The sequence below is a fragment of the Ammospiza nelsoni genome, chromosome 2 (genome assembly GCF_027579445.1).
Source record: "Ammospiza nelsoni isolate bAmmNel1 chromosome 2, bAmmNel1.pri, whole genome shotgun sequence".
Taxonomy (NCBI): Eukaryota; Metazoa; Chordata; class Aves; order Passeriformes; family Passerellidae; genus Ammospiza; species Ammospiza nelsoni.
In genome coordinates this window covers 102,392,546-102,464,634 of record NC_080634.1, presented here as the reverse complement: position 1 = coordinate 102,464,634, position 72,089 = coordinate 102,392,546, and the positions used below count along the sequence as shown (strand labels likewise).

The following is a 72,089-nucleotide window of genomic DNA, read 5'->3' as shown; positions in this document are numbered from 1 at the left end:
CAGATTACAGTTCATAATGAAAAGCATTGCTTTAACTGGGAGATGATTCACACAGAATTTTTTTTTGTGTTGAAACACTGCTTTTTGGTCTTACTACATAATCCAAGTTAAAGTATTGGTGTGTACTGAAAACAGCAGAAGGATTAGATAGAAATTACCAAGTTCTATGTAAAATAATATGTATCCTGAAAAAAATTGCATTCCACTTGATGAATTTTGTAGTGCAAACACTATAAACCACTAAATTCTAACTTCAGAGAGCTAAAAATGTTAGCACCACTGCAATTGAGTTATACTTTAAAGTAACTTTTTATACGTCCAGGATAAATGTTAGAAGTAATTCAAGTTGAAGCTCTTTGATAAAAAAGAAAGAGGGTTTTACTATAACCTTATAAATGAGTTGAGTAAGAATATTGATGTATATATATTTCTGGAGATGGATTAACTGTCCTTAAAAGTTGACTTTCAGCAACCTTTCTATGCAAATGCTGAAATGAAGTCATAGCTGTACAAAATACTGCTGCATTGTAGCACATAAACAAATGCATGTCTGTAAAAGAATACAGATGTTTTAGTTGAGGTTGTGATCATTTTGCAGACATCTTACAGAAACTGCTTTTAATATTTTGAAATAACTTTTCTTCATAAATTAAAAGAAAAATTATTCTGGACCAAATTCACTCATGCCATAAGTGAGGAGTGAGCATTTAATTTTTCTTGTCTGTGACTTGTATCTGAATTTAGTCCAGTGATACTGAGACTTTTCCCTAATTTACATGTAATTTCCTTACTCCTGACCTCCATCTCAGTTCTTATTTCTTCATTCAAAATAACTGCATATTTCCATCCATTTCAGTGATGTCAGAATGGAGGCAGAAGGCAGGATGGCTGTTATTTATTTTACTCACTTAAAGTCACTTACAACTTATTTTCAAAAAAATGAAACAAAACAACCAAACAAAGAAAACAAAAAGGAAAAACTCATTCTGGAGATGTGATAAGTGGGATGTAGTGTGAGAGGGATGGTGTAATACAAGTGTGTGGACAGACTGAGGAGATGGAGGAGGGGACGTGTGAAGGTGCATGAAATAGAACAGATGAGATTAGAGAAGACAGGAGCGGGTACCTAAAATACCCAGCTGCCTGGTGTGGGGATTTTAGGTGTGATAGCTGGAGCTTTCCTCAAATGGAGAGTAGGGACTGTTGTTTGCTGCTTCCCTTTTGTACTGACAATGAAACTGTTCCCTTACCCACTGAAGCTAGGAACGTCCTGCAAAAATAATCAGACACAGTATGCAATGTCTAAAAATGCACAAATATTTATTGGAGCAGCATGATTTCTGAGGGCCTGAGTTGTGGTTTATAAGTGTTTTGGATGGGCTGTTCTGAGGCTTTCACTTGGAGTGGACAGGGTGGACAGAGGCTTTTTGATAACCATTGTGTCAGTTTCTGCATGGGAGATTATATTTGGATTAACTGGCTCTTCATTCTGGGTGCTTCTAGGTGCCCATATGTGCTCCTTTATATTTGACTTCTGACCTCCTCTTCCATTTAATTATACTCAGGGACTTTCTCAGATCTTGGCTTTACTGTCCCAGATCTGTAACTTATTTGACCTAAGTTTTGCTCAAACTACAACTTCTTTTTTTTTTTTTTGAAGCTGAGCCAGAGAGAAGATAGCACAGCACCAGTTTTTAGCTTTGGATATTGAGGCTGATCTGAGGTGAGCAAAAGCAGGCGGACAGATGTGTGAGCCCATCCCCAGCTGGCAGCTGAAACCCACTGGGGCCCAGAGGTGCTGGGCCAGTGGAAGGTATTTCTTGCCTCAGCAGTTACAATCCAGCTAACCAGCGAGTTCAGCAGCTGGTTCACTCAGATTTAATTTGCAGTTCTTTGAAAACCTCAAAATGAGTATTATGTGCTCGTAGGAACAGCCAGATCTGCACACTCCTCTGCAGATGTCTTGGCAGTGCTCAGTTCAATATGCTGCTGCAGGAAAAATTGACCATGGCTTGTGCTGTGGTTCTTCTCCTTCTGCTTTCCTCATTGAGGACAGTCTTAGGAAAATTTGCAGGTTTTGCATGAACATTTTAACAAAAGCTGTAAAACTGTGGTTTTTAAGGTCCTTACTAATTTCTTCTCTTTCTCCTGTCCTAGAAACAAAACGAAAACAGAACAAAAAGAGGAAAGTGTAAAGATGTAAGAATAAGAAAGCAGAAAAGGTAGGAATGCTTAATAAAAAGAAAAGAAATGAAGAAATGAGAAGAATAAAGAAAGCAAATCCCAAAAGTATAGCTCTTCACGCTACATGTAGAAAACCATACAACTTGATTTCAGCTGCTTGCTGCAAAGGACTAGACTATTTCTTTTATACCCTGCCTTTTCTATTAGAATATCTATTTTTATTCTTAGTATTGAGTATTTGAGTTTGTGATAATTCTGAATGTATGTAGCATTCATTGAGTTAATCTGTATCCCTTGTTCTTCAAGATTACTTAACCATTAGACAGTTTATGGTTTATGAAAATTTTGGTGGACATGTAACTAAACTGAAGCTATGCTTTTTGCAGGCAGGGGAATCTTGACAGAAAGGAGCACTTGATATTTAAGAGGATCCATCTGCCTCTTGTGAATTGATGAAGAAATTGCAGCCCAAAAATATTGCATATCTTTGTTACCATAGCTCCCTGGTGTGTTGCAACCAGCTGTTGAAGCCAGCCAAAGTATTGTATAGTATTGTATTCTGCCCTCACAAATGCAGCACCCTCACATTCCAGATGAATCCTCAACATGCCTTGCTTTACTGAAAATCTTTATATTTGAACTGCTAAAATGTCCACCAGCAGTGCATTGTCATGATTTCTTGATCTGTTAAACCTCACTTACATTTAAGGGGTATTTTTCCAGGCCCCATTCCAACACAGAAAAATCAACAGATAATAGATATGAAGTGATTGCATACCTGATTTACCTTGAAATCAGGTGAAAGCCTCAAATCAAGTGCAATTCTGGTATTTAATTTTCTTCACCTGCTTCCTTTAACATGCTCTTTACAGTTGAAGGAGAACAGAATGTTTATGATGCCTTTAACACTGTGAGTTTTCTACCTGTGTCACCACACCATACTTTGTCTTTTAGTGTTTTCTTGTGAATCTCTCTTACACTGCAAAATGTTTTATGGCATTTCTCCACTTCTGTCTTCTAAAATTCAGTGATGATGACTCCAGAGGTGGATGCAGTGCTCCAGGTGAGCTCTCACAAGAGTGGTGTAGAGGGGGAGAGCCCCTCTCTGGAGCTGCTGGCCATTCTGCCTTTGCTGCAGCCCAGGATGTGTTTGGCTGTCCAGGCTGCAAGCACCCATTGCTGTGTCATGTCCACACATTTTTGCCTTGGGTTTGATCCTTTCTGAGTGCAGGATTTGCATTTTCCCTGTTGAACTTCATGAAGTTCCTGTTGGCCCTTTTTTGCCACCTGTCAAAGCGCCCCTGGAAGGTGACACAACCACCTGGTGTCAAACAGTTCATGTTTCTTTACTTGTTTTTCTTGCCTTAAGAAGTATAAAGGCTGTTTACAGACACTGTAAAGACTTGTATTAGCACCCAGATTAGAATATCTTCAGTGTATTTAAGATGTATACAATAAATATATTTTAGAAGTATAAATTCCCTTCCACTGAGCCATAGGAAAAGTTTTCTTTCCTAATATATACTTGTAACTCATTGTAAGAAAAGTTATGGGTATCAGAAAGACAGCAACCTTATATGCTTCTTGTTAGAAGTAAAAAAAAAAAAAAACCCACATACTTTTTTCCAAATGTCTGGTCAAATAGGAACTTGTCTTGGAAAAATTTTAGTGGTGTACGAGGGTTGTATGAAATGGAAAAATTTAAATAATAGCGAAGAGAAAAAGCCTTTTAAGTTAACCTGCTTATGTAATTTCCTCTCCTGGTAGCTTTCTTGCAGCAAAGTGCCTTTTGTCAAAAGAAAGGAAGCACGATAAAAAATGCTTTTTTTCATGTTTGACTTGCTGTTTCTGAGCAATTAAAACAAAGAACTCAATCTCTCCCATCTTTTTGGTAAGAGGTTTTGAATGTGAATGAGTCAAGATGCTTGTTTTCACTCCTAAGTTTGGGATTAGAACTCAATGTGTTATGAGGGATTGATTGCACAGATCAAGACAGAAAAGTCCCTTTCTTTACTACAAGGTTTATGTGTGAAAGAATGCTTTTGTGATCTACAGAAACTTATCTTGCCAAAGCAAAATGAGTTTTTGTCTTTGCTGTGAACCAGAAGGATATTTTTATCAGAAAATGTTGGGAAAGAAAAACAAATACTCCAGGATACCTCGCCAGTGCCCATGCTCCTGCTCCACCCTCCTCCTCCTCCTCCCATCTGCAGCCCTGACCTTGGCTCTGCCTCCATCCCCTCCTGCCACCCCAGGAGCTCTGCAGGGCTCATGACTCTGTCTGACGGACACAGTGTCTGTCTGTCTGTCTGTCTGTCTGTCTGTGTCTGCAGTGCCAGCCCAGGAATGGCTTTAGAGGAGACAGCCTGCAGAATCAGAAAGGGGATCTGTGCAAAATAAACAACATGTGCAAGGAAAGGTGCTTATCACATTATACCTTCTCATAAATCCCTTTGCTTTCCTCCTTCCCACTGCATGAAGGTGAAGCTGGCTGTGACAACCTTGAGTGCTCTAAATAATTGCCTGTGTCTTACTGCTCTGCCTCTGCTTCAGTGAGGATGGATAAGAGGTATTCTTCAAAAAAATGGGACCTCCAGGCTGTAATTTTGTCCAGTCAGAAAGCTTGTTGGTTCTGCGTGTTTCCTGAAAAGCTGGTGGAGTTGTACAGAAATTAGCTGAGCATCTGGAGATCACTGAGTAATTGATAGAAAAAGAAAATTCTCTCTCTATTTTACATGTTCTTCAAATCAGATAAACTGGCCAGTTTCTTCTCTTTCTTCACTATCCTTAGAGAAAATAAGGCAGCAAAAACTTCTGTGTAAAACCCACAGGCCTGGTGTAGCTTTTCTGGAGGCTAACATTGGGCTGGGGGTAAATAATGCAGTGTTGAAAGAAAATAATGTATAGGAAGAAATAAACTATATACATGAAGTAACTGGGCACCATATCAAGTCTCTGCTCACAAAAAAAGTGATATAAAGCAGCACATCTGCCCAGTGTTTTCAGACTGATGTGGGATTCCCTATCCACAGGATGCATGAGCTGGCCCAGGTGTAGAGCAGGGGAGCTGTGCTGTGCAGTGGTCAGGCTTAGGCATTTTTCATTAGGGTATCCTTGGCTTTATCCATAAGACATCTGCTCCATATCTGGCTTACATTTGATTTACTTGCAGCAGGGACAGAATCCACTGATAACTCTCTGGATAAATGCACCCAGGCGATCTGAGGAGCAGTACAGAGTGTACAGAGGGACCATTTCCTGACTGAGGAACTGGGTGGTAAGGCATTCCATCTGTAATTGCAGGCAGATAAATGAAGGGCAGAAAAAGCATCAATCATTTCAGGAATGTTTAGCTTTTTTTGGCTGTTCTAATTTGTTTCTGATAGGCTGATATGAACAAGTTACTGTAGACTGTGGATCAAAAGGAATCAATTCTTTTTGCTGCACACTGTAGTTTGGACAGGATATTCCTTCCTCTTCAGGACAGATAATAAGAGTGTATACAGAGAAAAAAGGCACAAGGTTTTTCTCACTTGACATCAAGAGCATTAGCGATGATATATTAGAGTTAATGAAAATAGACCTATCTCTGCTGCAAATCTGATGCTACAACAAATATGAATTTGCAGTAAGGTTATGCCACAAAACCAGCAGAAACCTGAACTGCTTTTGAGAGATGCAATATGGTAGGAGATGCTAGATTACTTCTTAGAGCCTGAGAGGTTTTCTGAACATGTAGTAAAATAAAGGATGAGCCTGCTCTCATTCTGATTTTAGCTCCTTACCACCTCTATTTAGCAGTGTCTGTGGTCATTATAGCCTTTCTCAATTAAGACAGAAAGGCACCTCCCAACTGCTGTGCAGCCTTGATAACACCAAGAAGTACCTCATTCTTTATTGTCTGGGTAGGGTGGCTGGAGTTGCAAGGCTCAGCTGGTTATATAATGAGTGTCAGGCTTGCAGATATGCAGCTCGTATGAAATGCTGTGATTTAATTTCTTGCATTCATGGTGCCTTTAGAAATAAGCAAGCTGTTTAGGAAATTATTTTATTTTATCTGTGTTAGTGATAGATGAATAGGGAGGACTCCTTTAACCACAGAAGAGAGAAATTCAGAAAGGACTAGGATTTCAGGAATAGACTGAATGTCCCTCAAGAAGTACTTCCAATCCATGTCTGTTCTTCTGCAAAAACAAACAAACAAACATAAAGTTTTTGCTATCACTGGCTTCAGTCTTAAAAAATAATTTTTTCATGACTTCTCTCTTTTAAGGAGAAAAAACAACTAACCAGACTCGAAATTGTAGACAACTGAATGTGTTCTGGTAAAGATGTAGTGAGGGTATAATGATTGTCTCATTGTGGGAATAGACAAATGGCAGCTAAAAGGACAAATTGCAGGATCAGAGTCTATTGCCACATCCAGAACGTTGGACAGATGAGTGCTTGCTTGCCAAAACCTCTTCTGAGAGAAAAGAAGAGAAATTCCAGCTGAATTCAAGCTGCTGGTCATGTCCCTGAATGGTCTGTGTTTAGGGCAGTAGCTTGGGACACAAAACCCCTTTGTGTTTAAAATGGAAATTAATTGATGATGGTTTTTATCTATATGGTTACATAATTTTTGTAAAGGGAATTTGCAAGTAGAATATTGTTTTAGTTTTTAGTACCACAGGTAAGTTCCACATGTCATGCTGAATGTGCCACTCCACTTGAACAGAACGGAGTTAGAGAAAAATGAAAAGTAATCAAGGATTTTTTATGCATAGAAGATTAAAAAATTATATACAGAGGTACTAGAGGGAAGCAAATGGTGGGAACTAATTTGTTTTTTAAATAGAGTATGGCACTTCACTAGATCCAGGAGGACTTGGTTTGCTGATCTTAAGAGACAAGAAGGGGCCATTCAGTGCACATCTGAAGTTTGCAGATTGAAGACAGATATAAGCTAATGGGCTTTTTTTGGACCAAAAATTAATTTAGGCTTTGGAACTCAGACTGTAGGAGGTTGTCAATGTTGAGAATTTAACAAGATTCATAAACCATTTGACAGCATTACAGGGTTAATAAATTTTCAGGATTGTGATGATTATTTATTTAAAAAAAAAGTCAGAATGCTATTAAACCACATCCTTCAGAGATTTAGACACTCTCTGATAGAAAACAGAAACACACTTAATCTGTCTGATGTGAGGTTTATTATGTTTCCTCTGGAGTGCCTAATGATTGTTGCTACTTGAAAAAATGATTCTGAGCAATTGGATAGATGCTGGACTGATTGATTTAATAATTCCCTTTCCTAATGCTCTACACATACATTTATTTAAAAAGATCCCTGAAAGAGTTCAAGGCAGGAGATTTGAGTCTTTTTTCTTCTCTGGGCATTTACATATGAGCATGTAATGCTCCTGTGATGTTCCTGTTAGCATCCTGTTCTTTGCCAGGCCACTGGCACAGTAAGTCAAAAAGCAGAGCTCATCTTGTATGCAAAGATTAGAGCAGTGCAAAATCCAGATGTCTGTCTGATTTCAGGCTCTCATTTCTTTTGTCTCCACTTCCAACAAATTCCTGAGAAATTATTGATTGTATGCATCCAGCTATTTCATAGATCCCCAACTGCTATGAGAAGCAGTTTCTCACTAATGAAAATAGTGATGAGAACAATTTAATGAGGAGTAAAAGGCTTTAATGATTGATTTTATCTCTAACACTGACAATTTCTAACAGAAGCCTCAGATGCAGGCTTACTCCTCAGATGGTTCTGTGCATTTTTATGGCTTTGAAAATCCTGTGAATTACAGTCCCAAAATCCATGAAGCTGAAAGAGGCTCTGCTTCTGTGGGCTCTCACAGCCTGTCTCTGCTTTGCTTCAGCTGTGTCCATGGAGTAGTTAATGCAGCATACACAGATAATTTTCCAGAGGAAGCTGAAGAAACCATAATTTCCTTGTCTTGCCTCCTTCTCCCAGCCCCTTGGTGCCCAGCAAGCAGTGAGCACACTGGGGAGGGGTGTGGAGACCTCTCTGCACATGGAACTCCAAACTGCATCTTGTGTCATTCTGGGTACCACAATGTGATAGGAAGGGCTCTCTACTCTGCCATTCCTATTACCCATTTGTGCCATTCAGCACCACTGTCACTGTGGCTCCCTCTTCTTGTTTGGACTCCTTCCTTTCCCCAAGATTTACATTTCTCCCAGACATGGTTTCACAAACCTTCCACCCTCTGCTTTTGAGGAAAGACTCTTTGCAGGACTTCTCCCTTCTTACTGGTAGTTGACATTTCTCCTGGTTTAATTACATCAAAAAATGACATTTATGTGGTATCCCCTTGGTTTTACTGATTGTAAATGCATACTTTAAATAAAACCAGATTTACATTGATGCCTAAATCTTCCATTAGCTGTCTCCCCTGACCTATGTGCTTTGATATTTATCATTACCCTCTGCTTACGTGCATGGAAGTTTTCAGTCCATGTGACTGTTTCATGCTATCTGGCTCACATTAATTTTGCAAGTGAGGTTTTTTGTAAGGCAGATTGGTGTAATGTTGGTATTTGCTGCATTTTTTCCCTCCACTGATCTTGTATTTCTGGCTGAAAGCCGTCATAAAGAGACAGTAAAAGCAGTGCTGAAAGACAGAAGGTGCAGCTGAGTTCAAGATGTGCAGCATCATGAATTTACAGACTAATACAGAAGAAATACTGCTTGTAGATGAGACTTCCACTTATATGTGTGCAGAAATGTGTTCCTTCTGCCATTTGTGTAGATACACTCCATCTGTGTGGACTACTGCAAAGATGCCAGAATAGCCAGCAGGGTTATTATTATGGGAGATTTGTGGTTCTCCTTGCCAGATGGAGCAAGCACATGTTTACAGAAAGGGGAAGAAAAGGGTGTAACTGAGGTTTCAAAGACCACAGATGGATGTTGAATAGGAGGACTCTGGCCTTGATGCTGTATGACTTTTTTTGAAACATGGGAAGTGGAATTATTTCACTTGATTTTGAAGGTCTCAGCTATCACTGGAGAAGATAAGGATTTTCTTTTAAATTTAGATTTCCATTTTAATTCAATCTGAATCAGGCCTGTTGACCTCAGGAAGCAGTTTAGATGCAAATGTCTGCATTTTATATGACTGCTTTTGATCAAAAGAAACTGTTTCCTGATGTTACTTGGGAGGGGGAGCTGTGTTATCCTGTGCTATACCAAGACAGAGAGGAAAGGCAGGCTCTCATTTTATACATACCATTCTACAGGTCACTTTCCACATTAAGAACAGCTGTTGGCAGTATTACAGATGTCACTTCAAAGTGCTCCCCAAATGCTTCTTCCTGTGCTAGGGAATGGTTCATGGCCTGGCTGTCACCTCCTCCTTCACATGAAAGTGTGAGACAGGGCTGGAAACCTGTTTCCCTATACTTTCACAGGTCCTGGAAACAGAACTGGAGATGCAGTTGCCACCAGTACAAACATATATTAAAATATTTCTCATGACAGTGGATAAATCAAGAGGTGAAGCTTGGGAATTCACATTCTTCATGGATTTGTTGGACAGCACTAATAATTATTTAAAATAACTCTGCCTTCTCTAGCTCCTTCCCTTCTGCAGACAGTATTGCCAGGTTGGGTAGCCTTACCATGAGAGTGTAGTCAGCTTGACTTTTCATTTAATGCCAAAATTCTGGTGCTGTTTTGTCCATCCAAAACAAAATCTTAACTGCTTTCTGGCTGTTCTGCCAATATTTTGGAGGCCACAGAGACTGAAGCTTATAAAGAATTCAGCAAATCAAGAAAAGAGTCAACTATGTTACCAACAGGATGAAGCCAGATTTTCAGCACGAGTGCCATGGGAGACTTTCATTGCCAGAAGATAATTGTTGCTTTGACTCAAGGGCTCATGGCATTTTGCATTTTTCATAGTTGAAAAGCCCACTGCAATTTAGGCTGTTGTCTCAGTCAAAGGACTGAATTAATGCTCATTAACCAGTCCCAGTTAATAACTCCCTAAAACTGAACATCCCATTGCCTCTGGGGTAAGCACACTTCAGGCACTCTTGCTGCATAATGTAAGGCTGTCTTATGTAGCTCCTCCATTATTGTTTGTTTTGCAGAGATAAATGGCTCTGTGATTCTACTATCTTTATTAAGATTAACCTTTATGGGGGAAAGAGAAGCTGAAGGCATATTGCAGTAACACTTCTATATGTACTATTAACACTGTAATCAGATCCCTTTTATTTTGTCATTGGTTCTCTCAGGTATGATGATTAAGCACACACTTCTCATTGTTCTGCAGTTTGTCCTTATCTATGGGAAAGGAACTATGGGAAGGGTTGGATGTGGAAACAGCTCGGTCCTCTGGATCTCTGTGATCAAGCTGGCAGCACATTTCCAGTTGACAGTGGTTGGAGGATGTTGGTTTCTTTCCTGCTTTTATTTACTCAACCCCCCAAAAACCCACAAAAAGCCAGAATTGTTGATAGAGCCAGTGAAAATCTAAACCTCTAAATACTAGAGAAAGAACAAGTTCTGTGATAGGGATCCTCTGGGGTAAAACTAGTGAAGAAATACCAGTGGGCAAGGCTGCAAAGATAACATTAACTTGGCTGCATTACATTCACCTTGTATCTTTTCTTTTATAGTCCTTTTTTTTCCCAGGGTAGTGATAAGGTGCATTACTCCTCAGTCTTTCATCAGGGGACAGTGTCTGTGAGCAGTTACAGTGTGTTCAACATTTAGGGGCTGCCTCCTGTACAGTCTGCCAGTAATTTGTTTTGACTTGGAGGAAAACCACTTTGGCTGCCTACCTCTCAGATGGTCATGGTCCATACAACTTCATTTACTGCACTCTATTATAAAATAGAGAATAAGGCTATGATGTTTCACCATGACCCTTCCCTGTCTTGCTCTGCAGTCCCCTTGCTGCTAATGAATGGGGTACAGATAAGGGCAGGAGTCTGCACAATCAGACTTCTCCTTTAATTGGTGTTAAACAAAACCTGTCATGGTAGGCAGTTCTGGTTGCATTCATAGCTTCACTCCCAGTAAGAATTATATTATATATACCGGGGCAGAGCACAGCAGAATTTGTAGATACATTTTTAAAAAACCTCAGACTTTTGTCTGCTTGTACTGTTGAGATTTCTTGTCCTGCTCCCTTTCCAAGGCCAGATGCTTGTTCTCAAAGGGTGTCTTTGAACCAGGACAAGAAAAACAGCAGCCGCCCAGGCTACAATTAGAGCATGAACTGTGGGATGGCCTGGCCACCTCTGACACATGGCCACTGGAGGGTGGGTGTTTATACCCAGATCAGCAGTTTGTTTGTTCAGCAATCTCACTGGTAGTATTAGGAAAGGAATAAATGAGAGCAAACAAACATTTGGGCAGGATATGCATTTTTATGAGGTTAACTCATCCTTGGGGAAAGAGGGAAGGCTCTGATCAAAGCGCAGCCTTATTGCAGAAATCTGACTGCAGGGGCAGTTTCGTTTGCTCAGTCTTTAGCAGGCAGCAGCCTTGAATGATTTAAGAGATCTGCCCAACGGAAAGACAACAGACAGGAAGGGGTTACTAGTGCTGGGACATTTAATAGTTCTGAAGTAAACTGGTTCATTTTCAAAACAGGAAATATACTACAGTGTTGACATTTACTGCCCTCTGGCAAAAACGTAGTAGGTCCATGTGGCAGGGTTGGGATGTTTTTCCTGGGTTTTCTTTCCTCCCTAGCAAAAAAGGGAGGAAACATTCTGCTTTTTATTTACCATTTGTTTGTTTTTCTCAAATCTTCAGCCAGTAATGGGAAAAAATTATTGGAAAAATCACAAAAAAGGAAGTAAATGAGGGAAACTACAGCAATTATTAGGACTGTTAATGGATAAGGCTGTGTCTACCCAACCAGATAGTTAGCAGAGAAGCTGGATATGGAAACTGATATCCTGACTTTCCTGTCCACAGTTTTGTCTTCAGAACAGCCCTCTTACTGCACTATCAGTGCATCTTGCCATTTTGTGAAATATCCTCACCTAGGCTTTCTAAAAGGGATACTCAGTTACAACAACATACCCACAAATCAATGTTTTACATCATTATCAACAAAATCAATTGAGGAGATATTTTTGTTAGGTTTTTTGTTTGTATTATGATTTCTAATGACACAAATTATCAGAAAAAATTTTGGGGTGAAGTTCTCTCCCTTCTGACTTCAGTAGATATCTTGCCATCAACAGCTGGAGAGAATGTTCTGTGTGTCCTGCCTCCCTCAGGCAGGTGACATTCACATACAACATGACTGTATTGTGTCTAACTTGCTAAAAATTGGAAGATAAGTCATAATTCCTCATTATAAAAATTAAATTTCTGGCATTGCTGTTGCCTGTGCATGCAGGAGCACTTTTTAATTCTTTGCAGTGAACTCTGTAAGGCATCTGTAGCCTGAAGCTGGCAGGCACCACTGTTTGCTAAAAATGGGGAGAGGTAATCAAGTAATGGGAAAACCATTTGATTGCTCACCAGAACAGGCCTGGCAGGGCACAAACAGAAGAAAAGTGTACAAATCACTAGATAAAGGAGCTAAATCAAAGCTTGTCTTGTACATCTGGGCATGATAAGTCATTGCTATATAGGACATTCAGGAGCCTGTTCTGAGCCTGTTAGAAATTATTTTGGTATTAGCACACCAATGGAGAGTGCCTGGAATAAAAGAAAGCCTTTCCTCTCCAACTGACTTATTTTGCTCCCAGAACAATATCCCTGACTTTCTCTCTTGTGCTGAGGGGCAGCTCCCTATGAAAGAGGAACCTGGATTCCCCTGCTCACCCTGGACTGGTGAGCTCAGCCAAGTGCTGTGTTAGTGCACCACTGGGCTACAAGGGTGCCCTGTGGCCACACTGCTTTTCCAGAGAGGCACCTTGACAGAAGTTAAATTAAAGTGCTAGGATTCCATTTAGTGACTACCCAGCCTGCTTGCCAGCCCCAGTTGTTGGTGCACGCTTTCAATTCTTCTTAAATTGATGGATTACTTTAAGACCTTACAATAGGTGCATCCAGAACTATTAATTTACACATGCTTGCATTACTTTTTCATAAACCATCTGTATTCAGGCACTTTTAGAATGACTCCTGTATGAACATAGATGTTCATACATTTGTTCACATACATATAAAAACTCACAAAAAGTATTTTCTATTTAATCTAGCTTTAACTTTGGAGATTTTATCGTAAAGAAGGCTTTAGTTATTTGTGAGTTCATCAATTTAACTTACTACACAGCTCTGCAAATAGCCAGAGTAGTTATAGGTATATACAGCACAGGATTCTCTGAACTATGGTTCTATAGGAAACTGAACATAGTATAAATCATAGTAAATTACATATAACATAGTACATATAAACTATAGTATAGTATAGTCTGTATAGTAAACTATATATGAACTACAGCAAACTGCAGTGTTTGGAGATTACTTGGAAGAAACAGACCTGTGTGTCTACACCATAAAATGAAACAGTTGTACTTTCTACACTTGGAATTTTTCTCTTACTCCTCTTATTACTGGTAAAGTAACCTAATCTCAACAGTCACATACTTTTTGGACATCTTAGCAGGGAAACCATTTGTTGATTTGACATGGAGACTAACCTTTCACCCCTTGGGGTGGTCCCTTCAGGACATAAGAGAAGGCACATAAGTGGATTAGTGTGTGGAGCATACGCTGATGACAGTGATTTCTACAAGAACCACATTCTCACAGTTCCAGCAGCAATGCAGCCCTGCCTAAGTGAAACTGTCCATCTATTTCAGTCCTGTTTTTGTTCTGTTGTCTATTAAAATTAAGAGTTTCTGCTGAATTCATATCCGTAGTGGATAGGAACATCTCACAAATATAACTAATGAAGAGTAGTGCCCTAATGGTGCTTGAAGCACTAATGGCCAACAAGGTGACTATTTCCTGGCAGTTAATGGCCATCTGGAGGAGATCTTGGTCTGTCTGGTCATTAACTGCCAGGAAATTATTGACTTGGAGGTTCCTATTGCTCTTAAAAATGAAATAATTTTTTTCCTTCTCACTCTCCCTACCATCCTGCTTGCAGTTCTTAATTACTGTCTTCACTGGCAGTTCTTTTCTTGATTGCAGATGTTCTTAAGCTGTCCAAAGTGTTTTCTGTGCTTCATAGGATCTCACAAATGTGTTCCCTGCCTGAAACAGTCTCTAATGTGGGGCTACTATTTTGCATTTGTATCTACATAGGAAGAATCTTGAACTGGTGTGAAGTCATGTTTAGCTGAAGGGAGTTTTGTGTGCAAAAAGTGGTTTTGATCTTTCAGATGAAGCTGATATATACCAAGATAGATTTGGGCAGAAAGGATATCTATTGCAAGAACAGAAACCAGAAAGCAACAGGAGAATGATAGCAACAAAATGGTTACAAAGACCTGTCTTAGGAAAAGTAAAAATTAACATGGCTATAAATAAGAATTGCCTTGTCCATCTTTGCCTTGACTTCACAATACTTTTTATATTTGCTATATATTGAGATTCAACCTCTTGTACCATTTAAAAATTTATGTTTGTTAAGTACAGTAGTCATTTAGTGAATTGTCCATTTCTGAATCTCTCCATAAGACCTGGCTTGGCCATGCTGTCTGTAGCGAACTTGATAATAACTTGAGTTTTTGCTGTGCCCACTCCCTATCATCACCAGGTTGCCTTACTGGTTCTCTCTCCCTCCCATTTTTTCTGTGATGATTTCTGTTGTAAAGATCATCCTTAAGTTCTCTAGGTCTTGAGAAGTCTTTTGGTTTGTGTTTGTACAGGTCAGAGAGGCATGTGGGGTGCCTGAGGGACATGGAGGGTAAAACTGCTGCAAAGCTGCCAGAGTAAAGCTGGGCCCAAGACTTAAAGGATTTAGGGAGAGAGAAGAGAGGAATTAAAAAGAGAGGATGGTTGTGGAATGGCACCTTTGGCTCATGATTCATTGATGCTGAAGGAAGGAGAAGAGGAGAAAGGGCTGAATGGATGAGATGTACAAGAGAAAAACAAAGGTAGGTGAAGCAAGGTGTCAGGTAAAAAGAAGTTAATTCTGCAATATATGAATAAAAACAAAACACATATTGTTATCAACATATAGTTAACTAACAAGCAGAAATTATTCTAGAAGGTGCAGTGATCTGAGTAAGCCCCACAGAACAGCTGTTCATAGAGTGTGTATGACCAATATAAAGCATTTTAAGAAGCAAAAAGGGGACAAAATCTTGGCTGGTTCCCATGCAAAGCACAGCTTATAGTGTTCTTGGAATTATGAATAACTGATTTTTCCAAACCAAACCATTATAGGAATCTATGGTTGTAATACAGGTTCTGTATGCAAACTATTTGGTTTCTTTGTTCTGTTAGGAAAGTATTACTAGAATAAAAGGAAAAATCCAGAGAGGAAGACTAATTCATTCTTTATAGTGTCTTAAGATGTGGTGTTTCATACCTCTGTTGCAAATTATACTTGGGGCAGGAAATTAAATAAAATACTCTGTAGAAATCTAAAAAATTGATCAAGCTTGAAGAAAACATTAAATAAAAATACCTTTAAAATATAACTGTAAAATAGTTATGGATACATTTGAAGCCACATGTTGAAAAATTTATGACTGCTCTGGTATGCAGACCCCACTCCTTTTCAGCCTCTGATTGATTACATGTTTTATATTTTGGTTCACTTTGGCAATAAAATGGACATATTAAAAAAGGTTCATAAATCATTTCTAATTTGCAGGAGGGGAATTTGGTGTGGACACACATACTCCTGCCTCTTATACTTGTGCTAGAAGCTCCAGTGCCTTCCTGTTGGAGCAGCTGTGATTTCAGTAGGCTGCACAGCTTATGTGTGGCAATGTTTTTTTCTTATAATTAAGAACACATTTACGAATAAAACTCAGGAAAGTAAGGAAAGAATGTTAGGGGTGATAAAATTAAAGACTTTTGCCTGGAAACTCTTTGAAGGGCACGCAATATAGGGAATTCTTCATTTCAGAAAGGGTATTTATAAATTCATTTTAGTCCTGATTTGCATCTTTTCTGCACCAAGACAGTGCATTTGGTTACAACGTGAGACTACTTGCTAAAGGCCAATTCCTCAACTGGTTCAGTCCTTAATTAGGGAATTGTGCAGTGGTGGTGACAGAGATTGTATGGGCAAAATTGCAGGAAGGAAAAGAACATCAAAGAGCTTCAATTTTTACATCATTTAACACTTTATTAGGAGGTAGGGAGCTCACCATCTGCCTGGACCCAGGGTATTCTGTGGCCTTTTCTGATCTTAGCAGACTCTGCAGTTTTGAATGGTGACCCAAGACCAAGACAGTCTGGGGAACTGGTCAGCAATGGAAAGTCCATCTATCATCCTCATCCCCAAAATAAATGTTCAGGAAGTCTATGAATCCCAGGAGAAGGAACAAACCTCTTTGCTTGAAAGGAGATCTGTAAGACTACAGCCTAGTCTTCTGGTGTTTTCACTCTTAAAAAATGTAGGTCTGTCTTTCCTTGGTCTGCACATATAATTAAGTCTTAGGGTGTGTAATAAAATGTGGGACATACAGGCAGGTCAATTTTGCCTTGGAGCCTGGCAGGATCATAAAGCAGATTCTCCTGAAGCAGTGCTGATACACGTGGGGAATGAGGTGACTGGTGACAGCCAGCATGACTTCACCAACAGCAAATTGTGACTGACAGATTTGGTGGCCTTGTCTGATGAGGTGGTTAGAGGGAAGAATGAATGGCATGATCTACCTGGAGTATTTGGGACTCCCTTGCGTGATATCTTTGTCTCAAAACTAGAGGGAGACATGGATTGGATAGGTGGACAACTCAGTGGAGAAGGAATCTGCTGGATGGTCACATCCAGTGAGAGTTGTGGTCAATGTCTTGATATCAAAGTGGAAAGCAGTGATGCTTTGTGTTCCTCAGGGGTCAGTACTGGGACTGGCACTCTTCAGCCTCTTTGCTGGAGACATGGACAGTGGGATTGACCGTTGTATGAACCGTACAGGCTACCTGGAGATGTGCTGGAATCTGCAGCCTTGGAGATACTCAAAATCGGATTGGATGTGGTTTGAGTGCTGCTGTAGCTGCCCCCACTTGGGCAGTCTTCAAAGGTGCCTTCCAACCTCAAAGACTCTGTGATCTATCCTGTGCTGTAAAGCAGATGCTCAATCTCATTTCTCTTCAGTTTTTTTCCTGTTTTCTTTGATGATTTCCATTGACAAACTTCTATTTTAACACATGTAGACTATGCTCAAATGCAACATATCCAGTAAAACTAGGATGGTATTTATCTTCCCAAATTTAAGAAGTCTGTAGCAGAGCATGTACTGCAGAGTTGGTTGCCATACATGCTCCTTAAAATATGTGAGAGATTTTTTGGATTATGTTCACAGGAGATTTTTGTTGTTTAAGAGAAGATGAATAACCCTTTGAAATCTCTGTTCCTCTTCATCAGCCAGAAAGGCAGCCAAAGGTGACTATTTCAGACAATTCAAGCTATTGGAACATTTTGCATTGATTCATTGAGGTTTTTCTTCCCTTTGTCTTTTTCAAAAGTTTCAGCTATGATTTCTCCTTGCCATTAGGACCCAGACTTCATGTGCTGAATGAGCCAGGTGGGTGTAATATACCATTTTGTTATTTCAATGATGTACAAGCACTGTGTTATTTTTAGTAATGACTCATCTTCTGAGTTATTACTTCTGAGGTTTGACACCCAGAATCTTTCTGAAGATTTGGTTTTGTGGGCACCTTTTTTTTTAATGGAAAAAGTAAACAGACATTAAGTATTTGTTTACGTATTTTGAAATATAACAAACTTCAAAATGTGAAATTTTTACCTGAAAAAACCCTACCTGAGAGCACTGGAATGCATTGCATACATTTATTAAATGGTTGCAGGTCTAGATTAAGTCTAAGTTTCACAGAGCATTGCCACTGTGAATTCTGAACTCAATTTACTTCATTTTTATCCAATATCTATAAATAAAGAATGCTGCAGGCCAGGTCTACAAGAAACTATCTACAGTAAGCATTATGTTATTTTGGTTTTGTGATTTCACTGAAATGATCAACTCAGTGTTTTGATGAAATAGTAGATGAAAAGGCAATCCAAAGCAACTGTGATATGACCATAAGCATATAACTCAGGAATTTGCCACTGTCTGGTTAGACTGTCCAACCTGTCTTGTCTGGGCAGAACACAGATGCTGAAAGATGATTTCTTGCACGTTTTCTGTAACTGCTGTGCAGTCTGGCCCCCACACAGGTCCAGTTTGTTTGTTTGCTTGTTGGCAGCTGACTTTCCTGTCAAACAGACATATCAGCAGCTGAGATCAGTCATCAGAGACCAGGAAAGGTCATGTCTGTGACCATGCAGTATGTATTTGAATAATCTCTGTGAGCACAGAGGAAGTCTGTGCCCCTACTTTGCTGTTGTCCAGGCAATTCTGGTTCAGTTTTTCATTGTGGCTGTGGATGGACAGAACACTCTCACGTGAAGCCTTCTGCAATTCATGAGGAGTTATGAGGAAAACTTAGGGTGGGATAGCATGGGGATGAAACAATGCCTAGGGGGCTCCCTGAAAAGCTTCTTGAGCTTTGAGTAGCTTTCAGCTTTTCTCTAGAAATCTTCAGAAGAAATTCAATTCTCCATGAAGATACTTCGGCGTTTCTCAGGGATTTGCTCTTGGTTTTCTTTGCACGTTATATTCAATAGGCTTTCAGCAAAGGACATGATCTCAGCAGCATTTCCAGGAACAACCCCTAAATTGTTAACTTTGAAAAGAAGAAGGCTCTGCAAGAATTAGAAGGTGATCAAATGCAGCAGCATTCCACTGAGGAAAGGGTGACAGAGAAATGTCTGTCAGCATTTACACCTAGGCAGGCTTCTGCTGACCTCCCAACCCTGTTCATCACAGCTGAGAGGACCAGCACTGCCTCTGTCCCTCCCAACAATTACCTGGGCTCCTTCATTCAGCTGAGAGGAGAGGGCAGCAGAGCCTTGGGGCTGTTATACAACACTGCAGCAAGTTCCAAAGAATTCTCACTGCTTTCCTTTTGGGGAGGGCTGATGTCTATTTTGGAAAACATCAATGTCTAACTGCAATGTGCTTACGCTATCTTTTTATTTGGCGGAGGGAGGGAAATAGAAGGCTTTTTTTAATGTGCATCTGGATTTGCCTCTTAACTAGAAATATTTCCATTTGGAAATATTGGTAAGCCAATTACACATGCCCTGGAAAAAAAATTACTTAATTGCTTTTCCTAATGGATATTTTAATTGATTTATGTATTCAAGTTCTACTCATATCACTTGCATGGATGAGATTTCACAATGGTTATTGATTTCTATAAAGATTTTTTTTTTGTTATAAAACTGTGTGATGAAACACTTAGAATATTTTTGCCAGTAAATATCAGTCCAAGGGTGGTGATTCCTCTAGTTTGCCAGTAATCCACAAAGACAAGCATAACATTTTCAGTGAAGTATAATATTGGTTCCCTTAATTTGCTTCACTGTCTTATTAGTGATAGCAACAAGTCATTTATTCATACATTTATTCATTAATTTCACTTTTGTTTCGAATTCCCTGTTTTCTCCTGAAGAGTTCATAGTTATATAAATACTTCCAGAATACAGAGAAAAATTATGTAGTGCAGGAACTGTCAGGTTGAAAAAAGATAAAACTACTGTGTATGACCTCATTCCTTCATAATGGACATTATATACTTCAGTTTGGTGTATCTGAGGAAGTGTATTGAATATTAGTCTAAGCCAGATTTCCCCTTTTTTTCCCCTGTTTGCTACTTTGGCTTTTCCTTTTACAATTCTCTGTTTCCACATTTTGTTTATACAGCTGCCATTACAGCTTCTATTAGTGCAGCCCTAGTGCTAAAAATGTAGAAATTTTCCTCAATTCCTACTCCATTTATCTAGGATATTACAGCTGATTTCCAAAGAACAAAGGAAACTGATTTTGAATAGTGGCCCTAGACATCTTACAAGTTACAAACTAGCTTTTAAATATATAAACAACATTTTTCTTCCCTGTTTGCTTTATCCTAAGCCATGCAAGTACCTGGGCTTCAAGCTGGACAAAGAAATCAAGCACACACAACTTTCTTACAGGTATGAACCTTATTGGTTTTGTGGGAGGAGGAAAGTGGGAGAAGAAGAAGAATATAATGAACTGGGTGTGATTCATAATGAGATAAAATATTTCACTTTTATAGGGTGAAAAGCATGTTAATTTTGCAGTGATCTGCATTCTGAGTGTTTGGTAACATATTGGAAAAGGCAGTTACCTGTTCCCAAATTCTGCTCTCAGGATGGAGAAGCACAGGGTGTGATGGGGGCTGGGCTCCTCTGTGTGGGGGTAGAATGTCTCTATTGATCTAAAACTGCACTCCAGAGCAGCTCAAATTCCACTGACAGAAAATCAACAGGAATTGAAAGATGTAAGCCTTGCCTACTAAGCATGACTTTGAGGTGTTGGACTGGAGCATGGAACACACTTTTTATAATCCAGAGATGGCTTGTTTGAAAAGAGCTTGTTTCCTTGGATGGGTAATTATGGAATTAATGCCAGAGCTGATTTTGTCAGGTCTTCATTGCTTTCTGGATAACAAAAGGTCAAAGCTCACCAGCAAGACTGAATTTCTTTGTCTCAGCTGATGATGGACTAGATGAGAGAAGAAACTTTGTCTTCTGCATAGAAAAGCCTGCACTTGATGGTTCAAAACACCCTCAAGTGAGAGTCTGGGCTTGTGATGCCTTTAGTGAATGAAAACTGCTTGATTCATGCTGATTAATCAGTTTAATAGTTTCACTTGGTGTAAATTAAAAAAAAAAAAAAAAGGAAAAAAAAAAGAAGAAGCAAGGTGAGGAGGCATTCCAAATGCCTTCATACATACCAGCTGTATTCATGTGAGAACAGATGAAGAGTAGGCATTTGGGGGAAAGATTTAAACACAGACAGCTCAACCAGTAACATTATTCATGTGGTGTTTCAAGTGTGTTGTTTCATTGTTCCTTCATTTTTTGGCTTCTGTAGATTTCTTAATTGTCAGACTGCAACTGGAAGATTAACTACAGATGCTAATGGTAATCAGATGTTTTCATATATTAATCTACTACAGACAGACTTTGAAAGAGAAACAGAGTGGGATTGCAATGCCTATTTCCTTCAGAATGGAGTACTAAGAATATATACAAACTGTGTGGCAGACAACATCTTTACTTTTATTTTAGGTAGCAAGGGAAAAGCTTACTATGAGAATGTACTTTTGGTGTCGGTCAGTTCAGAAGACGAGATTGCTCATGAATGATTATTCAAGTGATAATGCAAACACTGCAAAGGGGAGGGATGGAGGCTCAATTAGACCCCTGTACTGAGGAAGGCAGCAGTTGGACTCCACTCCTACCACCCCCATGAGACAGGGGTGTTGCAGGTGCCCCAGAACCACAGGGAAAATGTCACTCGCAATCTGCACTTCATCAACATCTGACAATTCACATAGGAGTGAAAGGAAAAAAAATATGGACGCACATCCATTAGAGATAATTTTTTAGGGAACTAGTTGTCTTAATTTCCTGGATGATTCCTTTAAACTAGTACATCTAAGAGTTAAAGAGTTGGTCAGTGATTTTGGTCTCATAGAAAACAGATGTTTGAGCATAGCGCGAGAGCAGCAGAAGGCAGGCAGGGTTTGAAAGCAGCACATTCTGCGTGGCTTGGAGAGAGCCCAAGGCCAAATCCTGCAGCCTGCACCCATCTGATAAGCCTTCCTCTTGGGAGCAGCTCCCCACACAGCATGTGCCAGTCCTGGCAGTCAGTGGTTGCCCTCAGGATTAGCAGAATCTCAGCATTGTGTAATTCTTTCACATCTGTAACATATTTCTTCCTGCTAGCTGTATAAAAGGGAATTCCTTACTATCTACAGCAGTGGATTTGGTTTGCACCAGAAATAAATTTCATTTGCAGTACAAAAGATAGTTTTTAGCTGCTTTCAAATAAAAAGGTCAGATGAGGAATAATATTAACAATGATGAGCATGTAGCATATCCGAAGAACTCTTTTCTCTTTATGGTCACAGGTTACAAATTACTTACATATTAGAAGAGCAATAAAGATGGGAAGCTTGGTGAAGTGAATCACCCCAAATTACACATTAAATGCATCATACAGGTGTGTATGAATAGGCCTGTAGATGAGTGGTCAGGATTGTATTCCATTGCTGTAATCAGCATGCTGGATCTTGGCCCTGCATTGCTGGAAGAATGACTGGAGATGGTCATGGCATGTGAATAACAGGAACTAGTGAGCAAATATTTAACATTAGCAAAGGGTTAGGGCAACAAGGTGATCCATGAATGATCTCAAGCAGTGAATGAGTAAGGAGATGGTGGCTCTGATTTAGCAGATCACTTTAATACCAATACACTTATCTCTTCTTGCATGATGACAGCTCCATGCATATTTGTAGAGAGTTTCTAACCCAGCCCACTGTGAATGCATGAATGGAGATAGCTCAGTAGCATTCTAGCTGCCACAAAACAAGTCACTTTTGACCTGTTGTTTTTGAGGTAAGCCCAATATCATGGGGATTTGGAATTTAATAACATGTAGATAGACCTCATCTTTTTACAAAGTCATCCTGTGTTTCTTCTGTCTCTGCATATTACCATATCCACAAGAGATAATTGCTTTCAAAATGCTGAGTAAGAATTGGTATAGTGTCTTACCTTAATGAAACCCAAAATAGGGTAAGGTTTGATTTGCTTGACAATTTTTATGAGACTCTCTTGTATACTCTAGCTAAAACTATAGTTATTTTAGCTGATATGTCTCAAATAGAAGTGACATCCCAATGCTCTTTATATTGCAGCTTCACAGCAAGATTTCTGTTTTTTATTGCCTTTGGTCTAATTTTTCACCAGGTGTTTTATCACTACTTCTGGCAGATTTGTTTGTTTGATGGTGGACATGATATATTGAAGGGAAGCGTTTTGCATTCCATTTGCCACATGCACTCTTCAGTGAAGAATGTAATGTAAAATTTAGTCCCAGGATTTGAGTGATTTTAAAAATAATTTCTTTAAACATTTAAAAGTACAGAACATGATCCTATAAAGTTTAGAAATTATGGTAGGATGATTTTCCTACCTCTTTGCAGCCAAAATATAATAGTTTGCAGTTAACTTATGATAATTCAGAATTGCAGATAAGAACACAAATAGAAGCCAAACCAGATAAGGCTGATATATTGTCATAGCTCTAGGTGAGAGAAAAGCAAAATTAAGCAATACCAAGCAAAACAAATAGGTCAAGTCCTTTCAGTTTTCCCAATCAACAGTTCATCATCTGATAGAGAAGCTGGAAGGTATTTCTTTATCCCAAAGTACCTTTCTAAGAATAAATCATCTGGGAGGATGCAGTACTCTGCTGTAGGGTTATAATTACCCTGGGAGATCCGAGTGGCTGTAATATTCTCCAGTGACTCTGGAGAATGGTATCAGCCAAATGTGCTGAGCCCAGCCTGCAGTCTGGCTGCAGGTGCAGGCGTGGCATCCAGGCAAGGCAAGCCATTAGACCTGGTGTCAACCAATGCTCACAAATGGGGGATTCAGAGTCTGCAGTGCTGTTTGGGAATCAGGCCTTGATTTGGGACTTAACTGCAGATGGAGATAAATACTTTTTGAAGTGTCGTGGAGTTTATGTATTTCTAGCCTTAAAAGTATGTGAGCTGGGGAAAAAAATCCTTAGTTATTCCCTTCATTTTTATAATGATGAACTCTAATAATAAGAAAATTGATGGAATGGGAAAAAATAGGGGTGTCAAAGGCATGAGATGACATTTTTGAGAATTTCAGTACTTAAGGACTGCACCTCTCTCCCTGCTGTCAGAGGTGATCACCAAGAAAAATGATTCCTTGCACATGGCAGGGGAAGGGAATGTAGAAAATGTGGTCAGTGTAATATAGTGGGATTCCCATCAGCTGATTTACTGCAGATATATTCATGATACAAAATGTATTCCAAAATAGAACTGGAATATTTGTTGGCTTGTTAAGTAGTTAGTGAATGTGCATGTATTATTTACATATGAATGTTTTTCACTGTGGTATACTAATTGAAAATTTGACACACAAAAAATCCTTTTAGTGATAAGTTATAATTTAATTGCAATATTAACTCACCTGCATTGGTGATCAAAGCATGGGAAAATGTGCAAAGGACACTCAGCTTAAGAATTTGATTAATGTTTGAAAATAAGCTATTTTTAGAGTGTTCTGATACTAGAGAAAAAATACTCCAGTTGTGGAGTATTGGAATTTAACCAATGTGTATGTAATATTTGGGATAGCATCTCCAGTAAGACATCTCAGAATAGTAAACCATGTTTTCTACTGAATGTAATAATTTCTTACAGCAATAGTGCAGCATTGTTCAATACAGAACAAAAGCTGATTCCTTACTTTTAAGGAATCTCTGTTGAAGCCTGCATACCTTGGGAAAAAAGCAGTAATAATAATGAAGGGAAGCTTTCAAATGTGAAAACAATGTAATATCAAAACAAAGAGACTGAATAAAATAGGGAGTAAACTGATCTAAAGAGAAATCTTTTTGCTAGAGGTGAATGCTACAGGATAGCAACTAAGGCATAAAGAGTTATTAGTTATTAGTCTGAAGTTATGTAAGAAATTGACAAAATGTCTGCAAGACTAAGGGACCTGCAGAAAATTTTGGAAGACCTCATTTCACCTTGAGAAAAGAAGGACACAAATATTTCAATTTTCACGGAACAACAACCCCAGATGGGATATGCTGTGAATTCTACAAGCAGTAATTTATTGGCTTGTGGCATAATAATTTAAAATGTTTCTAGGAAATTTACATTTTCCAGGCAGTATATGAGAGGCAGAAGAAAAATGCATCTGGAAAGCACTGTGATTTTATTACATGGCTGAACAGCAGCTGCAGGAGCTGCTTGTGACTGTGAGGACTGAATCCACCTGAGCCAGTCACCCCAGACTCCACTGCAGTGGAGGCAAACAGACTCACTGGAGCACCGCCCTCATGTCAGAGCACATGCATGTGCTTGGTCTGACAAACCCATACACTTGTTTGTAAAAATCCAGAGTTAGAGGAAATTAATCCAGTTATAGGTACCAATGAGTTCCTTAAATAAAGAGTGATTTGGCCCAGTGCAAGCAGTTTCACAGACTAAGTTAGGCTTCAGATTTTCAGAGCACAGGAGACTGTTAGGCTCCCACAGCCAAAGCTGGAAAGACTGTGTTGGTATTCATCCTGGAGCTTGTTCAGAGCACATTTGGGCAAGATTCTATATGCACAAAACAGAGGAGCAGCATGGAGCTGCAGTTGCCTGCTAGGGCTGACACACACACAAATGTACACTAGGCCTTTGCAGGAGCTGCTAAACTCTCCTATGGAAGTCAGTCATTGTCCAGAATTACCTTCCTGACTGCAAGTGAGCATAAGGCAACACTAAGAAAACTCCCAGTCTGTTTCACTGCCTTGTCTGTGAGGTTGGAATCAAGGAGAAAAGACATTTTTCTAAATATCTTCTTGTGGCAATTGTACCTAAGGCTTACAGACTTTAACTACAGATCCATCTGTGCATAAACACCTCCCTGACCAAGTCTGTGAGACCCCTCAGTTCAGTTCAGTGATGTCCTTTCTATCTGTTTCCCAAAACTCTGTATATTAAACATAAGTTTTGTGTCACATTGTACTCTAGGGTTGATAACCTTTATTCATACCATGAATAAAGGTTATTCATGGCACTATGTATGGTTGGTAAATCTGTATTCAACTCTCCTTGAAGCTTCTGTTCAGCTCTGCAAAAGCAGCACTCTGGTGCACGCCAAGATGACAAGATTTGTGGCAAACAGCAAGAGGACAAGATTTGCAAGTATGTGAGATGCTGCACTTAATAAAAACAACAGAAGTCTGTGGCTGAGCAGAACAACATGCTGGTGTTTTGACAGCTTACTGCTTTCATTTCCTCTTCAGTGTCTGAGCACTGTTGACACCACTGTGCTTTAATAAAAATGCCCACAGAAGAGGTTTATATTATGAGATTATTATTTACATGCTCAATGTTATATATCAGATCTGTTTTCCCACCTGCTGGAACTGATTGAGGACCCAGTGCTCTCCACCCTTTTATCTCTGCGGGGCTGCGTGCCTGCACATTGTTGGGGAGGGCAGGGGCCACCCACAGAGAGAAACCCAGAGGGAAAATGTGCCCCTGGCAGTGCCCAGCCCAGCAGAGGGACCTCGGTGTGGTATTGCAGCCTCTGACTGCTCAGCTCTCCTGTGCTCTCTTCATCAGTGGATGAAGAGGATGTTCAGAGCACAGGGATAGTTTTTCCATGTTCATGTCTGCAGTTTTTATTCCCTTGCTAAGAGATTTGGGGCAATCTGTAAGTCTGCTCAATACTTCCAACCCAAACATGAAGCAGTAATCGGAATTTCAATATGTGTGTTACAGTTTAATTGGTCTGGTCTGTGTGTCTCAAGATGGTGGGAATTATTGCTTAATCCTCAGTACTATAAGAAGGGAAGCAGAGTCAATGGGGATTAAATGTGGTAGCCAATAAAAGTCATACCCTATGAAAATGTTACAATTAGAAATGAAAGATAGCCTTTCCAGATAGCTTTCCTTGAGCTCTTACAAATGTTTAGACAGCCTAATCTAACCACATATTTAGAACAGCTATTTTCAGAGAGACCCTTGTGAACTGTGCTGTTAGTTAGCATTCTTGGCCCAGGTTAGCAATGGAAAATATTTCTTATCTGATTTGGCTGTATTTATAAGTGAAAGACATGTAGTATGTATTTTGTCTTTTGAAACATTTTGATTTACAAAAAATAACAATGTTCATAATGTATCAAAAAATTGCCTGTGAACATTTATGTAATTGTCTTTGATGCTACTCTGCAAATCTTCTGTAAGCAATTTATGTATAAATAGCAACATATTTTACATATGTAATCTATCTTTATATAGCTAGCTTTCCCCATTTTTGTAAACTGACTTCAGTGTCTGGGACTATAGACAAAGCTCTGTCATTTAACCATGAAGACAATTGATAGTCCAGCAACAGGCCAGGGAAACTACATTTATGTGTAATCAGAAATGATCTTTCATATCACAACATTGCTGTTTCCAGCCATCCCTTTGAAAAGTGAGGAAAGGAAAAATGATCTCATATAAAGTCAGAAGTTCAATATTTTGGCAAAGTTGTACTAATGATCTGCAACTTAGAATTCTCAGAAAGGACAGGAGAAAATAAATTCTCCAAGGAGTGTATATGCCCTTTATGAAAAAGGCACTCTAGATGTATTCAAATTCCAGATTACTACATAAAAAGCTTATATGTGGCTTTGAAAAATGGTATTTAATAGTTAAATGGAAATGAGTGACAGTGAAGACCAGTAGTCCATGAAACAACAAAAGACTTGGGGCCATCTTTTATATCTGGTGTTTGAGAAAAGAATGGTTGCACATATCTGTCTTAAAACTAGAGAGAAAATAGCTTTCTTCCAGTCAACACTAAGAAAGAGTCAATCTGGATGTATTCAAGGGAAAAAAACTTTCTTTTAAGGGTTTTAAATGGATTGTAAGAGTAACATAAATATTTCTGAGAAAAAAAAATTCAGAAGTGTTTAGAAAAAACATACGGCCTGATTCCTGCATTTAAATTCTTATTTAAATGTCTTTTTTATTCAAAGATCCTGAGGATGCTAAACATAAACTTGAACTTCACCATAGTGTGTTGACTGACAAAGACTGCTCAGTTTGAGGACAGGGTATTTCTGCCCTAATGCTTGTGGTCTGAAGGACATTTCTGAATGAGATTTAAGATAAGAGTTGCTGACATTGCCATAAGCCATAACTGTTGGTTCATCACCTTCATGACACCTCCTTGCAGCCTTTGAAGCATAAATTTACAAACCTACTCTCAGTATTTCAGATCAGAAAGCTCCTAAATATTTGATAATGGTTATGTCTTTCATTAAATGGTCACATTTTTTTTAATTGTTATGATACACATCAATCCTTCAGCCTCTACATTAATTTTGAGGTTGGAATTGTAAAGGGGACCTTTTATTTGACATCACCAGGATTAGTTTAACTTGGACTGATCATTTCTTTTAAATGTCTTTTGCCATTATAAAAATTTAGCTATCCCAGAACAAAGTCTCTTTTCCCAAAAATGGGACAAAAGGACAACAATAATAGGTCTGTAGTTACACTTAGCATGCTAACTATTCTCTAAATGAGTTTCTTTTGTGTCTGGCCTACTTTTCCAGCCTTGGAGATCTTCTCTAAGACTGTAACAGGAAATTATGGCTCTTTGGGGAAGCAAAGTAGACAGCCTCAGTCAGTCATTATGGTTCTTCATGAATCTACATCAGGATGGGATCCTCTCACCCTCTGTCTCATCTGATCTTTTGCTGAGCTCTGCTTCCTTTTATGCTGAGCGCTCTTTATTGTAGGCAGAAAAATGGTGGGTGGGGTGTTATGCGTGCCAGAGGAATATCCTGACTGTGAAGTCCAGCTTGGCAGAAAGATTCCTAATTAATTATCTATTGAAATGTGTTTGCTGTATTTGCTTTTGATCCTCAATGGCAGAAGATAATTAAAATCAGGGAAGTATCATCAAGTACCATCAAGTATCAAAGGCCAGTGAAGATTCAGATCTGCCCAGAACATTCCTAGTAGCACATATTTCATAACCCTCAGGGAGTCTCTTGGATTATTTGTTGGATTTTGAGTAAAAGAAGGACAGGATCTCTCCCTGAGGACAAGACACTTGTCTAGAGTGCTTCAGGCCACCCCATCAGGATTGACAGCAACTTGCCTGAATCTGGGCTGTGGAGCATTTGGCCAGACATCTCCTCTAAGCTCCATGTGATGTTCCTGAGGCTTTAAGAAATAATTATCCCTTTTAAAAGACTTTTTAAGCATTATTATCCTTAATGACTTAATTATTAGATCATAATTATGCACGTAGCATGCCTTGGGGCATGGCAGGAAGACACTTGTGCGTGTTTGAAGAAGCAAAGCCTGCTTGTAAAGCTCTGTGTGAGGGGAATCAGGGAATCCCCTTGCTTCAGCCTTGGAAAGAGGTTTCTGGAATGATCTATTGCCAGAACCATACTTGGCTGTTGCCTTGGAGTGAGCCAACTACAGTGGTCCAAAGCAGGACCATGGAGCAAGGTAACTGTGACTTATGGCAGAGGAGCAGAGATCCAATGCTCAACCCTCTGTCACTGCCTCTTTAATATCTAGCACTATACAGATATTCTTAGTTCCAAATCAATACTGAAAAAATAAATTGATTAAAACCTGCTTATTGGATTAAAATCTGCTTTTTAGTCTTTCGTGGAGCCTGAAAAGATTTTGCAACACCTTCAGCTCTTTAAAATCTTGTCTGCTTGAAGACTGTTACTGAAGATTTTCTGTCAGACTGAAGACATCAGAACAGCTAGAATTGAAGATGTAGGTACATTTAGGTACAGCACATTATGGGGCTTTTTATTCAATGTTTTAAAACCTGTTGAAAGTTTAATATAAAGTTAACTATTACTGTTTTTCAACATGTTACAGCAGTGATCTATTCCCAGAGAGCTTTTGAGTAATTATGGCTTAATTTCCTTTGGATTTATGTCTGCCTGCTTTCTTTGATTTTTATTTATTTTTTTTTAATAAGTAACTCCTGTTTCAGTATCTAAATAGTCTTCCCTTTTTTTTATTGGAAATTTTTATATAAAATTTCTCCACTGTGTTTAAAGAATAATACAGCAGTTGATATGGACTTAAGAATAAACATCTCATTATTTCACTTTGTTCTTGTCTTTCCCCTTTTCTTTCAAGCAGTGTAGATTTGCTTTCTGTTCTCTGGGTGCCCTTCTGAACTTGGAGGATTTTTTTATGAATACCCTGGCCAAAATGCAGTGCTGGAGACTTAAGTTCATGGTATATTCATCAAACACCAACAAGAGGGTAATTCCCAAATGGATAAGGAGGTCCCTCAGAGCTCTTGTGACATTATAAGACACTCTGGTTAAAACCTTACAGTTTATATGGCCAGGTGAGCTCTTCTCCTCTACACCACTGCTCCTGGTGGGGGGATACATCCAGCTTTGTGTTACCTGAGCAGACTCCTGCACTTGTGGGGGCAGCAGTCTCACCCATAGAAAAACAAGTTTGCATTGGGTGTGAGACCAGCAGGCTCCAAGATGAACGAATGTCAGGGCACTCTCTGAGCTGCTTCAGGGCACCTCCTGTCCTTGGAGAAGCCTTGAGGGCACCTGAACCCTAAACCCTGACATCTGCAGTGCATGGGCATGAGAGATAAGTGAGAGATAAGGAGTTTGTTTCACACAGGTGACTGGCCAGAGGATGATGGATCTGAAATGTTCATTGGGCCTTGCATGCAGGCAGAGCTGGAGCAGCACAAACAAAGCAGGGATGAAAACTCTGTAAAGGGTCAGCTAGCCAAGCCATCTTTTATTTTATCTTCAATGGGAAATATATAGGGTAAGACTGACAAACTGTGTTTATGCTTACACATAATTGATAGCAATAGGATGTAATAAAAACAGGAAATGGTGGATTTCTTGTAAAAACACAGAACTGCTTTTGTGTTTTAAGTGTCAAAAAATCCTCCTATTAGAGCTAGAGATAAACTTTGCAATATACACACTTTGAAGCATACATTTTCTTATCTAAACATTTAACAGAGATCTCATCTATTCTCCCCTCCTGATGTCAGAGAGCTGATTTGTCCTTTTATTGGCCTAGTGTCAAAACAGCAAAACAAAATGTAAACAATACCCATTTCATCCTCAAACTCTAAGTTGCACCAAAAGGGTTTTATTTTCATATTACTGAACTGTTGTTACCCTAAAGTGTCCTCAGATATGTATGTACCTTTCAGTGCTTTGCAATGGCTGTGTGCACACTTTGGGGATGTTCCCTGCAAGGAGGATTATGCTAAACCCTGTACTGGACCTCTGACCATCTGCCATGTATGTACATATTGCTCCAGGGATGTCACTTCAGGGTGCTACAGAAGTAAGTAGGGAAATTCCCTATAGAAAATAAAGATATAAATCCCTTCCTTATCACCTTCTTCCCACAATGTTGTTTCAGTTATCCTTGGACTTGTAATAAAATTTTCTGCCTCTGAATATTTTAACTTCTATTTTTCTGCCCGATTTCTCTGATCACTTAGTAGCCTTTATTTGCGAAAATAGCCATATGAGGAGCAGAAGACTCTATTGAGGAGAAATTCTGGGCAAAGGCAGTTGTTCCAAAGACATTTTAATGATGAATGTTCCTACAAAAAGCTGCTTTGTGTTCATTGAAGACAGATAGGGGCAGGGAGGGTGACTAAAGGTATCTTTAGGCTGTCTTGTGTGGGGTTTAGCCTTGGAGTCCCTTGCTGGCCTTGAGGGGCAGGATGTTTTCACAGCATCCTCTGGCTGCACCCACTGGGTCAAGAGTCTGGGGCTCTGGCACAGAAACTGTTCCCAAGGCAGGGTTGTTTCTTCTTATTTAATGGCCACATCTCCCTGACAGGACATCAGAACAAGGAAGCAAGAAAAATCTGAACCCTGGAACTTGGCCAGGCACTTGGACTTGAGGAATTCTGTATTGCATTTAACCAATAACTTTTTTAAAGCAGACTGAATATGATTAGAAAGTCCAGAAAAAGTCCAAAAGCTAATTGTGAGTAGATGTGACTGTAAGACTATTTATATTCTGTTCTGATAGACAAAGTATGCCTAAAGATTCACCAGCTGCTTATGGGAGCCTGTGGCAAATTCTAGCCTGGTGTATGAATTGAAAAGTTGAAACTAATCTTAATTTTCCACTCCTGTCACAAAGTCTCCTTACCTCAAGGAGTATTGTGATGACATGGGTGAAGCTCTCCAGGAGCACTTGAAGGTGATTGTGTGGTAATAACTTCTTCAGGAAAATGTTCTTGCACAAGTTTGCTTTAACTCTCCAGTCCCATAACATATAGTTGCTTCTTGACTCTGAGAATGCAACAGTCACTAGAATAAATGAGGATTTTCTCATGGAAAAGATGTCTCCTTGATGTCTTATAGCTGGTCTTCTGGCACCATCCACTCTACAGTCATTGAATTATATTGCTGTGAGACTCTACTGGATGAGAAGAAATATTTGAAGTTCAAGCTGTAATGTTGCTCTGCCATGTGGACTTGCTCAAAACCTCACCAGAGACTGCAAGGTTAAGGATGTTGATATCACCTGCAGTCACATCTTTCTCTTGAGAAATTCTGGGCTTGATGTGCACAGTGCCACAAATGTCTGTTCAGTTGCACAAGTTGGTGCAAGCTGTGCATTCCTCAATTCCCAGGGCAATTTAGCAACAGTGCCACGTGTGCTGGAGAAATGAGAACGTATTATTGTTATTTTCTTCCTTATGAGAACCAGTGAGTTCATCTGCTTTGCTTGCAACATCTTCAGGATTCAGCAGTCTGGATACTCACTGTGCTTTGCAGTTACACTTCCCTTTCTTGCTGCACAGTAGCCGAGGATGAAGCCTCAGACTGGATGTAGCCATTGAGCTCTGGGTGTAAAATCCATCCTCTCAGTAACTGCTCCCTGCCTTGGCTTTGTGAGCTGTTTCAGACCTGACTGGAACAAGCAGCAATCCTCAGATGTACCTGAGCACCAGCCAGTGCTTCACGGTCAGTCTGGAGGCAAGGGCCTGCCTACAGTCAATGGAAGATGTGAAGGATGTCATCCAGTCAGAGTTCCTCCTCTCCTTCCTCCTCTCTCTTCTGTTTCACCTATCCCCTACCTCACTACCTTTTCCTTTCCCTTTCTTCTTAGCTGCAAGACCTGTTATCTTCATGTTCAGCTTCTCCCATTTCTCTGTAGAAAGAAATGAGAACTTATAAAATAACAAGTGAAACAAAGGCTTATGAAAGCTACTACACACCTTTGTAATTAAAGTTTGATTATTGCTTCAGTTGTGCCCTCATTAACAGGTATGTAAACACAGATGGTGTGAAGACAAGCAGACACAGAGCTCCCATTATTGAAGATAAATATGAATAACAAGAATCCAGAGAGAGCTCTTGCTCTCTGGACCAGGTATCTCTGTGTAGGTTAGACTTCTTAGAAGTTGGAGTTCCCCAAACAGACAAAGGAAGCATTGAAACGAAAGAAGCACAAGTTTCTTCACACTTGATATAAAGATGTTGCTCAGCACGGCAGCCCTCCCCAGAGAATTTTTCTGTCTTTCCATGCTTTAGACATCACAAATGTGAACTACTGAAGGGTAACAAGGCAGCTGTGCTCTTCATGAGGTTGAGGCAGAGCCTTTTCAAAACCAGAGTAGCTACACAGTGTTTACATCTCTAAAAGCTCAACAAACAAAGTGTTTGTTTGTGATGTGTATCTGCCTTTTGCTGACAGGCTCCTCCATTAACAAGGGCTCCCTCCCTGAGCAGGGGAGGGCTGAGCCCGGGATGCTGTGGGGAGCTGGGAGTATGCCTGCCCTTCAGCCAAGGTGTGTTTGCAGCCTGTGCAGACATTCCCTGGTGAACTTTCAGCCAGCTAGATGAAGGTGTGGATAGCAGTTCAGCCACCGCAGCCCGGAGCGCAGCACAGGCTCCCACTGGGATTTCCCCTCTTCCCCGGCCGGTTTTGCATCCTGCTGTGAGCTCCAGTTTGCTGCAGCAAGCAGACAATTAAATGATCTAATTAACTAAAGAGTAACCTGAGGAGATGAAGCAGGGTTGGGGCTGGTGAGAGGGATGGCTCTGGATCTGCTCTGTGGTGCTGTCCCCATCACTCTGCCAGCCCAGCTTTGGCAGAGTCTCCTGGTGCTCTGAATCTGAGATTCTGTGCATGGGGCTTTTCTTTTTTCCCCTAAATTCTATAAATCCAGCTTAACATTAGTGTGATGCTTCAAGCATTCTGCTATTTCTCAGAAATTTCTGATACCAATAGCCATTTTAATAAATTTGCTTTATTTTAGAAAAAAAAATTTAATTTAATAATTACTTGATAATTAGTTTAATAATGTGCACTAAGTTACTGAATTGCCATATAACTGCTATGTCATGAGTGTTTATTAAATCTAAGTTAGATTCTTGTTTGCAATATTTTATAAACTCTCCCAGTTTTTCTTCTTCTATGTAGTTTTTAAGAAAACAAGTTCCTCTGTGTATGAATTAGTTAGAGGGAATGTACAGATCTACTTATAGAATCATCTTGAAAATACTTAATGACCTTCATTGGGAATTATGTTATTCTGAACATTGTGCCATACTGGAACTTCTAATGGTGTGGAGTTTTTAAGTCTGAAGTAGCTGGTGAAACAATTCTTTGAAGTAAAGGCTATGAACTTCCTTTATTTATCTCCAATTTCAACTTTGCAAACTGATCAGTTTAACTGGAGTTTATTTAGAGCATATCCTCACAAACCTTCCCTGATCTAAGTAGTCCTATTCATTTATGGCTTACTCTTGTATTAAAAGCCCGAAGTATCTTCCTTTGGTGTTTTGTTACATTTTTCCAGATGAAGATTTTTTTTTGAGGTGTTCCCTTTTAATTTTCTCTGGCTAATAATGACACTAGTATGGGCCTTTCTGCAGGTCTGAGTTTTCACATTACCACAGGATTTTACTGTCTCACCTGAAAAGATTTCAGCTTGAAGAACATGAGTTGTTCAGCACTGTCAGGAAATTCTTCTGTTCCTTGGATGTGCATGTAAGAAATGCATGAGTTAAATATGGTGCTGATTTTTTAGTTTTAGTCATCTGTATGGCCTTGTTTCTCTTTATGTGCAGTGAAGTCCAAATGTAGAACCCCCAGTGCACCATGGTGAGGAATTCTAGTAAATACACTGCACTTGGTCTGCCTATCCTATCATAAAAGTACCAAGAAGTTATGATTAATCCATTCATTGACCAGGTTCTGGGTCACTTATATTTTTCCTTCCATCACAAAAACAGAGAATAGCAATCAGTGATTCCAGGTTTCTGTGCAATGTGAGACTATTACTTTGGAAGAAAGACTCATAGTTCAAATGATATTGAAAAAAATCATACATAATGCCTGTAGATAAATAGTTTTAAAGTTTTAATCTGTATTGTTCATCCATTTCAGACATCAGTGTTGATCAACATTAGAAATAGATTTAACTAAACAAATTTTTAGGCTCTTCTTGTGAAGAGCTGACTCATTGCCACAATATTAATGTATTAGCTGCTTACCCAAAGGTGGAATAAATGTTTGAAATTTCAGCTCATTGTGCAGTATTTAGTATTGCTGATGTCTGTGGAGCTGATTTTTCAGTTACAAAAGTAATTTAAATAGTCACATAAATTTTATTTAAGCCTCTTTTTAGAGAGTGCTAGATTTCAAAACAAATATAAACCCCAAATCCTGCACAGAACTGAGCAGCTGGTTCCACAACAGCTAACTGAGATAAAAGAAGAAACTAGAGTGTGTGTATTTTTAACTTATGTTCATAAATTAAATGAAAACAGAGATGTCTGTCCACACAGCAAGTCTGTTCACTGCTGTTGCAGGCAGTCTGCAATATAATCTCACCATACTTCTGAGATTTGAGCTCCAGCACAAAAGTATTTAAATTGTTCTCAAACACTAGACAAAAATTCATAAGAAAGCTGTGTAAGGAGCAGAGCTGAGGTGGTGCTGAAGGGAGAACTGATTCTTATCTGGAATTGAGGAGAGAGACAAGAACCATACAGATGGTGAAAAAAGTTTCCCAGAAATTCATTATCTGAGTTTCTGTGCTGTCCTATCAGCTGGTTTCTCTTGCTTTGCCTTTGCTTTCTCTAGCAGCTTTGAGCCAGCTTTAAAATTCTCTGCAGCTAACAAGAGGGTTTTTCCCTTTATTTGCCAGTCTTTGTGTCTGAGTCCTAAGGGAGAGACTGGGTACTTTTTGTGTTCTGCCTGCAGCATCTAACTTGCTCTGGTATAAACGAGTTTGGTTCAGTGCCTGAGGGTCAGCTCAGTCTTCCTGCCAAAAAGCCCCCTAAAGCCAGAGGTGGGTGACCTTTTCTGATGAATGGTTTGCTTTGAGAAAGATACAGGCCTGGTCTTTCCAAACATTGTAATTTCTAATTCAGAGCTGAATTTGGTCAGTTACATCGATGAACTACAACATACAGAAAATACTACAGAGGTGTTTCGCTCCAACATTTCCAAACCAAACTTAATTGTCTAATGCTAGATTGCTTAGAGTCCCTTCAGGGCAGTTTGTGGGCATCTGGCACCAGCCCTACCAGGGAACAGAGCAGCTCATCCCTGAATGCTGCTGGAGACAGGCTGTGTAAGGGTCCCAATCACCTCCTCTGCAGGCACATTTGCTTCTTGACTCTCCTGTGGTTCCAGGTCTGTGCTCCCAATGATCCCATAAATGAGAGGTGAGTATGGCCAGACACTCCCTCCAGTTAACTGCAGGATGATATAAAGTTATTTTCCTGTAGTCCTGAGCCCACAGAGGTTATTTTTGGTTTGATCCCTTACTCGGAAGCTGTGCATCCGAGGCTGAGGCATATCCATTCCTTTTAGCAGGCTTTCAGCTCCTGCAAGGGGATGGATATCAGTATCAAAAGCAAGCCAGAGACATTAAATGAGGTCAAGGTGACCTTTCATAAGCATTAGATAACACAATAATTTAAAATGATGAATTAAATATTTTAAAGAATGTTAATTATAGCCTACAGTGCAGACACAGGATGGCCCTCGTAGCGTGGGCTGTGCAAAACTGTGCAAAAAAAACTCTGGCAGCTGGGGCAGGGGAGGTATGGGGGAAGCAGCAGGTACACTGACAAAGCAGCTTTTTCACTCTCCTTTCAAAGAGATGAAATTCCTGCTGTCCTTGGACGAACCAGTGTGGGGTGGGTGGGGGAGGAAGAAAAAAAAGAGAAATAGATTACTTTCACAAATCAAATGGGAAAAGACAAAACTAAAAAATAATAGAGTTACATATTTTTTTTAAACCTAATGACATATAACAGACAACAACTGGAAAGGCTGGATTAAAATAATTTTCTTGCTAAGGTCCATTTGTGGTCAGTACTGAAGAAGAAATTATTCAACCTAATGGTAAGTAGAGAAGTGTAACTTGTATTTAAGACAGCACTTGTTTAGACATCAGAGATAGAAAACCAGGACTCTGAAGTATTATGTACTTGACTGTTTTATGTTAACAACCGTGGTGTCCGATTCTGCAAACACTAAAACCTGTGAGAGTGGAACTATTCTCCTGAACACATTATGCATGAGTACAGCAGTATGGATTTAACATATATATTTATTGGAGCCTATGTCCCCACTATAATTTGAAATGATTGAACTGTGTTTTTAAATCTCTGTTTTAAACTGCAGGAATATACAGAGGAAATACATACCAGAAATGCTGGTTGCAATAAAAAGAGATTTTGTCCTTTTATACTGCAGCTTCATGAGCTTTCTTTTAAAAAAATCAAAATCTTGTTTGTTGTCAGAGTTAGTTCTTAACTTTGCTTTTTAAAATTTTATTCAGAAACTCCTCTGACACATAAGATAGAACACATGAAAGAAAGTCTTTCTCTTTTCTTTTCCCGCCCTCTTTTTTTTTTTTTCTTTCAGAGAAGTAACATAAAATATGTGTGTGGTGTAAGAACGTGTGCTAAAGTTTCATGTTTCAGGTAATCTCCTTTAAAATAATGGCAGTCTAGATTGCATCAGTTAGTTTAAAAACTGCTATGCTATTGGTAGGAAGAAAATGGGATTTGAGCCAAAATTTGCCTGTGTTACTGCCAAAGTCTGTATCAGATTTAAGACACATGCTTCTGCAAGCTTCCATGAAGGTTGTGAAAAAAGTTTTCATACAGAGTTGGATTACAGCTCTCGGCTCCAAGCACTGGCCATTACACTACCATCTTAACAGCCTGCTGTAACACCGAGCACAGAATCGAGCAGATTTCTTACACTTTTGGACCACAGATGGATTTCGAATGTCTCCTTGTGTCCTGATGGAAGATATATTACCTTCATTAACTGGAATCCATACCTGATCGCTCGTGTGTATGTGTACACATACAGATAGATATCTATTTAAAACCTTATCATGATTTTATTTCAAGCGTATCTAAGATCTGCTCTGAGAAATTACATTCTCTAGAGGAACTTACAATTGTTTTGAGCAGCAAAGAGACAGATATTTACTCTCAGATGTTGGAATCCTTTGTGAGTTTATGAGAGAAATTCTGGAAGCTTTTCTGTGTTGGTGGTAGAGAAATGCCTTTGGAAAGAGACACTTCCAGCTGTACAACAACGACTGCGCAGTAACCTGTGGATTTAAACATCAGAATGTACAAACCGTGGGCAACTGTGAATATTTTCATAATTTCTTTTCTACATCTGCTGCAAGGATCTGACTATGAGAATGCTTCTGTGAGGGTAAGTGAACTTTATTTACTGTGATTCTTATTAATACAAATTTACAGAATTAGCTGCATTTAATGTGCAAGGTAGTAGGTTTCTTGCTGTTTTGGTAATGGATTGTTAGTTTTTTGTTTGGTGATGGTTTAGTTGCAGAGATGTTTAGCAGCCATAGAGGAAAATGAATCTACAAAGAATTTAAATCCATATTCTCTGTTTAATATTTTATTACTTTTTTTACTAGTTATTAAGTACTTGTTGTATACTTTGTTCTTGAGTTAAAGTTTTAGTTTCAATCATGGAAAATAAAAGAAACTTCTCAAAAAGCAGCATGAGTCAGAGTATTTAGAATATTTGGTAAATACACTTTTTTTATTTCAGGTATTTATAACTGCAGGAATTAGTATGCTGGCATTGAAATTTTCCCTGTAAGAACACGTGTTCATCAGTTGTTCACTTATGTGTTTGGCAGATATCAGAAAAACATTTTTCTTCATTAGAAAAAGTTATATAGGATTTTAAAATAAATAGCAACTAGTAATAATAGAGCATATTGCCTGGAAATTAACATTTCTTTTGAATATAGTACATGAAAAAAAATTTAAGCTGAACCCTCACCATGAGAGCAGGATTTTTCAGATCTGGCTTTGAGACAATGTGAGAACATCCATGACAATCATTTAGAAAAATCAGAACAAAAACTGGAACAAGTTTCTACACGTGCAGTCTGTCCAAAAATGATTAATTGTGTGTGGTCCAGAGCAAATTCTTTGTTTTTCACTAGCAGAGCAAAACAAGCTAATTTTTTTTTTTTTTTTTTTTTTACTTCAGAAAACCTCCTGCTTGCAAGCAATGACCACACACTATTCTGTGAGCCTGCTGCATGCTGACCTGTGCTTTAGGAAAGAAATGCTAAGTTGTGTGCCTAATTGCAGACTGCTGCTGCCAGCCCAGTAAGTCAGCAGTGCTGAGCAGTGTGTGCCTCGGGATGACTGATGCCTGCTGACTGCTCACAAGCTTTTAATTTACAACCTCAGCAATCAATGCTTTGAAGGCATTAGGACCAGAGTAACAAGCCTTGTTTAATACATTAACTGTGTGCACTGCATGACAAATCACTGGTTTTGTACCTGCAGGAATCACTTCATTTAAAGCAGAACGTGCTTTCTAACACAGAACAGTAACCATTTCATAATTGGCAGGGGTGATAATTCTAGCCACATGTGGGATGCAAGTTTGCTCAGCACAATAGTAAAACCACTAGAAAGCCCTTTCATTGTAAACTTTGAATCCATATCCACTTTGCCTAGACTAAATGCAAGAGCTCTTCTTGCTAGCTTATACTGGCTTACAGTTCATTCTCTGTGACAGGATTGTCCATCCAATATAGGTGCAATTGTGATTATTTTCACTGAAATTTGGTGACCACTGTCAAGCTGCCTGCTTAGCCACAGTCTACTGTTCTTGAAGCAACTCACAGAGAGTTTCCAAGACTATCTTAAAGGAATCTTACAGGTCACACTCAAAAAGGTATCACACTCAAATGCTGTATTTCACTTGCATTGGCTGCTGATTGCCAAAAAGAAAAGACTGCTTGTTCTGGCTCCTTTGGTATAGACAGAGGCTTTTGGCTAAACCATTTGTTTTTCTTTTAATGTTCTACATAGAGTGTTGGCTTTCTGGGCTGTTTTCTCCTGTATGACCTGTGGGCTTCTGTGTGTGTACACATGTGGAAATACACCACAAAATGTGCTTCATTTTACAGTGTTGGATGGCATTGGGTTATGATTATTTTTACCATTTACACCTCAAATTGAATCTGCAGTACACAGAAATGATGTATTGCATTCCCTTACTTACCCTACCTTGTTCTTTCAAAGCTCTTTAAGATAACAGCAACATTGCCTGGATAAAATCCACAAGGTCAGGATGCAGCTAATACACAACTGATGAGACCTAGGAAGGGTTAAGCACCAGCAACCTGCTCTGCCCCATTATATGAATCCAAGTTAGGTGAGCTATGCCCAGGACACCTGACATTTTAAAGCTCTTTATGCTTCAAACCATCAGGGAGTGTCAGTGTGGTATCATGCAAGAGTTTCAGGGGGCTAAGGGTTTAAATACTTTCTTTTCCCCTTCAAATATCCTGATTAAAGGTATGAATGTTAAAAAGCTTATGTACAAGCTGCTGTGATCCAGCATCTCCATGGCAGTTGGCTTTTCCTAACCCCTCAAAAACTCCATCCTCTTCTGAGACATGAATCTCTTTTCCTCACCATGTACATGTATTCCTCGCCTGCCAGACATCTTCCTTCCCCTCTCCATTCCCAACCTGTTCTGCTCCCAGTACTTGGCCTGCGTTCCCTCACCTCCAGGACTCAGGGACTGTTTTCCAATTGGTCTCTTTTTTGTGCTATCCAAGTGTCAACCTCCTTCCCACTTGCTTCCTCCTGGATGGGGACATCTTTCTTCTGCCACAGACCCTCAGGAGTTTTGTCCAAGTTCCTCAGCAACAGCCCTAATGGACACTTTTGTTTTCCAGTCATATCTGACCATGGTTCCCCCTTCCCTTCTCCATCCATAGCTTCCTTCTTTGTCTCTGCGGTTTTAACTGCCCCAGCTTTCCTTTTCCTGACCCATTTCTTGTCCTGATCTCCAAAGATGATCTCAGCCTCCTTGGCCAGGCCTTGCCCTCCTCCATGGGTATTCATTTCCCTCCCTCCCACAGGCAAATCCAGCAGCTCCCTGTCCCTGGATGCCAGATCCCTGTGGCCTGAGGAGGAAGAAGGGAGGTCCTGTGCTCCCAGCCCCATAGGCTGGACCTGCACCCATGGGTGGCCTGCACCCAGGTCCTGCTGTGCTCCTGAATGGAACCAGCACAGGACCCGACTGCTGCAAAGCACTGGGAGGGCTATGTGGACTTTTTTCAAAGATAGCAGTGTACACATCTGAGCAAAAAAAAGGCTCCTCAGGTGTCAAAAAAAATTCACATCTGTGATTCACAGAAGGGAAACAGAAATTTTTTTTCACAGATAAAGGAGGAGCTTCATCCTCCACTGCGGTCACCATTTTGACAGAGAAAGCAAAAAAATATTAAAATAATTTTGAGGCAGATGTCTGGTATGGAAAGTTTCAGCCTGAACATCAAATGTATGCCAGTCAGAAGCACAAGTGGAGCACAGGCTCATGGTGGGAAGCAGTGGGCAGCCTCAGACAGGGGCAGCACATCCTAATCCAGGTGTCCAACAGGACTTGGCCCCAGAGCTGAACTGATGTCAAGGGTGGCCCTTGCCTTCCAGTGGCTTGGTTCAGGATGCCAACCTAATATATAAAGTCCTCATGGAAGAATTAGATTTCCACGTGGGTTTTCTGAAGACTGAGAATTATTTTTATAAGGCTTTTTTTCATCAGGAAATGCTTTGAAAATTCCTATTGAAGTTCTTGTCCCGCCAGTCTCTTACGTTTTGGAACCTCTCAGCTAGCGAACCGCAAATTTCACTGTCTCTCTTTCTGTCTCTCCCCATCAAATTTTTCCTCTCCTAGAGCAGAAACAGACATAAAGTACTTTTTCCAGAATTTTAAAATTAGATGTGAAGAGCTATGTCCTATATTCATCAGAGCTGAGGCAAATTTTTTGCCAAGCAAAGCCAAGGATCCATCAGAGCTGCTTCTGCCTTCCAACACTAAAACTGCCTCTCTAATGGGGCAGCAAGTTTTGATCTTGGAGAATTAAAATCTCATTGCTTTCCTCCTCAATTCCGCTGCTTCACATTATATTAATAAAGCATTGGGGGACAGGCAAGAGAAAGGAAGAACTGTTCCAAGTTAAACAGACTCAGAGGCTTTTCCTTTTGCAGAGGTGTTCTCTCTCTCCATGTTGAACCCTCCTTTGGTTTTGTTAGAGAGAAGCCCACAGTGAACAGGCCTGAGGACTGTCTCTGAGCTACAAAGCGGCTTTCTGATCAAAAGACCAAGGGTGGGCTTAGCTGGGAGGTAAACACGGCTGCTCTCTGCTACTTGCACTCCTTTTCCACAGCTAAATCTTTTCTACTTCTGCACTAAACATTGTTCAAGCCTTCTGTGGTCGCTCTTGCTCAAACAGATCTTCTTCATCTCCTACTGTCCCTGTGAGCTGCACTCTCCAAACACAGCTGGTGCAGAGTCCTTGTCCATTGGGGAGAGGGAAGCAGCACTTCCCCACGCTCCTGAGGCCTGGACCACCTCAGTGGAGAATGCCTTGCCCTTGGGAAGGCATGGAAGTACTGGAGAGCCATCATACCATGCAGAAGAGATCAGGAAGCTCTTTACATCTCCTTTCCTAGAGCCAGCTGCAGTCTGTCTGTCTGTACAACTGAAACAGAGCTCTGTGAGGAAACCTGAGCAGCAGAGCTGGCTGTAAGCTTTTGTCTCTGTAATTACAACTGACACTGGTTATCAGACAGATCTTCACAGCTTTCTACAATCTGCTAGCAAATGTTGCTCAGTTTCTAGAACAGTTAGCTTCTAACAATAGTCTGTGTCATGGGATCTCTTCCTCAAAGGCAACTCCTGAAATTCCAGCGAAGTGCTCAACTGCTAGAAAACGGAACTTGAAATGTCATTGGGAACAATTTCTCTGTTTAAACTGGGCTTTTCATCCTCAAATCCAGCTTCCTTTCAAAGTTAGGAAACACTTCTAAACAAATATTATGAGATTGTGGTTTTCAGAAGTATTTAATTCTCCCAGTTTTTTCTGCTGCTTTTGATTCTCTGTGATTATCATCTCTGATAGGCACAATGAGCCAAAAATGTGCAAAAATTTACTTACAGCATTGCTTCAGAAATGATTGTGCTTTTCCTTCAGAAGGGAGAAGCTAGCAGGGAAGTTGTGAGGAAAGCCAATTTGTTCTGCCTTATCTGCTACTGTCTTGACAAGGTGCACTGAAGGCAAACAGAACAATCCTGTATTGTTTTCATGCCACAGAGCATCCGTCCTTGGCTCTTATCAATTTGGAAAGGCAACTACTAACACACTGCTACTTTATCAAGAACAGCTCTCGCTCATGAGAAAGAACAAAAAAATCCCTCCCAGCTGCTGATCCAATCCAGTCCATCTCAGCTAGGATTTTAATGTCTGAGGACAGAGCAGAGCTTGGAAAAGTACACCAGGCTGTGTAGATTATTCAGATGCAGCATTTGAGAGACCAAATTATCAGCTGTTTGAAATTAAGCACTAATTAAACTTTGCCATCAGTTGCAGCTCACATCTTAAAGTCTGTGGGACCAAGGGGAGGCAAGAAGGCAGGTTCAGAGGGCAGTGGGCCATAATTTTGGTGATCTGAAAGCAACCAAAACAAGCCATCAGCTCAGGCTCAGCAAGTGTTGCTTGTTTCTGTTTCTGCAGTGTACTGGTGCTTTCTCCCCACAGGCATTTTTGTTGTTTATAACCAATGGTGTGGTGGGATCAATGTAGGCTCCCACAGGGGGCAAGCAGAGAAAAGATCTGCCTGAAAACAGGAAAGAAAAACTGGTGCAAACTCTGCTGGTGAGAGCTCTGCCATGGTGTCTGCAGTTTTCATTCTGATCAACACTGCTGCTATTCCAGACAAGGTTTACTTGGGTCTCATCTCCTGGGGACACCATACTGGCATTTGAGAAAAATAAATGAGGTACAGTTTTTGTAGGTGATAACTTCTTTATTCTAATTCCTGCTCAATAAAAGTTATATATTTTATAGTTTTCACACAGTGGGATCTGTGACTCTTTTAGGCCTTTCTCTCAGAGCACCTAACTCCAGTTCCAAAACTGGCCTTTGCCCTTTCTTGGACTTGGCTTTGAGACCATCCTGCTGAGGGGGGAAAATGACCTGAGCTATGCTGCTGCAGGGAAGTAAATCTGATATGGTAACTTTCCTACAGAAACACTTATTCCTGAGAAATTTCTCATTCCTCTCACTATGTGCCATTCCCTTATCTACTTCTCCACCTGCTTCCTACCTCCCCAGCATGCTTTGCAAATCATCATACATCTTGCTGGGATTTGAGGAATGCAAACAAAATGCTGAGTGCCCCCACTATAGCTGCACAGAACCCCTTTGCCTATGGGAAGACCAAACAGAATTTTTTTTAACATACTGGTGAAAGAGTGATACACGGGCTTCTGCACCAATGAACAGCAGAAGAACAGCACAGGCTATTTTGGCTTTCTTGCATTAAGAAAAATTCAGCTTCCTTGCTTTGTGAAGGACAGCTGAGTATTTTTGTGTTTTTTGCCCAAATGTGAGTTAAGGTGTGCGAGCACTCAGCTGGTGGTAGGACGCCATCTAGGGTCCCTGTGCTTCCACAAAATCCTACTGAGCACAAACAGCGTGGAGCTGGACTCCTGGGATGTGGCAACCCAGTGTGGGCACCGCGTGAATGGCTTTGGAAAGGGGTGAGCACCCCGCTCACCGTCAGGATGGGTTTTCCTGAGCCGTGCTTTCATGGGAATCGGGCTGAGCTGGGTCTGACAGCGCACGGTCACCGGCTGCACTGGGCAGGGAATTCTATCTGAGTCACCGTGAATTGCAAAAAAGTTGCATCATGTTACTGTATCATATGTCACTTTGCACACAGGGAATGTGCCACAAAGACAGGCAAAACTTCTCACTTTAATTAGCAGCATGACTCAGAAACCATGTTAGGATACTTTTCTGAATTGCTAGGGAAATATTACTCAAGAAAAACTACAATTCCAGGAAAATGTGTGCGTGTGATTGGGGTAACATAAGTTCATCCAGTGTTGGCAATAGCTTTGCTTTGTGAATGACATTTTGAAACCCAGCTGTCCAATTGGCTAGCCATACCTCCAAAACATTTATTAAAGTGTCTTGGGGAAAGCCCAAAAAACAATGAAAGCACTAACTGAAGGACCCTTTAAATAATATTAAATAATATTTTCAAATATTAAAAGAACACATAGTCATCTGATTTCATGCAGGTCTCTGTTACTGAGCCATTCCAAACTCACTCTCCAAACCCCAGTGACTTCCAAAGAATGGGCAAATATCAAGAGACAGTGACTACAGCCTGGACACGCTCTTTGTAAACACATTTAAGATGCTATTTTTGATGTGTGCACCCTGTCATAGTGTTGGGCCAGCACCTAACCTGGTGTACAGTGAAGTGATAATGTTCTAGCTGAGCTCTCTCTTGAGCAGCACATCTGCCCCAACACATTGCAGCAATGCAAGACATCTGAACAAGCTTATAAGCAGAAGCTCAGAAAATGTACTTTTAGACTCCCAAAGCTGTCAGCAGAACTTAGGATATACCGGTGAGTTACCACACTGGACATTTATGACAGATCATCTGTGTTTTTTCAGTTACCAAATGAATGTACTTTGCCTGATCACTGCAGGAAGGACCTAAAGGTGAACTCTCAATGTAGTTGACTAGGCTTGAACAGGAAGAAAATCCATAACTTAGCAGACCAAATATTTCCTTTCAAATACTGTCGGAAACAAGGTGACCCCTGTGGCAGGGAGAAATGATGCATCTGACTCCACTGATATCAGAAGGCCAATTCATTACTTTATTATACTATATTATTCTATATTATATTACACTGAATCTCAACTGAATCTGCACAAGCACCCAACTCAACTCCACTGCACAGAATCTCATGACTGTCAGCCAATATTCTCAACACACACAGGATTCAATTGGTCACCAAATCACAACACTCACACCAGAATCCAGTTACCAATTCCCTTCAGGTAAACAATCTTCCACAATGCGTTCCACTTGTGAACAACAAGAGGAGCAGAAATTGAGATAAGAATTGTTTTTTCTTTCTCTGAGGTTCAGAGAATGTGAATCCCAGAAATATCCTTGGGAAGTTGTGTCTTTCTTTTCTCTGTGAAGAGAAATGTAGCCACAATACACCACTGCAGCTTTTCCATTACTGCCAGCAAGCTGATGCACAGTGGATGTTGTTACCTTCAAAATCACAATTGGAGGATGTTTCCTATGAGAGCCAAAAGACCTGGCTGTGGGAAGAAGCATCTCTTAAATGAGAGTGACAAAGCTGATACTCAAAATGTTTACTGGCTGAAAGAAAAGTGCCTCAATTTGGTGTAAAGATCTAACTGGCTAAAAGTATATAGTTCTGAGAGGTATTTTGATAAAATACTATCAGTCTCTGCTGATAGTATATGTGTGTAAATATATATATAAAATTATATGAATATTCTGAGATTCGTGCTTCCAGAAAAACATGACCAGTTCTGATGTTTTAAGTTATTTTCTTTCAATATTTTGGTTTATTCAAGAGAGAATACAGCAACCAAAATATCTCATCTCCAAGGATTTTTATAATGTAAGCATGCTACTAAAGTGCAAGAAGTCTGATTTGTTTGCTGTAACACTACAAAAGATCTATTCTAGTTAAAAGGCCATTCAAAATATAAAACAGCTGTTCTCTTGAAGCCCCAGAGAAGTTAATATGATTTACTTGTGAAAACATATAATCTTCAGCTAAAGTAGAAGCTGTTTTATCATCACCTTGACCACCAAGTTTAGAAAATGGGTAATTAGGTCTCCTTCTTCAGTGGAAGTTAAACTGGAGACCAAGAAGACAGACTCTCAAGAAGAAATATCTGGAGGGAGCCTTTTACCACACTGAACATGAGGTGGAGCAGTCTCGAGCTTCCTCCTCCTCTGGTGTTGTGTCTGTCAGACGATGTGCTGGCAGGGTTTTAGCAGAAGAGGCCCTCAAACATCACAAATAGATCAGTGAAAAATGGGACAGCCTCAGGTCAATGTCCCCCTGTCAGCCCTCTGCCCCCTCAGAGAACACCTGGCCAGACTGTAAGTTGGACCATTTTTTGTTCCTCCCCAACCCACAAGTGACATGTCTGTCAGTCCTTCTTTGTGTGCTGTGGCACAGTAGAACTCTACACTGCTCCTCTTACAGGCCAGGGCTCTATGCAGCTTCTCTTCCAGCAGCCGTGGCACACAGGAGCTCAGGATGGAGTGCTGTGGTCACAGTCACCCTCTCCTGAGAGGATGCACTGCCCAGGCAACACTCTCTAACTCTCAAGGCAGACTGCAGAGAGGTTTTGCACAGATTGTGGGTGAGGGAAGCAAAACTTTCCTGCTCCTGTTCTTCAGTCCTTGAGCTTTTTCAGGGAAGAAGTTCCATCCCTTTGTGTATTTTTTTGCTATATACTTGGACAATACAGCTGCATGCTTTCAATATAGCTCTCACTGGAGAAAAAGCCCTCTTTAAAAAGTGACAGCTGGAAATTTGTCTTGCAGGGCCCAAACTTGTCCCCACTATAAACAGAACGCCCTTTCGGGTTATTAATGCTGTAACAGTGATGATCAAATGGATGTTCAGTCTGGACAAGGCAGTGCACTGAGAGAGATGAAACATTTTTAGAAGATATTTAAGTATTTGTTTACAATATTTTGAAGTACTGCATGCTCCTGAAATTTCATCCATGCTTTTGAGATAACAAAGACTGTAATAGCCACTTAAAAATCCCATGACAAGCCCACCATGTTCCAGAGAATAATTTTAGTAGGAAGTCAAAATATCTAATTGTTTTGTCTCTCTATGGTCATGTTCACTATAATTAAAAATAGCTTATTTATACACTAATAACGTACACTGATGCTTCCAGAGGGAATATAGCCAGGGATGCAAGTTCATATATCAGAAGTTCATAGCTGACAGAGAATCAAAAGTATGATTTTACTGGAGCTGTTGAAAAGTAAACGCTCTTTCTCTCCTTGGAAATGAAATACAAAGTGATGATAAAATTACTGCATGCTAATATGTGTCAGACACGTGGCAGGGTTAGATGCCTCATGATGGATATTTATGGGGTGCTGCAGTTGCTTTTGATAGGGCAGTAAGTCACTCCTCCAAGCCTCATGTTTTCAAACTGCAGAAGATTTTCTCAGTGTTTTATTTCCTGTTATGCAACACCCCAAGGGTACAAGATGCTGTATTATAGACAATATTTGTTATGATAAAATTTGGCAGTGGTTGAGCCCCTGCTACCTAAAAATCATGGCTCTTCACACTGAGTGATATCTTCTGTGTTTCCTTGGTACTCCCTTTGGATGAGTGCCTTCCTCTCTTTTCTCATATATTTTGCTTTGGCTATAGACACCAGGTTAGCTATCATCTCTTCATTCTGTGTTTTTACCTGACTCCAAACTGATAGGAGACACAATAATGCTAAAAATACTACTAATAATGATGAAAACCCTCAAGAGAGTTCTTCTTACTGCACAATCTCCACACAAGCTTATCATTCTTACCAGGAAAATGTAGTTCTTTGTGTTGGCATCATAATGGCAGGAGCTGCTTGGCATTTTCCTGCCAAGAGAGAACCAAACTTTTCCATGGGATCTCCCTTGCAGTTCCTTGGCCACATCAGCTCACAGTCTGTGTGCTGGGAGCCACAGCATGGCTGGGCAACTGCACCATGGCTTTGGGGCAGGGAATGGAGTGCTTTTTCCTGCCAGTCCCAGGCCCTTCTGACCCTGCTGCAGCTGCACTTCCTGGATGGTTATATCTGTGTACCTCATAAATTGCTTGTGCTTTTGATTAGGAGAGGTTATTTAATCTCATTTGACTACTCTCAGCTGGGTGGGATTCAGTCTCCTCACTACAGCTAAGCTGGTGATCTGCCAGTTCATTCTTCAGCATCAGTGAAGAGGCATTTTGGAGGCACAGATAATTCAACAGGCTTTAGAATGGGATGAATGTTCACCTAGTGGCCCTATTTTTCTCCATTATCTATGAGAGGAGTCTCAGATAAATAGTTCATATTCATTCAGGTGAATAGAACCATAGAATCAGATTATTTTTTATTTTTGAAAATTGTGGGGTGGCAGGGAGCTGTAGGCACTCTATCTCCACAAGATGAGCCTGCAGCTATAATCAGTTTATACACTGTAAAATCACCTTGGGGAATGCATCATGGAAGAGAAAAGGTGGTTGTTTTCAGGTGTAGCATGCATAGAAGCAAAATTCCTTGGTATTTTCTTGTGGTGATGAATCATCTACCTAGTATTTAAACTGGTTTGAATCTAGTTCTGAGATTAGCCTTCAGGCAGCACTGGAACAGGGAGAATTCACTTTCTGGTTAGGTGAATTCTGGCATCAAGTCTTTGTCTTCTACATAACTTCTCTTGACCTGAATGCAGTTGCTGCAGCTGCATAAAGCACACAATGCTGGCATAAGGGTTCAAATGTGCTCACATGCTGCCAGCACTCTTTGTGTTCAGGTGCCCTCATTATGAGACAAAACTTCCACCCCCCAGACTGGTTAATTTTGAAAGCTTTAGTCTGACCTTATCTAAAGCCTGTTTGACCAAGTTTCGATACAATGGCATTAAGAGAATCATCACTGTGCTATGCAGCTACAATCTGCTTTTACTGGCAAGATAAATCTGTTACCTTCTTTCTATTGCTTAGCTGCTGAGGGGATGGATCATAAAACAATGCAAGGTTATCAAGAGGTTCCTTAATCATTTGTCCTGGCCCCAGACACAGTGGTAATGCTGAAAATTTCCATTGGTATTTATGCAGCACTTGCCACGACAGTGTCTGTGACCCTAACTCAGAAAAACATTCCTTGTCAGAAGAATTCTTACATGTGTTTAGCTTTAAGCAGAGGTTTATGTCCTATTGTAGAGAAAGACTGTGAGGCTGGGCCTTAAGGAAAGTAATCATGTGTAAAGCTTTCAGGATGTATTTCTTGGGTCTGTGAGCATGCTTGAGTACAGAGTGAAATGCAGGCAGATTGAGCAAAATATAAATTTCTATCAATTTTTATTTTTGCCTTCCCATGCACACTAAGTATTATTCATCTACATCAATGCAGATCATTCATGCATGTGTTTTCTTAAATACAACCTCATTTGTTTTTATGCTATAGGTCCTCAAATAAATTTAGGACCTTAGCAGGCCTTTTTTTGACTGTTGTACTCCACATCTTTCCTCTGTTGTTCAAAATACCTCCAGGAGCTCTTGAAACACATTGTTAATGCTGCTGAAAAGAGCAGCACATGTCAAGGAAAAAACAAAAAGAGTTCTTCAAAGATAGGTTCTGCTGGCTTTCTTAGACATGATTTTGATTTATTTTTCCTAAGCAGGAAATTAGGAATTTGTCAAGGATGGAGAAGAGATGCAAACTGCAGAGCTGCAGCCCCTGATAGGGTATGGTCAATACTAATAGTCAAGAAAGAGCCCAGTTTGAACAGGGCAGGCTGTCTGTGGGATTGTGCATTTGTATGACATGATGCATAAGCCAAACATTGGACTAGCATAAATCAGTGGGGAAATGAACTCAGTGGCTGATTTTAGTCAGTGTCCAAGGTGGGAAAGGCCACTGAATGTATCACTGCTTTTTCTCTTGTTCCTTTCCAGTGCTGACTACTTTTAGGGTTTTTCTGGCATCTGAGATTACTGGGAAAAAGATAGATAGCCCATTATGGTTTCTTTTGGAAGGACAAGAGTTGTAATTATCCAAAAATCACAATGGTAACTCGTGTTATCATTTCCTGATGATTGTTCATTGCCAAAATAGAGGAAAACAGATATTCCTCTTTGAATTGAAGAATAATTTTGGAACATATGAGAGGTCAGTGTTTTGAAAAACATGTGACTTCAGTAAATTAGGAATCTGGTTTTTATTTTGGGGTATGGGATCTGTTTTTTGATAAGACACTTAGAAAAATTACACTAATAGCTGCAGAAAGCTGAGGAGATGAGAATGATTTACTTAAACCTACTACTTTGATATTTGTTATTGATAAATTCTGCTCAACTATTTCTCACAGGGAATAGCATTATGTCTCTGGTGGACTATGGGCTGTACATTGATGGGTACTGAAAGTTTAGGAGCTTTCCAGTAATATGGCTCCAGAGGTAATTTTTTCATTTGGGAGCATGGAAATGGCATTGCCATGGTCCTTTCCCAAAGACCCCTTGTCTAATTTGTTTTTCTCCCAACTCTTAATGCATGTTTTAAGGTTTCTGGGGCCGGAGTTCATGGCTTTGCTCCATATGTGTACATGCCAAGTGCAGTGAAGTTCTGCTCCACATCTTTGTTGCAACCATTACAACCAACAACTTCCACAATGGTGACAGCTCACCTCAGCTGACTACTAAAATCTGTGTCAATGTGAAGGAAAGTTGGATGGGGCGTGGAAGGGAAAAAAAGTGATGTTCCTCTAGACTAGGAGGCTGAGCAGCTCAGCCTGAGATAGGTTTCACTAGACTCCCTCCTAGCAGAATATGGGGAAAGCAGTGAAAATAAACAATATCAAAGCACAGTGGGATCCAAGCAGTTCAAGATGTTGAGAGCAGAGTGGAGAATGGGAAGGGAACCTGGAAGGAAGGAATGTAGTCATCAGGGAAAGACTGAAAAAGGGAGGTAGGGATATCTGAAAAGTGGGAAACAGCATGTGCAGATGGCTACAGTCAGGGGAAGCTATCAATGGTTCTGTTCCTCTTTTGCTTTTTGTGAGGAGCTGGATCTCCCAGAAATGTCAGTGAAATGCCAGTCTGTCATCTTTGTATCTTTCCTCTGCTCTGTGGCTGAGTGAAGAGCTCCCCTCTGTTCAAATGCTGGTTTTAACTACTTTCCACTTGCTATCAAAGTGAGAGGGCATAAAGTCCTAAATCAAATGGCAGGAAAGTTTGGGACTCTGTTGAATCTAACACCCTCCTCCATTTTCATATTTTGAAAGATTTATTCACTTTTCTGTCCAAAGCTGCACTCTTCTAAGTAGGTCTTTTCAGTCAGCCACCGTATGTCTGTATCTAAACAGAACTTGAATTTAAACAGCAGTAAATGAAAGAAGTCTCCAGACCTGTGTGGTGCCCTATGGCACTTCATCCATGGTATAATCTGAGACTGTAATAAGTTCTGTGTTTTTATTTGGTGCTGTCCTTTTCAAAATAGTATGACCAGAATTGAACACTTTGGAAAGATTTGATGACAATGATCTACTTGGTGCAGCTGTGCTGTAGGAAGAGCATGGCCAGCAGAAGCAGTTCAGGCTGTAGGGCTTTGTCCTGCTGATGGAGCTGATGCACCTTCTACACTTTTCATTTTTTAAGCTTTTACTTTTCAATGCTTTAAAGTTGTGGGCAGCCAACTCTGCAGTCAATATGTATTACAATGAGGATGTCCTCCTAGTGGCTTATCTAGCAAGCTTTTAGAACAAGGTTTTAGATAAGAGCATTGTAGTAGTCTCAAATAAATCAAAAGAAACACATAAGGGGCTTTTCACTGTTCCTGTTTTGACACTTAGCAAGATTGGAACAAAATTTGGTGCTTCTCTTCAGATGTTTTATATCCCAGATAGCTGTGTTGAGATATGCTTGACCAAAATCTACCATACTGATACCTCTTGTGATCTGGTGAGCCTGGCCCTCCTGGTCACCCAAAAAAAAGACTTTCAGTCTAATTTCAAATGAATCATGCTCTAAAAGTGTCTATATTTCTCTGTCTGTGCTACAGAAGGAACTCAGGAGGGCAACCAGCTCATTAACAAAATAGGTGTCCCCGCTGTAAAATCCTATAACTACTTGAGATCCAGACCTCCCTTAGACACCAGCAGTGCTTTCAGCTCACCATCTTGCCTAGTGTCAGCAATGCCCAGAGACAAAGACCATCCTTATCTCTGTAGTGCTATTGTTATGGGAAAGGGTGCCAGGAAATTCTCTACTGGATAGGGAAGAAGTTAAAAAGTCAGCTGTGAAATGTGTTCCCTCTGGGAAGAATATAAGAAATAGAAGAAGCAGGAATACAATTATTCTTGTGTTATCATGGTAGGCAACAGGCAATCCCATCAAGCTGCAGAGCTCGGATAGGTGTTGGGAAACATGGTGAGAGAAGGGGCAATAGGGCTGAATAGCTTAGGCAAGCTCATACTTTGCTCATCTAATAATCAGGGATTGGTTTAGTGGTGAACACAGGGGTGGTGTTGGGTTGATGGTTGGACTTGATGATCTCAGAGGTCTTTTCCAACCTTAACAATTCTATGATTAATAAAACCTCTTGATATAGGAGTAAGAGAAATTGAGAAGCTAGTCATCCCAAACTGCTGACTTTTACAAGAAGTGCAGGGGTATATCTTCCAAGTTCCAGAATGCTATCATCTCATTTTACAGGTTCTCTGTAAATTAAGTCTAGTTTAGAAGTGTTGGATGCTGATTCAGCTACAATATTCTTTTGTACCGCAAAGAGAGAGGAAAAAAGTTAATGCTTAATAGAGTTCAGTTTTGATGTCTTTGGTCCCATTACCATGCCAGTTCTGGTCCTACACTTGCATGTTTTGCAAGACCAAGGAGACAGTTTGTGAATGGGAGAGAATGGGAACATAAGCTGTGGTTCTTAAAACAAATAAGTCTTGACGCATTGACCTCAAGCTGAATTTCAGCTTTCCTGGATCAGCAAAATTCTGGGTATCTTGTTTGTAAAACTGTCTAGAAATTCAGTTACTGGTGCTAAGTATTCACATTCCTTCTGAGCTATTTGTTCATAAGTATTGAGATGGGGTTTCTAGTTTTTACCACATATGAAATGCATGAGAAATCATTCACCTATGAAGCAGCCATCTCTATTATGAAATATGGCAACTTGCTAAAGCACAATATAATGTTCTGTACGGCATAAAAGGAGAGCAAACAACTTTTTCTGAGTTAACTACTTAAGGAATTTTAGGTCAGTGAAAGGTAATTACCCAAAAATTAACTTGGCCCATGTGTACAGGCTAACATCTGTACTGCAACATTTAGTTGCAAACTAAATGCCACAGATGTCTTTATAACAAGTAACAGATGCACTCAGTGCTTGGATTTCAGACCTCATCTAAAAATCTTCCTGTTAGAGGTGGCCCTTTCCCTCACTCCTTCCCCAGCCCTACACAGAGCACTCACTACTGGCTCAGGCTGCTGTCTGCTGCACACCTCATGGACAGCCTCTTGTGCTACAGCTTTGCTTTAAAGAAATGAAATTTTATTTGTGACAGCTGGCACTGCAGCCCTTTGTTTGCCAGTCAAAAAATACAGTTCACTGTATGACCAGAGAGTACAGCTAAGAGAGCACCAGCTCAGTGCAACACAGACATTTACAAAGATAACCTCTTACTTGTGTTGGAGACTGCTTTCAGCAGATCTGGTGAGTCAGTGGAAATAAATACTCAGTGCCTTGATAAAGGCACAAACACAGAAAGCAGCAGCCAAAGAAAGCACTATTGTTACAGGATGCTGAGCAATATGAAGTGTTAAACACTTATTTTTAAAGTGAATATTAACTGCAAACTGATGGTACATGTCTTTGTAGGGCACTTTCTCCAATGGAAGCAGAATGGTCAGGAGCATCACGCAGGTGGAAAATGCAATGACTGTGCTAATGCTGCTATACAGGCACAGCTCTGAGGCTGGACATGGGCAGGGCCCAAGTGGAGTCACAATGGGAGATGGCAGATGCATCCTGCACCTTGCAGCATGTTGGATGATGTGCTTGCCTGCCACATGGATGGGCCCTTATACTTTGTGCAGCTTCCAGCTGCCCCTGCAGTGGTGTCTCTTGGCTGGAAGCAGAGTTTTGGTACCCAAGGCAGCTTGTTGCAGAGGCACATGGGCTGGGCTGATCAGCTGAACTGATCCAGGTTCCCTGTAGGATGACCTGGGATTCCCTCTGGCACTGCAGTGATGTCTGCCAGGGACACAGTACAGTCTCCATTTGTCAAATAGTTCTGAGGGCTGTGATGAAGAGGGTGAAGAAGTGGGAATCTCGCCTTCCCAACCTCTGTGGGCACAAATCCTGCAGATAAGTCTGGTGCTGGGCACTCTCAAGGCCTGGGGCAGCTCTGTGTGCTGTTGTTTTCCCAGGCACACTCAGATGTCCTCAGTAATGTGCTGCCCTTTGGTGCAAGTGCTCCACGTGCTGTGCTAGGCACAGGCTGTAAGTGCTGCCTTTCTGACCTCCCCTTTCCTTCCAGAGGACATCTCTGTCAGCACTGGAGCGCTCAGAACAGCAGATCAGGAGAGCATCCAGCCTGGAAGAGCTGCTCCACATCACTCACTCTGAGGACTGGAAGCTGTGGAAATGCAGGCTAAAGCTGAAGAGCCTGGCCAACCTGGACTCCCGCTCTGCTTCCCATCGCTCCACCAGATTTGCTGCTGCTTTCTATGATATTGACACACTGAAAGGTAGGTGCAGGTTTGTGGCCAAGTCTGAGCTCAGCTTCAAGGCCCCTCCCTGATTCTTGTGCAGTAAACTGTGAAGGAGGTGAGGGTTTTCCTATAATATACCCATACTAGAAACAACAGGGCATTTCTTTTTCATTTCAAAATTACTTTGTATAAAAAGGTTTCAGACAACAGCCTGAGTACACCTCCCTGTCATGTGGCCAAATCAGGCTTATTTTCTCTGCATGCTCTCCAAAGGGAAGATGTAGTGTTCAGGGATTTGTCAGTGCACAAAAGAAAGAGAAGTCAATGTACAAAAACCAGGTCAGAATGACTGGATAAGGGGCTGGAGAGCAGCACTGTGCTTCATCTCAGAACCTGCTTGCAGGCAGAAATGAATAAACTTTACTGCAGGCATAGAAATCCATTTTTTATGATATAAGGCACTGCACCAGCAGCAGAGTCTGGGTGGGAACTGAGAGAAAGAAGGCATTGCCCTAACCTTGATCTGTTTGGGGAAGTTTCTCCAGAGAAAAGACCTCGAGGCAACCAACCAGAAACTAAAACTGGAGAATCACAACCTACTCCTTCCATCTGGAGCAAGTCTGAATATTGCTCCTTGTAGCTGTGATGCTCAAGAGGAATTACATATTCATGGATGAAAAACAAAGGATCAGTTACTATATTTTGGTCCAGCAAATGGACATCCTACAGCAAAGCTAAACTGTATCCTAATGAAGGACAGGCTGAGATAATCTTTGTTGTCTTTATCCTGCTGTGATATTGTCATATCACTTTCCTTTTGGGAAATCAGATATTACTGATCCTGTTCCAATACCACTTTTACAACAACCCCAGCCACATTCACACACCATTACTCAGCTAAATTATGTCTGAAGAAAGGCCTTAAATTGCTTCTCTGAGCCACAACACAGAAATGTGTATACAAGTGGCTGTCTGAAGAGGATTTTCATATCACAGGCATGGCTTTTCACAGAAATTTTGTACAGAAAAAAAGTTAAAACAAATACACACATGAAGAACAATTAAGACAGCTTTTAATAGTGATAAACATTTTGCTTACATACCCTTGTAATTCTACTCAAAACCATTAAAAATCCATAGTTATTAGTAGTAACCAGAGTCAAGTGGTGTAATGCTCTACTCACTGTTGCTCATTTAGTGAACACCAAAACACCAACATTTCTGCAAAACTAAAACATCCCTTTTGTCAAAACAGCATGACAAAAGGAGATGTTATTAAATGTTACTGAAGCAGGGAACATTGAAATGGGCATTTTTCAATGGCAGAATAGTGTGACTCAATATTTATAGCATAAATATTGTTCAGATAATAAGGTCACTATGACATTTAGTGTGCTGTGAATTATTTGAGATGGTCACAGGGCTTGAGCACCTCTCCTGTGAAGTCAGGCTAAGAGAGTTGGGGCTGTTCAGCCTGGAGAAGAGAAGGCTCCATGGAGATCTAATTGCAGCCTTCCAGTATCTAAGAGGGAATCTAAGCTAGTATCTCCAGCTGCAAGACAACTGGAGAGAGGCTTTTCCCAAGGGCATGTAGTGAACCTAAAAGAGGGTAAGTTTAGATTAGATATTAGGTTGCCCAGAGAAGCTGTGGATGACACATCCCTGGAGGTGTTCAGGGCCTGGATGGATTGAATATTGAGCATCCTGGTCTGGAGGAAGATGTTCCTGCCCACAGCAGAGGGGTTGGAATTTGATGATCTTTAAGGTCCCTTCCCAACCAAAATGTTCTATGGTTCTATTTTACTATGGTCATATTGATAAAGTTTTCTTAATAGCTGTTCCAAGTTTTCTGCTTGGAACTGCTATTAAGTTGCTTGCTATTTTCCCTTTGAAAGTCTAAATTCAGACACAGAGATGTCAGCTTTCTCATTAAAAGTCAAGGTGCTGAAATTCAAGTTAAAAAAAGCCCATTGGGGCTGGCCATTCTTCCATTCAAAGTGGAATTACTCCAGGACAGCAAGTACTTTTGTTCTAATATATTAATATGTTCAAGGTACTAAAGCTCCTTTAAAAAACCACAGGCCCATAAACATGTATTTCTTTCCCACACCCTTTCCAGTCATTAAACAGTGACCTTTCTGCCAAGTGCATCTGTTTTGTTTTAATAAAATATTTTGATGAGAACGCTGGGTCAAGATTTATCATTGTTTCACTAGAGTATCTTCCACAGCACTCCAAATTCCATCAGGGAAAATTCAGGACTTTGTTCCTCCTTTCTAAAGCTTTAACAATGAATTCACTGAAAGTCTGTGTCACTTCACCAAACCACAGTCTCCCCTGAGCTGCTCAGTCTCTAAGGACTGCAGCACTTTCAAGCTGGAGACTGTATCACGGACAAATTTCTCAGAAACTGCTCTGTGCCTGGTCTCAGAAATGACCAGGGTGACAAGATGAACAAGCTGTGACACTCGGTTGCTTGGCAGCCAGTTCCTGTAGCAGCCCTTCTGCTAAAGAAGTGGTTAATAAAGTGAGGGTGTGTGCAGCTGAAAGGTCATCACTGCTTGTGCTCATTGAAGTGACATCTGAAGTGATTACATGCACATACATTAATGAGCTTGGCAAACACTTTATTTTCTATTTTAATGTTAGGATTAGATTGGTGTTTTGATAGAACTAACATTACTCTAGAAAATTCTATTAATTTTAATGATTATTCTTCTCTTAATTTATGCCTCTTTTTCACAATTCAGACATCAAAATCTTATTTCTTGTACTCTCTGCATGACTGAAAAATTGAGCAAATCAACCATGTTGAAGGACTTCTCAGGAATAAACAAAATTATTTAAATATACAAAGTCAGTTGAAGAAAAAGTTAAAAATAACAAAAGGAAATTCAGGAATGAGAAAAACAGATCTTCACCTGAAGGTGAGGAATAGCTTGTAGGTTAAAAGTATTCCAAGATTTCTTTTTTCTCAGAACTTCTCTGTAAATGTAGGAACTTCTTTTACAATAGTAGGGAGGTGGACTGTGCTGGAAGAGAGACCTTTTTTTTTTATAGTTTAAAAGTTGCTTTTCATCTTTCATAAGCCTGATGTAAAGGGTAAAGAAGAAAAATGTTTTTCATCATTTTAAGAAGAACTTAAAGCATAAGCATTGATGACTCGTGAGCAATTCCATAACTTGAATCAAGTAAGCAAAAGGCAAAAAAAAGGAGAGACACCTCCTGAGAAAACTCAAGACTGTATTATGTTTATTAGATAAATGTCACTTTTTTCTCTGTCTGGCTCAGGCAGTTAATGCATTATTCCTTCTCACAGTCAGAATTTGACAAATCAGTCAAGCCCAGTCTACTAGTCTACAGCAATTCAGAACCTGAAAGATGCCACAGTGTTCTGAACAGATGACTCACGCTCGAATTCATATTGCTGTTATTCAGCCTGAACCCCCTGGTGGTGCTGAGGTGTGAGACTGTTTGTCTTGGATTTCACTGGGCATTTTGGAAACTGTGCTCTCTGGCTGACATCCACCAGGAGCACTCAAACCCTCTGACCAGAATCTGCTAGTCATTAATGTGCTTTTGCACCAAGGCCCGGGCCCTGCTGAGTCCGTGCTGGGGTGCGCTCAGAGAGAGGATAAAGTGAAAATAAGGAAGGCTACCCAGGAGCAAGGGGGAACAGGGTGTGGGGCAGCCTGGCCAGACAGACACTGTGGAGCTGGGGAAATCAATGCAGCTCTACCTGATCTGCTGGAATTAACAGAGATTTTGCTCATTTGCGTTGAAAGCTAAAGGCAGATAAATGCAACAACCTCTCTGCCGGTGCAGCTGGTGTAAGTTACTGGGATAATTTTGCACTCAGAGTCCCTTTGGTCCTTAGATTGATCCAAATAAGTGCAAATTGATCCAAGTAAGTGCAAATGGCCTGCCAGCACTTCCTTTTTATTTATATAATGCTTCTGCTTCACTAATCAAGAGGTTTAGATTTGCCATGATTGCTCATAAAAATGCTGTTTTCTCCAGTCATAGATGAAGAATGGCAAAAGACTCAGTGTGTGCCAAGGGAAACCTGTGTGGAAGTTGCCAAAGAACTGGGTACAACAACCAACAAATTTTTCAAGCCTCCCTGTGTGAATGTGTTCAGATGTGGAGGCTGCTGCAACGAGGAGAGTCTCAGCTGCATGAATACAAGTACAACTTACGTGTCGAAAACGGTAAATGAGGCTATTCATCTGTTTTCTTTTTACCCTGGCTCACCAAAAAGGGAGGGGAAGGAGGATGTTTGGTTTCTGAGATCCTGTTATGAAAGATCTGTCTGCGCTATCATAACAAACAGAAGAATTAATTCTTTATCCATGTGGAGTGAATGCAGGAGTGTACAATAGCATTTTACATCCATGTTGCATTATTAAAAATTGTTTATATAGGCGTAGAGATGGAAAATCAGGTCCTGAGAAAGTGACTGCAGGCTCATGATGATCAGAGGTTAGATTCTTCTTTAAAATACTGTCACTTGGACTGGGGACCCCTTGAGATCATTGTCTCCTGGGAATCCTCTGTATCCAAGGTTTAAGCCCAGGAAATTTTGTTGTGTTGGGCCTCTGCACTTCAACATTCTCATCTGTGCCAAGAAGGCTGGCTAATAATTTTGGATGTGCAATTTTGCAAGCCAAAAGAGGAGACATATTCATGAGGAGAGACCAGATGCTCTTAATTAGCATGCCTCAGGATCTGAATGTCCCAGTTCACACACCTCTTAGGGAAAGAGAGGCACAAACCAGAAGTCAATTCTTAAATGGGTGCAACAGGCAATACCCAAGTTTTAATGAGCAGTCCCAAAAACTGAGCATAGAGTAGCCAGACAGCTTCTTTCTGCAGACTCCCACTAGAGGCTATGTACAGAGATATCTTGCTCCAATGGGTGACTGAGCAGAGCTCCAACTTTAGTACTTTCAATCCACCCTGTGGATGAAACCATCCATCATTCATCAGCAATCTGGTCTAGTGGGTGGCCCCCCTGCCCATGGGAGGGGGTAAGGGGTTGGAACTGATCTTTAAGGTCCCTTCCAACCAAGCCTTTCTATGATTCTATGATTCATACCCACAGATGAAGCTCATGGCACTAGTCCTCTTTGATAAACCTTCATCTTGTGCATTCCTATTTCACTTGGCGTAATAAATGAAATTGTACTTAGGAAAAAGCCTTTTTTTTAAATCATAATAAAGATCAAGGGCAATTGTTTCAAAAAGAAAATTGAAGCCCTTATGGGGAACAGGTCCAATTCACTTCTGTATTTATTTTGTGTTTGTTGGAATGTAATTCCACTGTGTCTGGTTGTACTGGAATATAGCTGGAGTAAAATAAATCAGGGCCTGTCCTTCTTGCGTCAATGCTCATTAGTTGCTTTCATTTCACACCAGAAGGGGAAAGCTGTTATGAGCTGTTGGCCACACACAAAAGACATCTGATCAGCTCAGGGAGCTAGGTCAGGCTAAGAAGTATTTATTTATTTATGTGTCTTTTGAGCAGCAGTTCATAAGTGTGTTGAAAAACTGCAATTTTGCAGAGTGTAACATTCCTTTAGCATCCTTCAAAATAAGCATTCACTCCAAAGTCCCCAGCTAAGTTCCATTTCTGGATACACCACCATCAGTCCAGATTTATTCATCTAATGGAATTATTTCCATATTCCCATATTAGTGAGAGGATTTTTTTCCTTGGTATAAAATATCAACTGGAGGCTACTGGTGCCACCTAGTTAGACACTGCAACATGTAAGTTTTAATGCCTGAGCAGTCTGCTCAGGAATACTTAGTCCCTGCAGGTGGATGCAGCTTTAAGCCAGGACAGGCTGGCACACCAAGATGTGCCCAACGCTTTGGTTTCCATGGGAAGGAAGCTGATTTGAGGGGCAGAGGGAGTGTGGATCCCTTCAACAGCTCCTACACAGAGCTGCCCAAGGAACCAGAGCCTCCTCAAGCCCACTCAGAGATCACGCAATAATCTGGATGCACTGAAAGCAGGCTGCTCTGCTCCTTCAGCTCCTGCTGTAGTCAACAGAGAGACAGTTCCAGGATGATTCCCTGCAGAAACCCAGCTGCAGCAGAATTAACTTTCCTCTATTTACTCCTGTTTCTTCCCTCTCTGAGGAGGGTGTGGAGGTTAAGTTAGGTCCCTAAAGATGCATACTGTGATTATACCCAAGGACAGTTAAATAGGTCTCTGTAAGTAGTAGAGACTCAACTGATGGTACAACCAAAACCAAAGTTCTCAATACCTACCTCTTTCCCATTTTGCCCTAGCATCCAAAAGAGGTTTTTGTGTTTGCTTGCAAATAATTTTGAGTAGTCTTGGGGGTTTAATAGCTGTAATACAGCACTAGGATGCCCATTTTGGCAAGTTCCTACCTTGATGGGCATTGCTTACTCTTCAAAACCCTCAGTGCTCTTCTGTATGGTAACTATCTCCAGATAAGAGCTGGGTGGGAAATGGTGGAAAGGAATACAAGATTTTTCTTTAAAATTGTAATTATTAATTAACTATTAACTGTAGAATGGAAGCTGAAAAATAAATGTTATTTGTGCCATCTAGCTCTTTGAGATCTCGGTTCCCTTGACAAGTGTTCCTGAGCCTGTGCCCATCAAAATTGCCAATCACACGGCCTGTAAGTGCACATCAACCACCCAGCGCCAGCAGTACACCATCATACGAAGGTCTGTCCAGTACCCAGAGGAAGATGGGTAAGTTCCCTCCTTTGCAAACTTCTACACACACTGAAATTGTTTTGTCCCGATTTGCATGTTATAATGGTCCCTTCTCGTTCTGTTTTCCCGACAGGTTTTCTGAATAACTTGCTTATCACTCAGGGTTAGAAAATTCACCCAAACCATGTCAATTTTAAGTGAATGATCATCAGAATCCAACAAACTGATGGCCAGTTCAGCAGCATCTGGAGTCACTAAGATTTTTAGGTTCTTTAGCAGGGACTCAAAGTGCTCATATTGGCACTGTGCTCCACTGGAGGTATTTGTGAATGTGTGCACAAATGTTTTCAGCCTGACACAGCAGCTCTGCTCGTGCATTATTTAGTCAGGGCACACTGAGTGCTCAAGCTAAAGCCCTCTGTCACACTTTATGGCACGTTGGGTCAGAATCAATGTGAATCTTGGCTTTTCACTTTTTGATCCAGTCTTGGTTTGCATCTCTTGGGCTCGTGGGCGGGAGAAAAGTGACCTCACATCTCACTCCAAAATGTGGTATAAAATACAATTACTCCTGGTGAGAAAAGGCTACATAAATTAACAAAAACTCTAGAAACTGAAATAGCTTGAGTGACTCACTGGAAGTCAGCTCGAAAATCTCTGTCAAGCCCTGCATTTGGCATTTGGTCCCCATCACTGCCCTTGAGCTGCACATTGGGGTAGTGAGAGGTGTCATTTCAGCAAAGCCACTCCAGCTCTCCCTCAGCCTGCTGGCCACTTTGAATCCTCTTTCTTGACAAATACAGAAGAACCTCAGTCTTTTTTCAGTTTGTGAGTTTCCCCCCCAGAGCAAAGGGTCTGAAAGTCAATCTGTTCCTCTGACACTGAAACAGTCTCCTGTGCATCCATGAGCATGGGCAAATTAAACTGGAACTGAACCTCCTGCCAGCATAGCAAAATTCAGTAAAGCTACACAACATGAATACTGCAGGACAAAGACCACCCTGCCTGGGGTAAAGCTGTTTCATGGCAAAGTGGAGCTGCAAAACTGTAGCTTTTTCCTAAGGCTGTATCTGAAATAGGTGCTAAACTTCCTTCCTGTGTCACTTGGAGCCAGAGAGCTCCCCCCTGTCATCAGAGGCACCCAGACCCCGTTCCGTCTGTTTGCAGCAGCAATGCACACTGTAATGCCAGGCCTTCAGTGGGACAGGTGGCAGACCCAGCACACCAGCAGCTCATTTTGCCAAAAGGCTACTCTGATGCCCCTAATTATCTTTTTTTTAAATTCCTATCTCAATTTCTTTTTCTTCTAGATGCCCCTTTACCAACAAATTTTGCCATAATGGATGGATCTGGGATAGTGACAAATGTGAATGTGTTATAGACACACAGCACTCCAACAGACGAGAAGGTAAAGATGGAATGACAAAGAGACACTTTTGCATACTCTCTCCAAGCTCTTTGTCTCTCATTCTGGTCTTCTCACTTTTTTTACATTGAGAGAGTTAAAGTTTTTATTCCACATCCCTAGATAGACTTGGATTATGGTGTGGAAACTCGCCTGAAAATAAACACACATATGTGCTTCCCCTCATCTCATGTTTTTGGTTTTTTTTTTTTTTTTTGCTTGAATGTTTTACTCTCTCTGTATCAGCAACCTGAGTAAGACCTAGGAAAGTATTTATAAGATTTTGTGAAGTAGGCACCCTGTGCAAATTTTTATTTCACACGTGCCTTAAATTCTATGACGAGCATTAGGAAATCTTCTCAACTATAGAAAAAATGCACTAGAATACATTGCATGGGGCAGGTACTTTCTTTTTATAATTATTTTATCTTTAGTTTTTAAGAAAGTAATTAATAAGCAATAAGATAAAAAAAACCAGTCCTGCACATTACCTGTTGTCAGTGCAAAAAATTATATAACTTTTCAAAATACTTGAGTACTTTTAATGATAATCCTAAGTTATTCAGGAATCCTTCAAACAGATATACCCTACATACTCAGGAGCATGTGTGTATACTTCTTCAGCTCTGTGGAAGGAAATGGAAAAGGATAAAATTTATGGAAGAATAGTAACTGCCTTTCTTCCTCTGCTTCTCCTGTAAAATTTTAATTTGTCAAAGAAAATTGCAGGAAATATTCTGGGTGATAATTGTGTACGCCTAAACATACTTGTTTGCAATAAATATTAAGAGAAATAAATTTTTCTTCAAGTCCTGTGTAAAGTTTTTAAAAATTGTTTTTCTCAGTAAATTGTATTGGTTAAAATAACACAATCATAGCACTAGAGGAAACAGAGAAGGAAACCTTGCCTTTGTGCTTTAAGCTATATTCAGCAAGAGAAAGAATAAACCATTCAATCTGGTGAGCAATTCCTAGACTAGCAAACTAAAATAAAGCTAAATAACCTCATAAACTGGTCTACTGCAATCAGTATGTTAATTAATTCTCCTAATGTTAATAAGCAAGAAATAATTTGCATAGTGGTTTCTGTTGGATCTTTTCTCACTCTGGATAAGATCCTCTGCCCATCAGGTTAGGCAATCAAACACAAGTTAGACTTTTCAGTCCAGAAAAGATGAGTACTCTATTTTAGCCTGAGTCTGAAGGACTGAGAATAGCCAGAGCCCTCTAAACTCAGAGTCTTTTGTATAGTCAGCTTGGAGCATTAAAATCTGTGGCTTGCAACAAAGGCAATTATGGCTTTTGTTGACATACACTCAATACTTCCTCACAAAAATACCATTCTCTGAAGTACATTGTGTTTGGCAAGTGGCTGGGACAAAATAACTTAAAACTGTCTTTGATGTTGAAACAAAGTGAGATTGAAACACTCAACACCACTTCACACATGCCAGGTTTTATCACCCAAAGGGAAGGGTTTGTCTTCCAAGAATTTTGGGCAGACTCCCTCCTTGCTTTCAATAGGCCTTAGGTTTTACTCTGTTGAGATACTGGTTTTTCATCACTGAGAAAATAATAATGAAAATTTCTTTCAAGTAAGGTGCAAGCCTTTGCTGGCCACTGAGCTCAGGGATCAGATGGTAGAGGTGCAGGTTACATTTCACATTCCATAGGTTATATCCAAGAGCTAATTGTAAAGCTACAGGAAATTACCTTCCCAATGACACCTTATATGCCATGACCTTTAACCAGGGATGTGCTGCTTGCATTTTAATAAAGCTTTCACAAAATGTGTTCCCTTTTTGCTAGGATTAGCTTCATATTGTGCTCCAGATGTGCATTTTCAGGGAAGATATTAGACAGTGAGTTCCCTTGGCTGTTCTGGCTTTTTTTCTGAAACGAGGTATTTTCTTTCATCTTTGACAAATATGAATGTGCTCCTAGTTGAAGTGCTAGGCCAGCTTGCCCCATAGTAGACATAGCATTACTGCTAAAAAAATTCTGCAGGGACTGTGTAGTGAAGTACACATGTGATGGGTGTGGTAGTTTGCATGGATGTGCCTTTTTGTCACGGGTACAAATCCTAAATCCTAAAACTAAAGACTAAATCCTTTTGATATTATCTTTTTAAAACTTCCTGTCCAGTAAATATTTGTGCATTCCAAAGCATAACACTAGGCTCTTGCAATATACATCTCCCAAAATTTTTTTTTGTGCTAAGTTCAACCCACAAGAAATAGCAAAATTAGAATAAAGTGAAATAATCAGCACAACCCTCTTGAGTCCTATTCTGCACAGGAAGTTGCAACAGAAATTGTGAAGTCTAGAATCTATCAGAAAGTACATGTGTGAGTCCTAATGAATATAGAACATACAGAGTCTCTTCAAAAGCAGGATTTATCCATGTAAAGCTTACTGCTAAAAGATGTATGTGCTTTTGCAGGACTCCCTTCTCTTGCTGAGCTGGCTATGTGTGGACAACATATGGAATTTGATGAAGAAAATTGTGAATGCATCTGTAGACATAAGTGTCCCACAGATTTCTTTCAAAGTAAAGAGAACTGCAGCTGCTATTTGTGTAGGGAGAGCCAGGAGAGCTGTGCCCTAAAACACAAGATATTTCATGCTGAAACCTGCAGGTAAGTGATCCTTGCCATTCAGAGTCTACACTGCAAGAGCTGAATTAGAGATGCAAGTGTTTAATTGGCTGGGAGGTACACTTGGGATAAAAAGCCTTGCTGAAGTTAGGGAGATAATAATAATAATAATAATAATAATAATAATAATAATAATAATAATAATAATAATAATAATAATAATAATAATAATAATAATAATAATAATAATAATAATAATAATAGTAGTAGTACTTATAGTATAAAAGGACTCCAAAGTTTGTTTGTATTTTTAAGAAATCCGGACAAGGCTGTTATTCAAGTGTCAATACTTACTACCTTTTTTTTTTTGCTAATTTTTAGGGAATGATGATTAAAACTGTACTACAACTGGTATTAGTTTTTGCAATGAGATACAGTTTTGTAGGTAGGCAGGACCCATCCTGTGCCAGCTGTTCTCTGTGCCAGCTGAAGGCAATCTCATGGATGGTTAGGGACAAAGGCTCCCTAAATTTGCACACGGAGCACACAGAACATTCCTTATCCAGTTTGTCCTCAGAGCAAGTAATTTTCTAAACCTAATGCAATTTTGTACACATATAAATCTACTCAACCAGCTCTGACTCCACTGAGAAGCAGGAAAATGGTTCTGGGGCTACTATGCTCCATGAATTTCCCTAATCTGTTTGTATTATTAGTTTTGAGGTTTCTGTGTCAAATCTCAGATAGAAAATGCCCTTATGGATTAATTAAATTTTAAATTTTTCAGAAAGCTTTGGTCCCATGTAGAGGCCCAGGAGCATGCAGCAGCTTAGTCTCAAAGTTTATATAAGGATAGTCAGCATCCAGTTTCCCTGGGTACCTTGGCAGAGCTGTAGCTCACTGAGTGATCCCCAGAGGGTTCATTCCCAGTGATTTCATAGGTTCATTCACAGGGAAGATGCTGTGGAAGAATTAACATTTGCATCTTCAGGTTCAACTTTGACAACAAGGACAAACACAAAATAGAAAGTATAAAAATAGCTAAAACAATTAGCAGAGCTAAAACTGAGCATGAAAAAATTGGTTATTTATATGTTTCAGATAGGTGGGAGGGGAGCAATGTAATCACTTGTTTACATGAATTTGGCTTCTAGAAATTCCTGTAACCTGGATGCAGGATACCTTAATGCCAGACTTCCATGCAGTATTTCTGGAGGAGCAAAGCTGAACCATGAAGCGAGATCAGCTGCTTTTCAGAGTCCAAGGGCAGCACTTTCCAGTGCTAACCCTCAGGACTTCACTGGTCTCAAGAAAGGAAAGCATCACTTAAGTTGTGAATGTGGACAAATGGACCACTGCAAGACATGTTGCTGTAGACAGAAATTGCGAGGCAGCAAATTCTTGTCTCCCTCTGTTGTAGGATGTCAACACCTTTCCAAACAGTGTGTAGGGAGCATTGCAGTGTTAAATGATGAAAAATTTGAGGAATTTGACAGTGAAGAATTTTTATATTAAAATGCTTTTGTCTTTTGTATTCTTTCTCCTTAATCAAACAGTTGTGAAGACAGATGTCCATCCCAACCCAGAACATGCCCAACTGCCAAACCAGTCTGTTCCAGGCATTGTCGCTGTCCAAAGGAGAAGAGAGGTTCTCATGGGTCCCAAAGCAGAGAAACTCCTTGACTGAGCTTCCCTATTCTTTGAAAATCCACTGCTTGCAAAGTAGCTGTCACTGACTTTCAAACAATAGTAAACATGAACATCTTCCACATTAATAGCAGAATTAATCCAGTCTGCATTTATTTATTAGAGTAATCACTAACGGCAAGTGAATCCTCTGGGACACTGGTAATTGCTCTCTAAGAGGTAACAACAGCTGATGAATTTCTGGCTACATGGAAGAAAGATTGGAAAGTAGCAGTTTAATGTTACATTATGGAAGATGAAACTGTATTGGAAATAGAGTCACAGTCTCCAGCCAGTCGTTCAGAAATTGAGACTTGATAATCTTAGCCTCTGAATCCTTAGCTAATGCAGCTCCTGGGTAAAACTTTCTTCAGAAATTCAGTGTACAGGATTTGGCTTCTAATAGGTTCAGCACTGAGTTATTTGATCTACTGTTCAGCTTTGATTATCATTTTGTGTTTATTGTACAACTACTGTCAGATGTGCCATATTTAAGTGTATATAAGAAAATAAATACATCAGTTATTCAAGTGGATTTGATTTTTCTCTGTTATTTTAAAACTCTGCCCAACAAAAAGGAAATAAGAAAAACCCCATAGCCATTTCAAGTACAATTTTCTTACATTTGTTCTACAGGGACTGGCTCCTGCCCAAACCCAGGTCTAAACAAGGTCACTTGACCCAATAGTTTCAGTAAAAAAGAAGCATTTTTCCCATGTCTGCTTGACAGCATGTGTGATTTATTTATTTGCTCCTGGTGTAGTGTGTTAATCTTCCTAAGGGGATTGCAGCCCACTAGTACTGTGATTTTTTGGAAAAGCACTGTTGACTAGAAGAAGGTTTTCCTTTTAGCCTACCATGCAATGAAAATATCTCCTTTGCACTGAAATTCCTCTCCCCAGTGTGAGGCCTGAGTAACAGTGCTTTAACCAGATCAGAAAAGGGCAGTACTGTTTTCTGAGCCACTGAAGTCTGCTGTGAGCTAGTCCAGAGAAAATATTATGAGCAATAATCCTGAACTGGAAGTGTAGTCTTGACATTGGCATGATTTTTTCCTAGTTGCTGAATTCTCCAATTCTACACTGCACTGTGAACAAAGGGAATAGAGTATATGAAACAAAAGCTACAGAGATGAAATGTTTGACACAACACAGGGAACAGGAAATGGATTTCTGATGTGCAACTAAGATTTTTTTTTATTATTCATATAGGAAAACCATATTGCTTTATAGTAAAATTAGAGGCAAATCCTGTAAGACTGATTGAATGGCTGGACAAAGCACCAAACAATTTAACATGCCTTTAGTTTCAGTAAGGCATTTAGGCTTTGATCCTGAGTGTTGAGAGTGTTTCCTAAGCCAGCTGGGACCTAGGTCTCTGCAAACACACCTGCAGGCTGTTTGTGCTGCCTGTCCTGTGAGCTGGCCTGGGATCCTGTGACCCATGAGCATCCTGGGGGAGCAGGGATACCCTGGGCTGCACTGGGCTCCTGCTTGTGGGTGCCCCTCCAGAGAAGGACATGTGCCACCAGCATGGACTCTGCATGGACAGGAAGGGGAAGGCAATCCCAGTGCAGCACCAGGTGAAGCAGCCTGGCACCACAAGCACACCCTTCCATCTCTCCTGCTCCTCCAAGAAGCTCTAAATACAAACACCTGCGTGGTGGTGCAGTCCCTGAGCTCTCACAGGGGAGTGAAAGGAGTGAGTGAACTTCCCCGTCACTTCTCCTCTATCTCATCTGGGGACACTCTGACCAAGTGGCTGTGCTGCCAATAAGTTACACCTGTAGCACACTCCTCAGAAAGCCAGGGAGCTGCAGAGGCAAACCTACACAGCTGGTAGCACCAGAGGTATATGCAGTAAAAATGCGCCTTTATGCAAAACCAAACAAAGGTATTTGTAAAGCTAAATTCTGTGGAAAGAAATCAAGCTTTTACATTTCCTAGCTTATCCTAGAGTTTAGCAACTGGAATGCTGTATTAATTACATCTGTGTCTTGTCAGTGTTGATCTGTAGAGGCTTCCTTAGTTTTATGTCCTGACCAGTGAATAAATTCACTTCATTTTTCAAAACGGAATGCTCTTGCCAGAGAGACAAGTCTGCTTCAACCCCAGAAGACTCTCAGATAAAGCAGTCACTGAGGGGATGAAAACCAAGTCCCAAAGATCTCCTTACAGAGCTAGAGAGGGATTTCAACATGAACCACCTAACCTCCAGGAGATTACAATGGCCATTAGAATACCCAGGCTGAAAAGGTACCATCACTGGCCACCACTGTGAATCCTGCTCTGAGCTTTTCACATTTCCCCATTCCACTGGAAAAGAGACCAGTGCAATGCAGGACTGAAGATCCCAGTGGGATGGAGTGAGATGAGATCTTGCTATATTCATATGCTGCTTTCAGTCTAAGCCTCTGGGTGAATTTAACCTTTAACCTCAAAATTTTGCTCTTAAATCTTGTGGATCACTTTGTTCAACACTTAGACAAATATTTTTGATAATGTTGTGGTTTAACTCCAGCTGGTAACTAAGTGCCTCACAACTCACTTGCCCTACCACTACACTAGTGGGGAGATTTGGAAAGAAAAAGCAAACCTCATGGGTTGAAGTAGGAACAATTTGACAATTGAAACAAAATTAAATATAACAGCTACAACAGTAATAATAATAATAATGCTACCACTTGTAGTAGTTGCAATGGAAAGGGGAGAGAGAGGAATAAACCCCAAGAAACACAAATGATGTACAACAGAATTGCTCACCCCCCACTGACCAGTGCCCAGTGCATCCCAGTGGTGATGGGACTCCCCTTCCATAACTCCCCTAGTTTATATAGTGGGCATGATCTGTGAAATGGGATATCACTTTGGCCCATTTGGGTCAGCCATTCTGGCTTTGCTTCCTCACAGCTTCTTGTGCATCTGCTCTCTGTCAGAGCATGGGAAATTGGAAAGCTCTTGATCTAGAGTAAGCACTGCTTAGCAATAGCCAAAACATCACTGTGTTATCAATATTATTCTCACACTAAAAACAAGACACAGCACTGTACCAGCTACTCAGAAGAAAGTTAACTCTATCCCAGCCCAAACCAGGACAGATACAAACATGCTCAAGCAACAGAGGATTTGTGATCATCAAAAATATATCTGGAGGTCAATGTAAAATTCAGCGTTATTTTCACTGAATTTAACCCCCTACAGGTTCTTCTGCCTGTGAGGGATTTCTGTTTTGCAGGAGCAATGTGTCTGAAAGCTTGTGTATTAAGAATGGTTCTTAGGCTTACTGTGAAGATGGAAAAGGAAACTGCTTGTGGTGGCATTCACTAGCAAGCATGACCTATGCAGCCAACACACAGGTTTATCTAGTTTATAGCTTGGATTCTCCATAGAGGTTCTCAGCCCTAGTTTCTAGAAGCCTTATGAGTGTACTTCTGCATGCCTCAAGCAGGGTTGTCGGCTCTGGTGCAACCTACAGGCATCTTGCAGCCTCTTTCTTTTACAATAAACACAATAAATTCTTTTACAATAAATTTCTTTTACAATAAATTCCTACCCCAGCAGATCATCTGCCCCTAAGGCCCTGTGCCAGTCTCTTGTAGGGTGCTGCTCTTTGCTACCCTGCTGTCCTAACCATTAGAAAATTACCAAAGCCAGAGCATGCAGTGCAAATCTGTAGCATTCACTGAAACACCATGTGGAAAACCTCAAGAACTGAAGCACATTGCTGTGAGTGACAGTGCTGTGTGGTGGTCTTCACTGCCACAGCCCCAAGTATATCTAATTCTAACTAACTAACTACCTCTTTGTCACTGACTCTATGGCATAGCCAC

General features: G+C 40.3%; 1 protein-coding gene across 1 annotated transcript; it reads left to right on the top strand.

Annotated features, from left to right (window-relative positions):
• Window positions 1–38,011: 38,011 nt before the first annotated feature.
• On the top strand, window positions 38,012–68,795 carry VEGFD (vascular endothelial growth factor D). Its single transcript, XM_059466955.1, has 7 exons — window positions 38,012–38,716; window positions 55,696–55,906; window positions 59,891–60,081; window positions 62,460–62,608; window positions 63,883–63,980; window positions 66,421–66,616; window positions 68,131–68,795. Exons 1-7 carry the CDS (start codon window positions 38,627–38,629, stop codon window positions 68,255–68,257), a joined length of 1,062 nt encoding a protein of 353 aa, XP_059322938.1. The 5' UTR covers window positions 38,012–38,626; the 3' UTR covers window positions 68,258–68,795.
• Window positions 68,796–72,089: the final 3,294 nt, after the last annotated feature.

Coding starts and splice junctions, on each gene's coding strand:
- VEGFD (XM_059466955.1), top strand. CDS start 38,627: ATGTACAAACCGTGGGCAACTGTGAATATTTTCATAATTTCTTTTCTA. Junction 62,609..63,882: donor CAGTACCCAGAGGAAGATGG/GTAAGTTCCCTC, acceptor TTTTTCTTCTAG/ATGCCCCTTTACCAACAAAT. Junction 63,981..66,420: donor GCACTCCAACAGACGAGAAG/GTAAAGATGGAA, acceptor GTGCTTTTGCAG/GACTCCCTTCTCTTGCTGAG.